This window comes from Drosophila santomea, chromosome 2L (genome assembly GCF_016746245.2).
Source record: "Drosophila santomea strain STO CAGO 1482 chromosome 2L, Prin_Dsan_1.1, whole genome shotgun sequence".
Classification (NCBI taxonomy): domain Eukaryota; kingdom Metazoa; phylum Arthropoda; class Insecta; order Diptera; family Drosophilidae; genus Drosophila; species Drosophila santomea.
The window spans coordinates 23398890-23462268 of record NC_053016.2 but is presented as its reverse complement, the minus strand read 5'-3'; the positions used below and the strand labels follow the sequence as shown (position 1 = coordinate 23462268).

General features: G+C 42.9%; 1 protein-coding gene and 1 long non-coding RNA gene across 3 annotated transcripts; one reads left to right on the top strand and one right to left on the bottom strand.

The window, feature by feature from the left end:
- The first annotated feature begins 4215 nt into the window (after positions 1 to 4215).
- On the top strand, positions 4216 to 41863 carry LOC120444007 (troponin C). Of its 2 annotated transcripts, none has more exons than XM_039623487.2 (4): positions 4216 to 4400; positions 41154 to 41181; positions 41237 to 41632; positions 41690 to 41863. In XM_039623487.2, exons 1-4 carry the CDS (start codon positions 4395 to 4397, stop codon positions 41722 to 41724), a joined length of 465 nt encoding a protein of 154 aa, XP_039479421.1. In that variant the 5' UTR covers positions 4216 to 4394; the 3' UTR covers positions 41725 to 41863. The 2 variants fall into 2 exon arrangements, with proteins under 2 accessions (XP_039479421.1, XP_039479422.1); XM_039623488.2 differs by lacking the exon at positions 4216 to 4400 and adding an exon at positions 30772 to 30790.
- On the bottom strand, positions 5993 to 6743 carry LOC120444008. The gene is made up of 2 exons (XR_005615612.2): positions 6278 to 6743; positions 5993 to 6223 (listed from the first exon to the last, which is right to left on the bottom strand). It is a non-coding gene; the product is annotated as an uncharacterized LOC120444008 (long non-coding RNA).
- Positions 41864 to 63379: the final 21516 nt, after the last annotated feature.

Here is a 63379-nt window from a genome sequence, read left to right as displayed (position 1 = left end):
CGCGTTACAATTTTCTCGTCTCAAATATTCCTTTTCGACGTGACCTAAACGAAGAGTGCCTCTTGCGTAACCGAATGTCTGATACGTTAAATTCTAAATTTAACATGGTAGAAAATTATCGATTCCTTTGAAACATCCTCCCACCTAGATAGGATCGACTTTTAGTTTCAACAGGAAGCGGTGCTATCTAATGGAACGGTCTGCGACACTTTTATAGTGGTTGTCAGGTCAAATAACTCTCCAGTGAGGTTCCATCCCCTCAGCCCTAATTGCACGAGTTAAATATTCGGCTGGGTAGTGTTACACAAAGACCATAATTGAAGAGTGTGTAACTGCTCTTTCAGAGAACTAAACTGTTGCCACCGGTCCAAATTACGTACATTGTGAGGAATCTTAAAACTCCCCACAATTTCTGGTGCAGGAGATTGGCCTAGCAAAAGCGAAGACGCCTGGAGTGCGAAAGGAGTCAAGGGCGGACAGGTCAAACGTAAATAATGGACCTTGGACACCGGCAAAGCGGAGAGACCGTGAACTAACGATACTGCTCTGGACCTTGGACTCGAACCGGCCAAGGGCACAGGGGTCGAGCGGTAACGGTATGGACTTTGGACGGGAACAAAGAGGACGCACCGTGAAGTAACGGGACATGATTTGGACCTTGCACCCGAGCGAGCCGTGCGCAAATAGGGAAATACCGGGATCCCCGCAGGCTATAAAAGAGACGGCGCAGGCGCAGTTCGAGACAGTCAGTCAGTTAAACACATGTAGGTCATACGTGCCAGTGAAAGGACGTGGAGATCGACAGTCAGTCAGTAAAAGCACGCGGAGATTCACACAGTCAGTCAGTAAAAGTACGAGCAAGTTCAGACAGTCAGTGAGGAGGTCGAAAGCGAAATAGTGAAACAGTCAAAGTACTCGGAAAGATACCCGGAACAAGTGAACGACAAGCGAAGGACAAACCATCACAAGGACCTGGCGTGGTCGGGGAGGAGCGCTAGCTTATCTCACGGACGATACACCTTGTCCCCATAATATCCTTAGCCCCAGTCGAGCCGGTACGGATACGCCGTCGAGAGCGACACGAGACCAGCGAAGAAGGACGACGAAGGAGCGACGACGCGCATCCGAAGGCAAGGATCGCAGGAATCCCTATTTTCGAGGTGGTACTAAATAAAGGCTTTTCTAATCAGAAACTCTGTCTTCTCTTTGGTCGGGCAATCACACAAATCATAAATTTAGTGGGACGAACAAACAATCTTGTAATCCGTAGCAAGCAGAAACTTAAAAATCAGTTCGTTACAACATTTATATGATCAGAAGATCCGATCAATTAATGGGCTGGGGTCAATAATTCTTTGTCATTTGGGTCCTCTGACCGTGCTTGATGGACTTGAAATTTAATATCGCGAATTCGTAGCAAACACATAGCTAACGAGAGAGAACACAGTCGATTTTCCCGACTATCAGCTACCAAGATAAACGATTTTTCAGTCTTTGGCAACGGAAGGGAAAAATTTCCAATCTTCTGCGATAAGAATTGGTTCATCGACTATTACATACCCGTTACTCAGGTAGTGGGAGCGGGAAAAAGGTTTTTGGAAATTCTTTTGGCATATCGAAAGAAAATAAATAAAAACGAAATAATTTTAAAAAATATTAAAAAATAAATATACTAAATTTAATAAACAAACAAAATGAAGTCATCCGTGACTTGCGATTTGCAGTATTGTCGAAATTATTGAGTTTAACATTCATTACGCTCAAGGGCTCAAATCCTAAGACTACAAATTTTTGATCGCAAAATGCACTTAACATTTTAAGGGGGGCACTCTACGGATAACTTTAAAAAAAAAGATTTTATTTTATTCATTAATTCGATAGCTATACTACTCAAAAATACTATCCCAAAGTTTGAAAGTCGTACTACGAATAGTTTTGGATTTATCTTGCCAGGATACAACTCGCGCGTAGCCACTTCAGGTTTGATCCAAAAACTTTAAAGCGTGTTTTCTCGAAACCATTATTTTTCAGTCGGTACTAAATTGTTACCAAATTTCAAATTTTTTTTAACATTTTATAATTTTTAATCACTAAACAAAACCTTTATCTATAAAAAAACAAGAGAGAACGCTATAGTCGAGTTCCCCGACTATCTGATACCCGTTACTCAGCTAGTGGATGTGCGAAGAAGAAATATTAACACTGACAGTTTTTGGCGGTTTGTGGGCGTTAGAGTGGGCTTGGCAAAAAGTTTTTTGGCAAATTGATAGAAATTTACAAGACTAATACAAAAATGAAAAAATATCAAAACATTTTTCAAAAGTGTGGGCGTGGCAGCTTTGGGCGGTTTGTGGGCGTTAGAGTGGGCGTGGCAAAAAGTTTTTTGGCAAATCGATAAAAATTTACAAGACTAATACAAAAATGGAAAAATATCAAAACATTTTTCAAAAGTGTGGGCGTGGCAGCTTTGGGCGGTTTGTGGGCGTTAGAGTGGGCGTGGCAAAAAGTTTTTTGGCAAATCGATAAAAATTTACAAGACTAATACAAAAATAAAAAAATTTCAAAACATTTTTCAAAAGTGTGGACGTGGCAGTTTTGGGCGGTTTGTGGGCGTTAGACTGGGCGTGGCAACATGAATCGACAAACTTGCGCTGCTTCTATGTCTCTGTAGTCTGTATGTTTAATCTAAATTTTCTAGCTTTTGTAGTTCCTAAGATCTCAGCGTTCATACGGACGGACAGACAGACGGACAGACGGACGGACAGACGGACGGACAGACGGACATGGCCAGATCGACTCGCCTATTGATCCTGATCAAGAATATATATACTTTATATGGTCGGAAACGCTTCCTTCTGCCTGTTACATACTTTTCAACGAATCTAGTATACCCTTTTACTCTACGAGTAACGGGTATAAATAGTTTCATGCGTTTCATATAGTCTATCTGGACTGCAGCGTAATTACCGCAAAAGAAAATTTTACAATGGCTGCAACAGCCGCCATTTTGAAAAATTTTGTATGTGTAAGATAAAAATTTAAAGTTCAGACATGTATCTAAATAAATACAAATTACCACTTTTATGCCGCAAAAACAGTTTTTTTTAGGGCAATCCATAAAGTGCCCTACTTAATGAATTTCAAGCAGGGAACCCTACGGAACAGACCATGTTATCAGGAGACCTACTTAAGACATCATTAAGAAAATATCCAATCACCCAAAAATATCGAATATCAGATACGCGTTACTAGTGGGAGCGGGAGGAGATTTTAGAAAATTTTGTTTGGCAGGTTAAATAAAAAATTTTAAAGATATTTTAAAAGTGTGGGCGTAACAGTTTTTTAACGGGTTCTGAAACAAACTTTGCGCTGGACTCAGTTCTCTAGAATATGCAGTATAATCCCCACTTTCTAGCTTTTTATAGTTCCCAGATTTCGACGTTCATACGGACAAAGAGACGGATTGGCAAACAGTCAGACGTGGCCAAGTGGGCTAGTAATCATGATAAAATATATATTCACTTGACTTAATCGCACTCTACTGCCTGTACTTTTTGATGAATATAGTATACCCTTTGTAACGGGTACAAAAATCTTGTTCCCTTGTTTTAATGTTTCATGTTTAATGAAGTGTTCTTATACGGTACACACCAGGTTTTTTTTTTAATATATAATTACTGCTTTAGCTTGCCGAAGCAAACATCTTTTCCTGCGTTATTTTGTTGTGATTGCATACCCACAAATAAATGTTTTGTTTTTATTTATTTCATTATTTTTCTTCCCAATTTCTATCAATATACCAAAAAAAAATAATTGGCCACGTCCACTCAACAATAAATGTAACCGCTGCTGGGTTGCCATAGTGAGTAATTCGTAAAGAGTATTGTATAATTTATTCTTTGCCTGTCTCCATTTCCCTTGCACTCCCACTATTTGAGTAACAGCCTTCTGCCTTGTATTTGAATTGCAATTTTTGTTCACAAATACCATTTTATAATACGTTCCAAGATCTAATGCAATGTACGGTTTATAAAAATAAAGAATTTTGATGAATATTGTATATCTAAAAATAAACCTGTGAGTATTTTTCTGGCTTGTGGATAAAATTATCTTTGAGTTACATGACATACGGAATATTTATGTTTGCTTTTTTATTTGGTTTTAAGTATTGTTTTTGTTTTAACAAAAATAGTTGCAGGGCTATCATCGTGTTAAGTCTAAATGTTCTTCAATGTTGAGATGCATCCACACAATTCACACAGCCCACATGTGTTTTAATCGCGTCAATACAAAGTTTATTCCTCGTCTTTAATTGTTTATTTAGCTTTATATTAAAAAAGTGTTATTTTTATTTTTGATTCTTCATTCAGCTTTAAGCCAAACAAGCTGAGAAAATGAGCGTAAGTTAAACACCAAGAAATTTATTTCAAGTAAACGTTTCCAAGTTTCCAAATATTAAAATCTTACTAATTTTCCACATTTTTTTTAAAGATTATTTTTTGGACTAATAATTTGAGTGATACCAGGAGTTTTGAATCTTTTCAGAGGATATTAAAAGCGAGAACGTTTTTGATTAGCTCAAAAAATATATTCAAAGATCGTTAATAGGTAGTTAGGGCTTAAGGGGGGGGTAGGGTTTTAAAGGGAGAAAAAAACAGGTTTTTACAGATTTTTTTTTGGGCGTACGGTAAAAGTAAATTTATTTCTGATTATTGTACATTAAAGAGTAGTATTTGAACTATATTCTGTGAAATATTGGTTGAAAAATATTGAAAATTGACCGAATGGCAGCAATTCTTCGTAGGCGCCTCAGAAAAAATACATTTTGCGGTGCACGTCATACCTCAGCACTGGATAATCTGATATGAAATACCCAACGTTTTTCCATCAATTTTTATGTCCCTCTAGGTATCCCTGTCGAGTTTTTCCATTTATTATAATTTTTGAACTTTTTACAAAACTTGAAAGTGAAAATACCGATTTTTGGCCAAAGTTCATGACTATTGTTGTTAATAATAAAAAAATTAAAATCAAAAACGAAAAAATCTCGACAGGGTTACCTCATAAATTATGTAAGGAAATACTGTAAAAAATTTGAGAACGATCGGTTGAATAGATTTTGAGATACAGAGTGCACCGACTCAAAAAACATCGATTTGAGAAAAACGTGTTTAAAGTTTTTGTTGCTGTCTTCCCTGCTGAGGGATTACTCAGGTTGTCGTTCGAGACCCGCCTACTTCCAAAGCTATATCTTTGTGAGTTTTGCTCCGATTGACTTCCTATTTACAGACAACAATCTTGAGTTACTATACTTTCATAATATGCAATTAAAAAAAATCACTTTTTTTGAACCCTCAAAACCCTACCCCCCCCTTAACACCCAGTTTCCAACAATGGTTACGAGATAACTTCTGTATTAAGTAAAAGAATATGTTCTTCTTTAAGAACACCAAAAAACTTCACTAAACTAAAAATGGAAGATATTTCGTTTGTCTTGCAAGTTTCGGTCTATATCCCAGATACGTTTTCAATCACAAGCCCATCAGGTTATGTCCATCTTTCTGCTCATCTACCGTATGAATATCGAAATCCTAGTTTAGTTTAAAATAATCCTTGCAGATTCTTTCGGTTCAAACGCAGCACTTGCGTGACAGCTACGGCTACAATTTTAAAAATGTTGGCAATTTTATTATTTATTATTATTTTTTTTTTGCCATTTTCTATTGATTTGCAAACAACTATTCGGCCATTCCCACTCTAAAACCCACAAACACGCAGAAAGTGCAACGCCCTAACAGAAGTGTTGTTTTTTTTCATATTATTATTTGAAAAGTTGTTTCTAAGATACCCAATTTTGATTCTCTAGATCGTTATATATATAATAGTTTAAAAGAATACATACCTGTATGCATCCCCTATATATAATAAAAAAAAGAGAGAACGCTATAGTCGAGTTCCCTGACCATCTGATCCACTTTGAACTACTCACGGATACGAATAAACGATATACCCACAATTTGGCTGTTGTGGATAAATTTTCCATATTTATTTGGCTTTAATCTACAAAGTCAACGGAAACCGAGGGAGTAGTGAAAAAGTTCGGAAAACAAGCAGCAGTTCTTGGAAAGCATCATTAGTGATGGGGTACCGCTTTTACATCAGGAACTTTCAAGCAGTTCTGTAGTCGCGAGGGATCTCACCACAGGCAATGGTCAGGTGGAACCTATCAACAAAATTGTCATTCCGATGCTCAGCAAAATATGCCAAGACAACCCACTTAACTGGTATTGCCACATATACAGACTTCTACGTAAAATTTAAAACAGTCGACTTTAAATTACCAAACCAAGTCCGTTCCAAATTTTGACATAGTTATATTTTAGGAAAAAAGACGACGAATTTTAAAAATTTGTTGACGTTTCTTCTGAAGGTTGTCAGGAATTTCTAGGGCACCGAGAAATAATTACAAAAATGTATTACTGGTTACAAATTACAGACCACAAAAACAGACACCATTACCAAAACACCAGAAATTGCATTTGATCTAGTTCTAATAGACACAATTGATATCCTTCCTAGACCAGATTATGGAAACTATCATCTGCCATATAAAGTGTAATTTCACTTGCTTAAGGTATTTTTGAAAATTTCATACTTAAGCTTGGCAACATGTCTTTGGAACCTGCATGCTTAATTTAAGCTTTCTAGCTTTTATTGTTCCTTAGATCGAGGATGATTAAAAATACAAGAGAAAACGCTATAGTCGAGTTACTCGACTATCAAATACCCGTTACTCAGGATTTTTTTGTTTTACATATCCAACAAAAATTGAAAAAAACAAAAAAAACAAGAGAGAACGCTATAGTCGAGTTCCCGGACTATCTGATACCCGTTACTCAGCTATTGGAAGTGCGAAGGAGAGTCTTCAACACTAACCGTTTTTGGCGGTTTTGGCCGTTAGGGTGGTCGTGGCAAAAAGGTTTTTTTGCAAATCGATAGAAATTTATAAGACTAATACAAAAATAAAAAAATATCAAAACATTTTTCAAAAGTGTGGGCGTGGCAGCTTTGGGCGGTTTGTGGGCCTGGCAAAAAGTTTTTTGGCAAATCGATAGAAATTTACAAAACCAATACAAAAATGAAAAAATATCAAAACATTTTTCAAAGGGGTGGGCGTGGCAGTTTTGGGCGCTTTGTGGTTAGAGTGGGCGTGGCAACATGAATCGACACACTTGCTCTGCGTCTATGCCTCTGGAGTCAGTATGCTTAATCTGAACTTTCTAGCTTTTGTAGTTCCTGAGATCTCGACGTTCATACGGTCGGACGGACGGACGGACAGACGGACATGGCCAGATCGACTCGGCTTTTGATCCTGATTAAAAATATATATACTTTATATGGTCGGAAACGCTTCCTCCTGCCTGTTACATACTTTTCAACGAATCTAGTAAACCCTTTTAGTCTACGAGTAACGGGTATAAAAGGAAAAATAAAATTGCGGTGTATACGGTCTGTGGACGTTTGCTCTTGGGCGTATCCAAAATGTCGATAGAAATTGAAAAGTCAAATGAAAAAAAAAAGATACTTTTCAAAAGATTGGATGCGGCAGCTTTGGGCGGTTTGTGGGCGCTAGAAGGGGTGAGGCAAAATCAGGAAACACACTGGCACTGAGTCTTTTTCTCTGGAATCCACAATTTAACCTCCACATTCTAGCTATTATTGTTACTGAATTCGAGGCGTTTATACAGTCTAATAAGGAGTCTAATGGTCATTTGCATGGAAATTTTACTCCAGTAATTGGCATACAGTCCCTCGGATCTAAAAAATCTCAGACTGGGATGACAAGGTGCAGGCAAAAGGAGCCACAGAAGACCTACAGAAATCTGATTTATTATTATACCCGTTACTCATAGATTCGTTGAAAAGTATGTAACAGGCAGAAGGAAGCGTTTCCGACCATATAAAGTATATATATTCTTGATCAGGACCAATAGCCGAGTCGGTATGACCATGTCCGTCTGTCCGTCCGTCCGTCTGTCCGTCTGTCTGTCCGTCCGTATGAACGCTGTGATCTCAGGAACTACAAAAGCTAGAAAGTTGAGATTAAGCATACAGACTCCAGAGACATAGACGCAGCGCAAGTTTGTCGATTCATGTTGCCACGCCCACTCTAACGCCCACAAACCGCCCAAAACTGCCACGCCCACACTTTTGAAAAATGTTTTGATATTTTTTCATTTTTGTATTAGTCTTGTAAATTTCTATCGATTTCCCAAAAAACTTTCTGCCACTATAACGCCTACAAACCGCCAGAAACTGTCAGTGTTGAAGACTCTCTTTCGCACTTCCACTAGCTGAGTAACGGGTATCAGATAGTCGGGGAACTCGTTCTCTCTTGTTTTTTATTACATTCATAAAGGTATTAAAAAATTTTAAAATTTATTTTAAAATTATTTAAAGTATAAGATTTCCTTGTTCCAACTAAGTGCAGACCGACCCTTTTTTAATTTACGTCAATATAATTCAAGAGACAGCTAAGCTTGTGGGGCAGTGAGGACTGACTACTGACGAACGGTTCTAAATCTATTTTTTTTCCATTGGTAGTATATCTGGGTTTTTGTTTGCTCTTGTTATGTTGGACAAGCAAGAGGCTTACTAAGATCCTGCGAATAAAATACGGCGAGCAAATGGCGGAAAACTGGTGCCTAAAGGCCTGGGTCCTTTTTTGGTTCACGCACATATCGAATAAGCACATTGTAGCACTTTGTTGCAACAGCCATACCCAAGTACATGTATAATACGACCACCCACTTGAAGGCCACAAAATATAATTGCATAGTCAAATGCTGACCAAAACATTGTGCGTGCCATTAGCACTCCTCCTCCCTTAAGCGATGACCAACAGCGATACTTATACAAATATATACATATAAGAAATATATAAGAGCGCAGCTCCGCGTCGACGGCAGGAAATATACTTCCTATAAGATTAAATTGAATAAATAGATTCAAAACGACACTATGTTAATATCACTGTATACCGCGTAACTATCGGTACCCTACAATAGCCTTTAACACATATAACACATTCTTAAATCACTTTGACAGCAAGATAATGTACCATGCGCGCAGGATGTGAAGTTGGTCAAAATGGATAGAAAATATGAATTTCGCCACTATCTTTGCGAGGAGATTATCGGTGCTCACGAAACGGAATAAGGAAACAAGTGGATTAGGTTCTAACGGCAAGTGTCGAACAGCATTGGCGGTGCGAATGCAACGGAAAACAAGACAAGTAAACAACAACGATGCTACCTTTATTTTATACGATACCTTTATTTGCTTACATTTACAGATTACGTTGCACATATTGCTAACACAAAAAATTTCTGAAAGTTGAACACATTTCTTTCTTATTTTTGTCCCCCACTCTCTCCTTCTCCTAGAAAACTTGCCCTCTCATCACAGCTTCACAGCGTAGATCCCCTTGCATTGCCTAAAACGTCTGCTGTGCTTCTTGCACAGGATCTTCGTAAAGATGTTGTGCCCCTAGCCACTGCCACCGTACCAGTAAAAAGCCGTTTAGGAACCTTTGTTCCTTACCGTGTCCAATTTGGGTTCTCAACTGAACTTTTACCATTCCGTTTCGAAAATCAGCTTCAACTTAAGAAGACACAGTCATCCTCTTGTGTTTCCGAATAGGCAATTCTAGTTTTGAAACCATCTCGTGCATATTTAAATGCGATCTCGAACGTCTAAGTACTCAAACGACATCACTGCTGTTATTGACTCAAATATTACCGATAGTTATTACCCTGTCTTCACATTGACATTTTCACCTGGAAAATACCCCAAATAATTCAATGCATAGATTTATTTATATGGCGCCAGTCTCTTCTAATATCTATTGTGCGTCGGTCAATTCAAGCTTCTGCCCGGGATTGCTCCTAATTCAAAATATCCGCTTAGGCTGGATTGTGTCTGGAGGTTCCACTCGCTCAGATTTCTGGGACCCCATAACTAATTGGCCATTTATGAATTTTGTCGAAGAGTCTTGCTTGGAAATTCTCTGTAAGGATTAATCTAGTCGAGCTCACTTGCCTCCCTATTACCCTTCGTTGACCAAGGTGGACTTCTTAGAGCAGATGATCACCAACCGTAACCAAATCATCGTACCGAAGAATCGTACTGCAACAGTATAGACAAGGCGAACACCTTTAGGATTCTGATGAAACCGACGCTTCCAAAACGGGGAATAAATTGGGACTTGCAGATGCCTTCCTAAATTAGGGGATTTATTTGTTGCCCCAGTTTAGAAACACAATTAATTTTAAATTAATCGAGCTGCGCTTTTTTTTTTAGCGCGCGAGTCCCACGGCCACACCTCCCGCCCAACCGACCGTGGGGCGCTGCCGTGTATCTCGAATCGCGGGAAGATAGACGCGATATAGAAGACAGTAAAGGGCGAGAAAATATATATATATACTATACTAGTAAGATCTTAGAATTAGTTAAAAACGTTAGTATTGATCGCTTTAAGAATGGCAGAGAGTCAGAATTAGAGATAATAGGATAGAATCTATTATAGTCAGAACATAATTCTCTAGGGATCATGCAACTTTACCACGAATAAGGTTAAATATAAAGACTATTCCAAGCATCGTTCTACGGTTAGCTAAGGAGGGTAAGTTAATTAACATTAGTCTACTGGAATAAGGAGGTAATCTAAGGTTTGCATCCCAATTAAGGCGCCGTAAGGCAAAAAGTAAGAAGTTCTTTTAAACCGATTCAATGTGGTCGTAAACTTCGTATTGTGGACTCCAAAAAAGTGATCCATACTCAAGGATCGGACGGACTAAAGATATGAATAAGGTTTTGGTCATGTAAGGATCATCAAATTCCTTTGACCACCGTTTTATAAAACCAAGCAAACCCCTGGCCTTATTGATAATAGACGAAATATGGTCAGAAAATTTAAGTTTGTGGTCCAGAAGATCACCAAGATCATCAACATGTGTTATTCTGTCCAAAGAGCACCCTCTTAGAGTGTAAGTCGCGTGTATCGAGTTGGCACTACAAAAGGTCATAACATTACACTTGGAGCTTAACTTAAGTTGAATACGTTATCACGGCACCAGGTTTGAAAGATATCTAGATCGTATTGTAAGTCCAAATGGCGAGAAATGTCCTTATATTGCAAGCATAATTTTACATCATCAGCGTACATTAGTACACGCGAATGATTTATTATTAAGGGAAGGTCGTTAATAAATAAGGTAAAAAGGAGCGGACCTAGGTGGCTCCCTTGTGGGACGCCGGTTGTGACTCGGAGAATACAAGAAAGAGAATTTTTAAAGAGGACCCGTTGCGTCCTGCCATTCAGATAACTATGCGGATCGATGTCGATAGGTTAGGTTTTACCGGCCGTCGGTAATCCGACGCACTTAGACCATTAGAGGTTCATTGTGATACCGTGTATGTTTTCCCCTTTTGCCCGTCGAGGTTCGTGTGAAGTTAGCATTTTCCCCAGCCAGAGACGCTGGTTAATTTTTGTATCCGATGTGGATCGTGTCGGACAGGTCGGACGTGTCTATCAGAAATCTTCTTCCTAATTGAGTAAGTCTTTTCGCTTGCAGTGCTGGACAGTGGCATAGTAGATGCTCTACCGTTTCTTCCATTTCTTCGTCCCTACAGCTACGGCAGAAATCGTTAAACGGGGCATTTAGTCTTCTGGCATGGGTGCCTATCAACCAATGCCCTGGGATGACTCATAGCAGTGCTGAGGTTTGCTCTGGTCAATCTTAAAAGTTTTGACGTTCTTTTTGAGCTTATTTTTGGCCATATTTGGCGTGTTAGGCGACAGTGTGTGGTATTATCCCATATTGTCTGTTTGTTACGTTTAGGTTTTCCCTAAGTAGTAGTTTACAAGTGGCTAAAGTCATACTCATGCCCTCCATCTCTTACATCTTTGCTAGCATTTTTATGCTGGATTTCTTTTTCAGAGCCGGCCACCATACAACGACCCCATACAGTAGTATTGGTCTGACGATGGCCGTATATATTCAGTTTACTACATAGGGTGTCATGCCCCATTTGAGCCCTATAATAGCAACGTCGTCCGCGTAGGCTATTATCCGGTAATCGCCGATGGGATGACGTTGTTAAAAGCTCCTTTTTTGTCCATGAAAGCTACCAGTGCATATTCCTTTTGAAAATGCGTGTTGCCTGTCTGTAATGGGACTTGGATTGAGAGTTGATCTCACATGCAGGGCGATGATTCTTTCAAGGGTCTTTAGTAGGAAGGATGACAGACCAATTGGTCTGAAATCTTTGGGGGTCGTGTGTGATGGTTTCCCAGCTTTGGGGATGAAGACAATATGGGACTCTAGCCACAATTGTGGTAGGTGTCCAAGAAGTAGGGACCTTTTAAAAATGTCAAGAAGCCAGTTTATGGCTATATTTCCCGCATGTTGAATTTGTGCGGTTATGATTTTGTCTGCACCTGCAGATTTGTATGGTTTAAAGCTGTGTGGCGTTTGTTTGTTGGGAGGTGAGAGCGTTTTGGCTGTTTCCTGGGAATTGAGAGTCTAGAAGTATCTCCAGAGATTCCTCACTCGTGCTGGTCTAAGAGCCATCTGCTCTTTTAAGGTAGCCTAAGGTTGCGGCCGATTGAAAGAGTATTTTTCTAAGTCTGGCTGCTTCAGTTGTATTTTCCATTTCTGAGCAGAAGGAATGCCACGAGGATCGCTTTGCTTTCCTTATTGCCTTTTTTGTAGTTTGCAAGGGCTTTCTTGTAGGCGGTCCAGAGGGACTCCTCATTTCCTGCCTTGGCCCTGTTAAAAAGGGTTCTGCAGTCCGTTCAGAGGGGGGATAGTTCTGCTGACCACCAGGGAGGTTTTCTTCTTCTTTTGGGCTTTTTTACTGCATAATTGCAGGTTTCTGTGAAAATTGAAACTAGTTCGTTAAGACTAAAAATTGTTTGGGGGTATGTAGTGGGATCCATTGGGATTTTTTCAATTAAAATATTTTTGTATTTCTGCCAGTCTGTTTTGAGAAAACTTGGGTTTGAGAAAACTGCTGGTTTTGAGGGGTTGGTTGTGAGGGTCGTTTCTATATACCTGTGGTCCGAGAAAGAGTGTTTATCTAGTGAGTTACCGGCTCTAATAGTGGTTTAAAAACAAGAGTTAGGTCTATTACCTCTTTTCGGTTCTTAATGATAAAGGTGGAGTCAATACCTTTATTACATATGAAGAGATTTGAACTAAAGATAAAGTTAAAAAGAGACTCACCGCGGTCGTTTGTGTCTGAGCTTTCCGTTGATGCGTTAGCATCACAGCCTATTAGTAGGCCTACTCAGTCGAGTAGTCGTCCTCGGTTTCCGATGCCTCGATCTCGGAGGCAATCTCCTCGATCACTCCTCCACTGCCTTCCTGATCCTCCTTGGCGGAGTCCGATTTTTAGACCTTTATGTTCACTAACCTAAACCCGAAGTTTAGCTCCCCGTGAGCGGGGAGCTAGGGGCTCCTTGTTTAGGATGAGGATGGCCTGGTTTGTTGGCCCCTCCATCTTGTCGACCTTCACCACTCGCCAGTCCGAGGTGGGAAGGTGCGGGTTGCATCGCTGCAGCATGGGGAGGATATGGTCCTTGATGGATGCTGGGATCCAGATCCTTGCACAATGTCGGCCAGGTACGTCGGACCAGCTCAGCGCAACAAGTCCGGCGCCCTCATACACCTCCCCCAGCTCTTTTACTGCGGCTTTGTATAGCTCCGCAGAGCGTTCATCGTCACAGGCGATCACCTTGACGCCGCCTTGGAACCACGTCTTTGCAGACAGGAGGGGGTCCGGCCCGCCTTGGAACCACGTCTTGGCAGACAGGGGGGGGTCCGGGTTTCTTGGCTAGAATCTCGAAGCATTTTATGGCTAGGGCTGCCTGCACCCACTTCCACTTGTTCCGTGGAATCCTGCCACTCGGGTCGTTTCTGTCGACCACGCCCAGGAGATTGCGGTTTTTCGAGATCTCCGCAAAGGATCGCCCTGCCTGTACGCGTTGCCGCTTTGCCGAGGGGTCGGAGGGAACGTCCTGGGAGCGCTCCCTCTTAGGTGGAGGTCGCTTTTTGCCCTCTGTGGGCTTGGGTGGTTAGGGGGCTTCCTTCCCGAAGTTTGACTAAAGGGATTTAGCCCATTCCACCTTCTTCATCCATTCAGCCGAAGGAGCCGTTTTCGATATCTCCTGGCTGCGTAGGATTTGACCTGCAGATCGTTTCTCTGCGTAGGTGTGTTTGCCTTTACCGGTTGCGCCTGAAGGGGGCATCATGGCACTAGGGCCTGAAGATGTTCCCATGGTGACGGCTTTGGGCGGCTTGCACTTAGTCGCCTCAGATTTGAGGCGTGGTTCACCCGAACTCGATCCTACGGTGTTGGCCAGGCAGGTGGGCTCACTCGCCAACTTCGCTGCCTTGAAGTTTGTATGGCCAGACTCAGTCGTCACTGCCGTTTGGGTAGGTTTTTTGGGAGATCCTGACTCCTTTTTATTTATTTTTGTTGACTCCATGTGATTCCCACGAGCTGCGGAGAAAAGGAGGGTCCACCCGTGCGGAGATCCGCGACGCCCGGGTAAGGCTTCTTAGAACAGGGGGTCGCCATGTACCCTGAGCTCTCCGTTTGAGACTGAGCTATTTTGTGACCCGGGCCCTCAGTCAGGCTGACTCTCGGCACGGGTCGAATGACACCTTAGTCCGGCCCGGGACGCCCGACTACCATTTGCCAACATCCTCTGGCAGGGACATAACCTTGCCAGGGACCTGTTTCCAGCCGCCCTCGCGTGGAGAGTATAGTCGCACTTTCGGGTGTATGGACAATTACGGCGCGTTCTTCCAGCAAGCTTGTAACTACACGTTATTCCCCTTGTCCATCACCCGACTGACGGCTCTCAGAAACTCAAAAAGCTAGAAAGTTGATATTCAGCATACAGACTCCAGAGACATAGACGCAACGCCAGTTTGTCGATTCATGCTGCCACGCCCATTACAATGCTTTTGAAAAATGTTTTGATATTTTTTCATTTTTGCATTAGTCTTGTAAATTTCTGTCGTTTTGCAGAAAAACTTTTTGCCACGCCCACTCTAGCGCCCACAAACTGCCACCCCCACACTATATTCTATTTCTTTCTATATAATTTCTATATCATTCGCGAAGTGTCTAGGTCGGCAGCGATGCCGGATAGTTTCTTATGTAAACAATTATTCTTAAATAACGGGTGTTTTTTTTAGAGGTATAGAACTTTAAGTTGGCATTACTGTTCAAGATGGCGACCGATTTAACAGCTGTCAAGTGATTTATTCTCAGTTTGGTTTGGCAATTCGTCATGCGTGCTTACAAAATCCAACTCGTGCAAGAATTGAAACCAAACGATCATCAAGCAAGGCGTAGATTCGTCGAATGGGCCCAAAACGAGATTGCTGTTGTTCCCGATTTTTCATAAGCCTCCAAGATCTTGTGATTTAAGACCGCTAGACTACTTTTTGTGGGGCTATGTAAAGTCATTGGTCTATGCGGATAAGCCACAAACGCTAAACCATTTGGAAGACAACATTCGCCGTGTTATTGCCGATATACGGCCAAATGTTGGAAAAAGTCATTGCAAATTGGACGTCCAGATTGGACTACATCCGAGCCAGCCGTGGCGGTCATATGCCAGAAATCATATTTAAAATGTAATGCCACAAGATTATCTTTCATGTCAATAAAATTCATGTCAATCGAATAATCCATCGTTGTTTTATTGCAATTTAAAGTTCTATACCTCTAAAAAAAACACCCTATATTATGTTTTTTTCTTAAATTTTCATGTTGTTTTAATTTTTCCATTTAAAATTTTTTTTTTTACTTGTTAAATAGTTTAAGCCGGTCTCTATTAACTGAACTTTATTTTTATTGTTTTAAGTCCCTATATTATTTCTATCTACTATTCCTATTACCTCGTAAGGTCCTGTATATATATATTCTTCTCGTTTTGTTTTCAGTACGAGGCTACCCACTTTTATATCCTCACTATCTCCTCACTAATTTTATCGTATTCTACTTTTGTCTTTTGTTTTTCTTTTTCTATTAATAACTTAGCTCTCTGTTGAGCTACTATATACTTAAATTCCTTAGCGTAATCTTATATATTGGGAATCGGATCTATTCTAAATTATAAAATTCTATGAACTGTCTCGGCAATCTGCCATAGACGAGTTTATACGGACAGTATTCATGTACTGTCGACGGTGTTGTGTTAAAACAATAGGTGAAATAATTCAACCATATGTCCCAATCATCTTTGCAAATCGAAATTTATGATCTTATGTATTCATTGAATGTTCGCTGACTTCTTTCTACCGTCCCAAACGTCTGGTGGTGGCGTTGTGGTATGCTGTTGATTGTATATTACTTATTTTCAGAGGTCGTGGATTAGTGTATTCTGTACCCATATCGGTTATAAACGTCTTCTACCGTACTTAAGTACAAAAGATTCGAATATTGCCTTGGCTACTGTTTCTGCTCTTTTATCTGTAACTGGTGTTGTAACTAGGACACATATTATAGTGACAGCGGACTAGTTGCCGTTTTCCGTTTTAGGTAATGGACCAACGGTGTCTATTAAAACAGTATCAAAAGCTGTGCTTGGTGTATTTGGTATAACTATTGGCGTCTTGGTATATGTTGTTACTTTTGCTTGTTGGCACGTTTTAAATTTTTTACATTAATGGTTATAAAATGATTCGATCCAGGCCAAAAGAAGAATCCTTTTATTTTTAAGAGGGTACGTGTAATCCCTGTAGACCCCCATCTAAAGGTTCGTCATGGAACTTTGACAGGATTGCTTTAATATGACTGTCGTCATTTTTGTCTATGTGTTGTTGTGTACGTTTTGTAAGATCTTAAGACTTCTTAGATTCACAACCAGAATCTAAAGCAGGGGAAGGGGTTATATTATCGCGTTGAGGAACAACTGGCATAAGAAACCGATGCCCGGAGTAGCTCAGAAAAGCTCTAAGTCAGTATAAAAAGACCGTGGCCCACCGATAAAAGAAGTCAAGACCCGAGAGTCAAGATAGGAGAGTCAGCTCTCGAGAGTCAGTAGTCGGGACTCAATTCACGAGATTCCGTTTTCGAGATTTCATCCTTGCGATTCTCTTCTCAGGAAGTCTATCCTCAAGTGAAGACTCAAGTGACGACTGTCTTAAACGCTAATAACTTCGGTTAAAAGAAAAGTGCCAAAAGGAGCGAGGACTCAATCCTACACATACCCCACGATAAGAGGACTTAGACTGAAAAGATCAATTACCAGAATAAGGAATACTCTTAAAGAAAAACTACAATCCTAAAGAAGTCTCAAGATGGGCGGCAAGGAGTTCAAGGGATCCGACAACACTGTGGAAGTCATCGACCACAAATATGAGATATTAGGTGTTCGGTCGTTCAAGTTAGTTCGGCACTTCCTGGCAAAGTGTCCAGGCTTCGAGCATTTATTGCAAGTCACATTTCTTGCCGGACATGATGGGTCGTTGTGTGTGTGTCCGAATTTTCCACATCTGGGGCACTCACCACTGTGTTTAAAACCACGATGTGTAATTTTACAGATGGGTTCCGCAATTGGTCTTGATGTCATTTCTTTTGATTCCTTGTTGATCTGCTCCTCAACCTGACATGCCTGCTTCGGTAAGAAGTGTTTATTTAAATGGTCGATTAGGATTTTATAGATGTCTTCTTTATTTCCGTCGCTGGGCTCCACCAGCGCACCAGGTAGAGAGTATACTACTGACTGTAGCTGGACTCCTCCCAAAAGCAGTAGCTTACTCCTCTTCTGCTTCTCGGTATCAATACCCTCGGAATCGAGGTATATTGTAAACGCCCTCAACCACTTCTCCCATTCATTTCGGAGGATTGCCTTGTCGATCACCTCGCACAGAAACGGTTTAATGACACTGTCGGTAATTTTCAATACGGGAACTAGAATTGGAGTTTACGACGAAAGACATTATTAGATTTACGACTTGACTTGTAATTAATACCCGGCTCTCTTAGGAGCTTGTAATTATTACCCAGCCTCAGTTCAATAATACCTCCCATTTACATTTGGGGTTTTGTTGTTTCCGTTCTTCCTTTTAAATTTTATGAATTCTTTTGGCTCGTGGAGAGAATACTGCTCCACCCGACCTTTAACCTTTTTGTTTGCAACTCAAACCGATTACCCAGCTCTTTCTTAAAAGCTTGTAATATTTTTCCTTTTTCCTCCGTTTTTATTTTTTTTTAAATTAAATTTTTTTTTTTAATTATTAAAATATTTATTTATTTATATATTTCGTGTTCTGTTTCTTTTCTTTTTTTTTCAAAATATGCTTTGGCTTGTACCACTACTCGGCTCCTCTCTTAGAGCTTATAATGCGTACTCGGCAACTCTTTGGTTGCTAGAGAAATTTCTCTCCAGCTCACCTTTCAAGCTTGTAAAGAGTATTACTCTTATTGGTTATTTTTCTTATATCCTGGTTGCTAGAGAGTGTCTCTCTAACTCACTTTCTCTTAGGCTTGCGAAGAGTAATCTCTTCACTCAGCCTATCTGTCGGAGTGCATGTGTGTTGGATGAGAGTGAGCGAAAAATTGTGCATATAAAATTACTCATTTCGCTTTGTGCTTAACGTCATTTTATGTTGGCAACGTGCAATCTGCACTCACGCAGCTTAAACCTTCTCTCCTCTTTTTCCACATTTTTATGTATGTATATGCCGGTAGGCACGTTCCATCACACACACACTCACGCACAGCCTATATCACGCCACTCGTTTACCGTAATTTCGCGCCTTTTTCCTAATTCATCAAATTTACCAAAGTTTTAGTTATTATCATTATCATTTACCGATTTTTCCACTCGTCGCCAATGTAATGACCCGCTTACTAAGAGTAACACGCGTTATGATTTATAGTTATATATATTCAGTTCGTTTATTCAGATCTATGGTATTCGTACATCCACGCTGCTTGGCAGTACGCTCAGGAGTCATACATTCTCTCACTCAGACACTAGGCGATCGGTAGCCTCTCTCCCGTCGCTGCTCTCCCGATGTTTGGTTGTTGGCAACGCCGGTCGCCACAATATTTATATCTTTACTTCTCTATTTTTGGCTTTACTTATCGCAAAGAAGCCAAACAAAGTAACAATTTATTAAAGAAAATTTCGATTGCAGATGGTTAACCGCTGTAGTAACGTGAATATTCATATTTATTCCCATTCAAACCAAATTTTTTGTATTTTGTGGAAACAAACCGATCTCCTAAAAGGGGAGCTGAACCAAGCGCAAAGGGCGTTTGTTCGTTATATACTGCAGATGTAAATCCTGCTGAGGTTTTTATATCCAGCTGTCAACACAAGTATCATAAGCGACGTATAGAAGCTCATTGGAAGAATAGCGCACAATGTCCGATGCGTTAAGTAGCTAGTAGACCAGAGATCTCGAAGGCCAAAGAAGTATTGGAGAGACAAACTCGAAGTGGGTCGAGAAAACGACAGCCCGTAAATATAGTTGGTCAGCAAGTCTTACATAATCTAGCTTCGACCTCGGGGCAAAGTAATAACATTGTGGTCAGCAATTCGAATGATATTACTGGCTATGGAACAAAGGTTATTCGCTACGCTTTCGGAGAAGATGACTGATTTAATTCAGAATTCCATAACCGATACAATAACCAGGGTTAGCAATTAGCAATGAAGATGGGATCGAAACAGGGAATGAAACAGGTAGCAATTTAAGACAAGTCCTTTTGTCTCCGGGCTCTCCCGCTTCACAAAGAGGCACTACGTTCGATTTGGTAAACCGACCAGATAAGGTTGTACATATCCTCAACTGTGGGAAGGTAAAATTTTCTATATATCATTTTATTTTTAGAGTAGATAATCTAATACGAGAGACGTTAGGCAATAATTTCAATCTGCTTTGTAAATATACCAGCGTCCTCTTTAAAGGAAAAACCAATGAATTTTATTAGCGGTATCATTAAGCGCAGGGCGATGTTCAGTAGGATACTTTCTGCACAGTTAATCAGAAATTCTAAAGAGAAGCAAGGCGAATCAGTTAATAGTTTATATGATACATGATCAGCTGGAGCATCCTTGGACTACTAGTAAATAAATTCGAGTTCTTAGAAACAGTTTGCGTCCAGAAATAAGACAAGATGAGATTTTAAACATTGATATCAATTCGTTTCAGACAGGTTTGTCGCAGGCGCGAAGCTTTCTTGGCCGATGTTAAGCGGTTTAGTGGCTACGTGCGAAGCACTCCGGTTAAACGGGAAGTGTCTAAACTTAGTCAGGAATATGATACGCAGTTAGAATCAGAACCTGAAAATGAGGCTGATGTCGAAGTGTTCTCCTTATTATGCTGGAATTCCCGCAAGGAAGGACACCGATATCAGGATTGCGTATCGGAGGGAAGAATATTCTGTTACGGTTGTGGAACTGCAAACACCAAACACAAAACCAAGTTGTAGGTTGGAGTGATGTAGGTATGGCAAAGCTAATAAAACAACGTCATTTGCGAGATTGCCATATACCGATATTGACAGGATGATACATCTATGAGTTATAGAAGAGTCTGACAGTTCTTGGTCATTTCCAATCGTTATGATAACGAATCCTAAAAAGGTTAGAATTTGTCTAGACTTTCGTAAGGTGAATAGCTTCACCGAAAAGGATGCATTTCCTCTGCCTCAAATTAGTGGCATTTTGAGTAGGTTGCCTAAAGCCGAATACATAAATAGCCTTGATCCAAAGGACGCTTATTGGCAAGTGTCTTTAAAAAAAGCTTCGCGTGACAAGACTCGTTTACCGTTCCTGGTAGATTCCTCTATCAGTTTAAAGTTATGCCGCTCGGGATATGCAATGCCACAAGTACAATGTCTCGTTTGATGGACAAAGTGGTTCCAGCTCATCTTAGGAACGAGGTTTTTTATTAACGTAGATGATCTGCTAATGGTTTCATCACGTTTTGAGAGGCACCTCGAAGTGCTAAGAGACGTTGCGCTACAAATAATACGTGCAGGTTTGACGATCAACATTGGCAAAAGTCACTTCTGCTAAAAGTCACTTCAGTTGAGAGTGCGTCACCTAGGTCATATAATCGGAGATGGAGGAATCCGTACCGATCCAGAAAAATGTGGAAGGACATGACCTTAATTCGCGACTATCTCAATGGTCTTTGGCCTTGCAAATGTATGATTTCGACATTGAGCATCACAAAGGCTCGCTGAACGTAGTTCCCGAATCCTTGTCTCGGGTAAACGAAGACGTGATAGCTGCAATTGCAATTCTGACCACTTTATATCAGTGGAATACACCGAGCTAGTGCAGAAAGTGAGTGCAAATCGGAAGAATTTTCCTGATCTTAGGACCTATAGCGGTTACATTTATCGGAAGGCTGAGCATTTGACAGGAGAGCAAGTGCACGATGCCTGGAAACTTTGGGTGCCTAAGGAATTGGTTCCTGAAATAGTTTCTCGTGCTCATGATAGTTCGTTGTCTGCTCATGGTGGGACACAAGACCATTGAGAGAGTTAGACGTTATTACGACTTGTAGCAGACGTTAAGGCCTATATAAATGCATGTGAGGTGTGCAAAAGCACAAAAGCACCAAATTATGTTCTGGGACCGCCCATAGGAAAAGCGCCTGAGAGTCAAAGGCTTTTCCAACGATTATTCTTAGACTTTCTTGGACCTTACCCTAGATCTGGAGGGGGAAATTTTGGGACTTTTATCGTTCTCGACCATTGTTCCAAATACGTATTTCTCAAGCCAGTAAAGAAGATAGATGCAGGTTGCGTTATAAAAAAAAAATTGGAAGGAGAATTGTTTATGTCGTATGGCACTCCCGAAACGATTCCGTTCGCACGCGTTTCAGAAATTAATGCACCAGTTCGGCATTACGCATAAGCTTAATGCTGTGCATTCGCCGCAGGCTAGTGGCTCTGAGCGCGTTAATCGCTCAGTTATCGCTGCAACTAGAGCGTATTTGAGACCCGATCAAAAGGACTGGGACGAATACCTAAATAGGATCAGTTGTGGGCTGAGATCATTAGTACATACCAGCCTAGGCCCTTCTCCTTACTACATGGTTATCGGGCAACACATGATTACTTCGGGTTCTACGTACTCTTTGTTAAGGAAACTCAACTTATTGGAAGACCGATCCTTAACATTTGACCGTCAACACTCCTATAAAATAGTACGGGAGAAAGCATGCCAGCGGATGCTAGAGAAGCACTCCTAAACCGCTAAGAAGTACAATTTTCGGTTAAGAGTTGTTTCGTATGCAGAAGGGCAAGAAGTATTTCGGAGGAATTTTAAGCAAAGCTGTTTCCAGACAGGCTACAATGCTAAATTCGGTCCTGCTTTTGTAAAAGCCAGAGTTCGTAGAAGGTTAGGAAACTCTTACTACGAGTTCGAAGATTTACAAGGAAAACTATTGGGTACATACCATGCGAAAGATATTCGCCAATGACGTGTCTTCAGTCGGCATCAGCCTATGGTATTAGTGGATGTTAACGGGGGGCTTTTTTAGAGGCGACTGAAGAGCTCCGAAATACATTTTTTTTTGGCCAAGAAGCATTCTACAGATTATAAAAGCTTTGATCCGAACTTTGGGGCTTATGGAGTAACGTAAATGTATTTTAGCCTAATAGCCAGCAACATTTTTAAGCCGAGCTTTTAATGCAAGTGCATAAAATTCATCTGTTCGTCTTTCTGTCCGTATGAACGTGGAGATCTCAGGAACTAAAAAAGCTAGAAAGTTGAAATTCAGCATGCAGACTCCAGAGACATAGATGCAGCGCAAGTTTGTCGATTCACGTTGCCACGCCCACGCGGATTTTTTTCATCAAGCACGACCACGGCATCCTTCGCGGCTTCTTAGCTTTCGCCTTGTACACGATTTGTTATAATGGCCGATGATTCTTTCAAGGGTCTTTAGTAGGAAGGATGAGAGGTGTTTGCTGGTTTCCCTGCTTTGGGGATGAAGACAATTCGGGACTCTATCCACGACTGCGGTAGGTGTCCAAGAAGTAGGGACCTTTTAAAAAGACTAGAAGCCAGTTTATGGCTATATTTCCCGCATGTTGGATTTGTGCGGGTATGATTTGGTCTGGACCTGCAGATTTGTATGGTTTTAAACTGTGTATGGCCCAATGGAGGACCTTTGGGTCTAAGCTCAGTTCGATTCTTGCCAGTATGGCGTTTGTATGTTAGGAGGTGAGAGCGTTTTGGCTGTTTCCTGGGAAGTGAGTGTCTGAAGTATCTCCAGAGATTCCTCACTCGTGCTGGTCCAGGAGCCATCTGCTCTTTTAAGGTAGCCTAAGGTTGTGGCCGATTGAAAGAGTATTTTTCTAAGTCTGGCTGCTTCAGTTATATTTTCAATTACTGAGCAGAAGGAATGCCACGAGGATCGCTTTGCTTTTCTGATGTCTTTTTTTGTAGTTTGCAAGGGCTCTCTTGTAGGCGATCCACAGGGCCTCCTCATTTCCTGCCTTGGCCCTGTTAAAAAGGGCAGGCATAGTTCTCCTGACCACCAGGTCCTTTCTTTTTCTTTTGGGCTTGCTATTGGGGCAGGCCTTTTTTAGTGCATAGTTGCAGGTTTCTGTGAAAATTAATACTAGTTTGTTTAGACTAGAAATTGTTTGAGGGTATGAAGGGGTATCCGTTGGGGTTTTTTTTCTTAAAATATTTTTGTATTTTTGCCATTCTGTTTTCATTGGGTTTAAGAAAACTGCTGGTTTTGAGGGATTAGTTTTGAGGGTCGTTTCTATATACCTGTAGTCCGAGAAAGAGTGCTTATCTAATACCCTCCAGTGAGTTACTGTCTCTAATAGTGGTTTAGAGATGAGAGTTGGGTCATTACCTTTAGTACATATGAAGAGATTTTAACTAAAGATAAAGTTAAAAAGAGACTCACCGCGGTCGTTTGTGTTTGTACTTTCCCATTCTCCTACTAGGAGGCCTATGTTTTGTTTTTCGCTGTCTTGTACCAGTCTTCTTACCAGTTCGTCCGGCGGTTCTTGCCTTTCGTAGGCCATGTACGATGACAGCACTCGGAACGGAGATTGCTGACTCTCCACGGTGGCTGCCGCGTTATCTGCATCGCTGTAATTATGGAGCAGAAAAATGCTAAGGCGCTTTTTGGCTAAAATGCAGGCCCTTACTTTACCTGCGCTGGGAGCTGTTAGAAGGTCATATTCCTTAGTCCCTAATCCTGAAACCTTTCCTCCCACTATCCAAGTTCGATTTCTAGACCTTTACGGTCGCTGAGCTAAAACCGAAGTTAAGCTCCCCATAAGCGGCCTCAATGGGAGTTAATGACTCCTTGTTTAAGATGAGGATGGTCTGATTTGTTGGCCCTTCCATCTCGTCGACCTTCACTACTCGCCAGTCCGAGGTTGGAAGGTGTGAATTACATCGCTGCAGCATGGTGAGGATCTGGTCTGGCGTCTTGATGGATGCCGAGATCCAGATCCTTGCACGGGGTCGGCAAGGTACGTCGGACCAGCTCAACGCAACAAGTCCGGCGCCCTCATACACCTCCCATACACCTACTGCGGCTTTGTGCAGCGTTCGTCGTCACAAGCGACCACCTTGACGCCGCCTTGGAACCATCCCACGTCTTTGCAGACAGGAGGGGGCCAGGTTCTTTGGCTACAATTTCAAAGCATTTTGTGGCTAGGGATGCTTCCACCCACTTCCACTTGTTCCGTGGAATACTGCCACTCGGTTCGTTTTTATCGACCACGCCCAGGAGAATGCGGTTTTTCGCGATCTCAGCAAAAGATCGCCCTGGCTGTACGCGTTGCCGTTTTGCCGAGGGGTGGAGGGTACGTCCTGGGAGCGCTCCCTCTTAGGTGGAGGTCCCTTTTTGACCTCCGTGGGCTTGGGTGGTTTGGGGGCTTCCTTGCCGAAGTTTGGCAAAACGGATTTAGGCCTTCTTCATCCATTCAGCCGAAGGAGCCGTTTTCGATCTCTCCTGGCTGCGTAGGATTTGACCTGCAGATCGTTTCTCTGCGTAGGTATGTTTGCCTTTACCGGTTGCCACTGAGTGATTGCCGTCCTTGGCTGCGCGTGAAGGGGCATCATGGCACTAGGGCCTGGAGATATTCCCATGGCGACGGCTTTGGGCGGCTTGCACTCAGTCGCCTCAGATTTGAGGCGGGGTTCACCCGAACCCGATCTTGTGGTGGGAGCCAGGCAGGTGGACTCACTCGCCAACTTCGCTGCCTTGAGGGTTGTTCGGCCAGACTCAGTCGTCACTGCCGATTGGGTAGATTTTTTGGGAGATCCTGACTCCTTTTTATATTTGTTTATAGACTACATGTGATTCACAAGTTGCGATGAAATTGAGGATAAGGCATCTTAGAACAGGGGGTCGCCAGGTACCCTGAGCTCTCCGTTTGAGACTGAGCTATTTTGTGACCCGGGCCCTCAGTCAGGCTGACTCTCGGCACGGGTCGAGTGACACCTTAGTCCGGCCCGGGACGCCCGACTACCATTTGCCAACATCCTCTGGCAGGGACATAACCTTGCCAGGGACCTGTTTCCAGCCGCCCTCGCGTGGAGAGTATAGTCGCACTTTCGGGTGTATGGACAATTACGGCGCGTTCTTCTAGCAAGCTTGAAACTACACGTTAGTCGCCTTGTCCATCACCCGACTGACGGCCAACCAGAAAGTAAAACATAATAATTTGTTGTCGTTACATTTCGCAAAAAACAGCCAATAATAAAGTTTATTGGCCCAACAAGAGCTTTATTTAAACAACAACACCAATGAAATTGCCAGGTAACGATGCACATATCCCTTATTCTATGATTTCCAGATATACATAGTTCCACAAAGTTGGAAGTTACTTTATATGGTCGAAAAGGATTATTTCTACCTGTGACATACTTTTAAACGTTTCAACGTTTCTAGTATCGTGAATCTAGAAACTAGAATCTATTACTCTACAAGTAACGTGTTAAAATACATACACCTCAAAATATCTCGTTTGAGAGACCTCAGAATGTCTCTTGTTTTGAATTCAATGGTCCTCTGATGACTTTTAAAACTTTTTTTAATGGAAAGCAAATTAAGCATTTTTTGAAGAATTCTTTATTGGGATGTCTGTTATGATTAACGCGCATAGCTTTGGGTATGCATCGATTACAGTTTGTACTGCTGGGCGATATAGTTTTTCCTCTTAATGCGTAATGCTCAACATCAATGTATCAACAAATTGTTCATTGCATTGGTTCAGTAACGCTTTCTTCCATCTCCCTCGCACTTCCACTATATATGTAACGGGTATTTATACCCGTTACTCGTAGAGTAAAAGGGTATACTAGATTCGTTGAAAAGTATGTAACAGGCAGAAGGAAGCGTTTCCGACAATATAAAGTATATATATTCTTGATCAGGATCAATAGCCGAGTCGATCTGGCCATGTCCGTCTGTCCGTCCGTCTGTCCGTCCGTATGAACGTCGAGATCTCAGGAACTACAAAAGCTAGAAAGATGAGATTAAGCATACAGACTCCCAAGACATAGAAGCAACGCAAGTTTGTCGATTCATGTTGCCACGCCGACTCTAACGCCAACAAACCGCCCAAAACTGCCACACCCACACTTTTGAAAAATGTTTTGAAATTTTTTCATTTTTGTATTGGTCTTGTAAGTTTCTATCGATTTGCAAAAAAATCTTTTTGCCACGCCCACCAACCGTCCAAAGCTGCCACGCGCACACTTTTGAAAAAAAGTGTGATTTTTGATTTGATTTGCAAAACAACTTTTTGCCACGCCCACTCTAACGCCCACAAACCGCACAAAGCTGCCACTCCCACACTTTTGAAAAATGTTTTGATATTTTTTCATTTTTATAATGGTCTTGTAAATTTCTATCGATTTGCCAAAAAACTTTCTGCCACGCCCACTATAACGCCTACAAACCGCCAAAAACTGTGTTTAAGACTCTCCTTCTCCCTTCCACTAGCTGAGTAACGGGTATCAGATAGTCGGGGAACTCGACTATAGCGTTCTGTCTTGTTTTTTATTATATTCTACTTCTGCGACAAGAAAGATAGAGGTATGACTTCGGTCGTTTTTGATTTTTATTTTTAAAATCGTATGTCGGAACGTAAATACAATTCGAATGTACTTTTTGGCCGACAGGCCGTTTGAGAGGTTCTAGTCCTGCGCAAATAAAATGGATCTATTGTTTGTTGATCCTGTACACAGAGGCGTGGGGAACTGACAGGCTTACTAATCGTTTGAGATATTTGAGTTTCTATGACTTTCTATGACTACTTTTGGCCGAGAACGACTTTAAGTTTTTTTAACCCACGAACTAGGCCAACTATGCAACCCGGTCGTTTGCAAGGCTCGAGTTCAAGGAAATGGGAAAACTTTTTTTTTTACTGGGTTGTATTTCGCAGTGCGCTGTGCCGCCTTACCAACACTTTTTCGCCATCGAATACCCTATTCTGCCCTATTCTCTGGCCCTTAGCGCGGTTTGAGCATTCTGTATCCTATTGTGGATCTCTACCTTTGGCTCATCAGGGTGCGTTAGGACAATGTAAGCCGGTCTCCTGTTGACGACCTAGTGAATCGACTTATTATATTGGATAGTGGCCAACATTACTATTTCGACCATATCATTTAAGACCTTGTCTATCTGTATGCACCTGGCTAGCTCCAGCAACGTTCTGTGGAAACGCTTCACCTGCCCGTTGGAGGTACTGTGCAGTGGTGGAGCGTTTGTAATGCTTACACCAAAGTTGTTACAGAGCATGGACACGATCGTGTGCAACTTCAACGACGGTTCCTTGTCGCAATAAATGGACCTTGCCCTTGGCGTTTCACCGAGTTCTTGCTTCTTTGGGTGCCTGTCATACTTGGCCCTCGCACAAGTCCTGCAGTTCTGCACGATTTCGTTGGCCAGCTTGGCCATTTTGGAAAAAAATATTCTGACAATACCTGCTTTACATTTTCTTGCGCTGCTCTGTGCGCCCTATTGTGTTCAGCAGTAATGATTTTCCTCTTTTCTTCAAATCTGACTACGCCCACGATGCCAGAACTTTGTGGCTGGGAACCTCCGGACTATCTCATCCTGTATCATTGCGAGCGTGTGCAAAGCGCAATGGAAAGCGGTTACGCCCCTTTGCACGAATATGTCTACCAGATCTAATAAAGACTCCCTGCAGACGAAGTAAACGGTGTGGCGCCTTTTATTCCCGAATAGAATAAAGGTATTTTTTGATGAGAAACGTGCCTCCTCCAGTAATATCCGGTTCTGGAAGCAGTCAACGGCTTGTCTGTCGACTCAATTGTGTGGGTGAGAGAAATTTTACTGTGAATCGTTGCTGCGCAAGATTCGGGCTCTTCTTGTTCCAGCACATTAAACTGTTGTCTGGACAAGGCGTCCGCTACCAGGTTCTCTTTACCGGGCTTGTAAAATAGCCGAGCATTGAATTCGTCTATGCGGGGTTTCCACCTCTTAATTTTGGCGGATTCCGGCACAGAAAATGTTAAAGGCTGATGGTCAGTGAAGATATTTATATCTTTCACTCTATACAAGTAATGCCGCAGCTTAGCCAAATGATGGCCAATAAATCCCGCTCGTTAGTCGCGTAGTTGGCCTCACTGTCTTTAAGAGTCCTTGAAATCATTGTTACAGGGCGGACAACACCGCATCTGTCGTTAGATAAAATGGCTTCTTGTAGTCAGGGTAGCTGAGCTTAACGTCTTCTGATGCGCAGCTTTTAAAACGCCTCTCGCTGGGAGAAACGCACCTGAATATTCCTCGATCTTTGCCTATTGACTGTTCAATTTTCGCCCTTTAATATGTTCGAAATGGGCCTTGCTATGGCAGCGAAGTCTTTAATGAAACATCTATAGTAGCTCGCGAGGCCTAGAAACGACCTGACTTCGAATACTGTCTTGGGCTCTGGGAATTCTTTTATGGCCTTGACTTTTTCTGGGTCTGTTGTTGCACCGTTACTAGTGACTATGAACCCAAGAAAGTTCAGCCTTTTCTTAATAAAACGCAATTCCTGAGGCCGAACGGCAATCTCTTGAACTCATTTTTTTCCCGTTTACCGGGAAAGAAGTTTTTTCGCGATCACGTTTCACTAGCACAACCTAATGATATCCGGATTTGCTCGAAAAATACTGGGCTTTGTTGCTTGCTCTTACCGCTATACCGATCGGACATGGCCGACCGCATGCTGATGACAACGGAGGCCTTGATGGGCTGTCTTTTTCCTCCATGATCCTCGCGAAGCTTGCAGCGAACGCATATCTTTCATGGTTCGATTCTACCTCTTGTGCCTGCGCCAGCACCAGAGCTGCCGGCAAGTCCCTTGGCTTTGCTGAGAATAGTACATTTGTGAGACTACGCTTGAGTCCCGGAATAAACACACGTAGTGCATCTTCGCGGAACTTTTCACAGAGGCCCTTTGCTAGGACCGGCTCGTATGACATGTTGACTTTATTAATCAACAATGTAAGTTTTTTACCGACTTCATCGTAATATTGCAGTAGAGACATGCTGCCTTTTCTTAGCGTGCCCAACTCTTGCTCGATTACGTGAACTGGACGTTTGTCGCTGTATGTGAAGTCGAGGCGATTTATAATCGCGTCAAAGTTATGTACTGTGCCAAAAGAGGACAGAACAACATCCGCGGCCTCCCTGATTTTATTCCTTATAATTATCACCGCCTGATAATGGCGTGAGCTACCGGTAAATACGGTAGGCTGCAAGAGCCGCCTGTCTCCGTGAAACATATGATTCTTGTGCGCCTGCAAACTTGGGCAGGCATTTGACGGCATCCAATGGCTCATCGCAGCGGAAATCTTTACTTGTTGCCCTTGTCAAGCAAGGCCTTATTTACAGCGGCTTGCTCAGCCGAGGCAGCGGTGACGGCTGCCTGTAATACGAATTTCAACTGGTCTGGATCCATGTTTCTTGAAGTGGGGGGCGCCGAAATTAAATGGCGCTGGAACTCGACTGTGATTATCGCAATCAGAGTCCGAATCAATAGAACAACGGCGGGGGATTCTATAGCGACGGAAGGGTGTATTCATATGCTTCTATTATAAACAAAAAAATCTCTAACACAACGCTTAAGGACGAATGCAACAAGGCTGCAAAGTTCCACAGATCATATTGCGTTGAACGATAAAACAAAACGAATGAGACAAAGGCAGACGGAAAAAACTTGTGCGCGCGTACATTTGATGCGCTGCTTTTAATAATTATTGGACATTTGTTTTTTTTTTTTAATTATTCTTGCTGTCAAATTATTATTATTTTCCGTCAACCTTATCCACCACTACTGTGTTAAAACTTTTTACTGTTTAATTCCATTTTAGTAAAGACACTTGCAAAAACTGTATTTTTATTCTTATTTTTAATTCACAGGTTTTAAAAACAGTTTAAAGAAAGGAGCCCACTTACATCATTTGGTGCCATGTGGTGTAGTGTGATGTTCTAGTCTGCAGTTGGTGTCTGTTGTTGTGAGCTGCGTTGTCTCTGCCTCCCGCCCTGCCCTCTCCGCTGTCCAGATAGCTTGCGCGCTGATCTGCCCGAAAAGCTTCAGCGGCTTCAGTGTAACGTGAAATTAAATTTGCGCTATAGCGTAGCCAACTGCACTCAAGAGGCGAGGTTAATGACGGTGTTGCTGTGCCACCTGTGTTGACGTGACGTAGGTCAGCAGCAGCCACTTGTCTGATTGTTCTGTTGTAAGCAACATTGGTCACAAGCACTTGTTTCTGTTGTTAGCACTTGGTGTTTGTCGCTACACCCATGTTGACGTGGCTGAGTTTGATTCACTTTTAGTTAATTGTGATTTTTTAGTTCGTGGGTAATTACTAATACGCTGTCAAATACCGGGTATGTTGGGTATTTGGTTGGGGTTTGGTATTTTACGTCACTTTTGTAAGCCGGTGGCTTCACAATAAATACTTGACCGAGTAACTTTTGATATTCTCTTTATTGAGTAGAGCAGTTGTTGCTGCTTACGAATATAGAAAAGAACTGAATATACGAATTTAAGAATTCAAATGAGGAGAAAATGAAAACGAAACACATTGTTGCGGTTTCATATTCGTAGCGGCCACGCAAATAAGCAGTGTCTGCCGGCTACGTAACGACATCCGGCATAATGCTTACATTGCGGTCGAATTTTCCACGCTCGCCATAGCGGCGTTAACTTGATATAGCTTGCACGCAAAAGTGCGAGCGCGGCAGACACACCCAGACTTTACGAGTCACTCACTGTGTAGTGAGCAATGATTCGCACACCAAGACTGATGAGTTGATAGATGAAATACAACAACTAATAATTCTTTATCTAAAGTTAAATTCTAAATTTTAAATCGCCATCCCTAAGCTGTTTCTAGTAAAGGAACATACTAATCCAATAGCAAAAAAAAAGCCATCGAGCCAGCCCCATATTTGATCATGAGCCCGAAGTTCGTCACAAGGTGGTTCAAAAACGGCTTAAAAATAAGAAAAGGCATATTATAGAGTTTGCGCTATGCATATTGGCAAGTAAAACCGTACCACAAAGTCGGAGGCAGTGTCTAAATTTTCGCGGATAAGCTGAAAATTAAGGTGGATTTAATTACTTGCAATCCTTTAACTAAAAAAGACGTGGATTTAACTTGGAGTAACTGAACAACATTATCAAGCTGTCTTCAATAATGTGTTTTGGTCGCAATCGGTTAGAGTGATTCCATATATTCATAAGGAGAAGCAACCCTTTACTCCCAGAAAGGCGCCACCAAAAACGTCACCTTCTGCCTTCTTTTGCAAGAAAGTCCATTTCCAACAACTATTTCACTGATCAACAGTTTGGCTGTCTGTCTTTCGTCTTATTCTTGAATCGGATGTCTATAATTCCAGCATTATTCCCGATGCATCCTTCTTCAAACAACGTTCCTACAAAAACAACATACGTCTTTGCCGACTGCCATGGAGCTGTGGCTCTTCCAAAAAGCGCTCCATTTGGCTTGGCACTCTCACTCCATAATTCGTCTTTATTTCATGTTTTGTCCCTCGTCGCATGTGAACCATGAGATTAACAATGCTCTCACCACTTTCTGTGTATCCGCGCTGTCGTCCCTCTTTGGATCGGATGCGCATTTGGAGATTACGCTTTCTTCGCTTCAAGCAGTTTCGTCCGTGGATTCTCATTCGCATTCAAAGCTAATATTTTCCGCTCTAAAACGCAAAGAGTTTAGGCTAAGCCCGTCTTCTCTCGCCCGTCTCTTTCCTTACTGTTTTTAAAACAGTTGTTGGACCGGAACCACCAATGAAGCCGACAACTGCTACATCTAAGCTATAGACACACCTCACCCACTTATCAGCTTCCTGCGCCGGAATGCACTGCGACTTTCTTTTACGAACCGGCTGCTATTTAATATTCCATAAAGCTTAAAGGAGAACGAAAATAAAAAGCCTTAAATTATATTTTCAAAACAGCTGGCATGCACTGGCTTAACACTAACTTCCCTTTATTGTGGCCGTTCGCCGTACTTCCATGGCTTATTTGAGGCGGGAGATTTTAATTTAAGCTGTGTCGTATGGACATTTAATTTGCATTCATTATCCATGGTTCCTAGCAATGTACACCTGTCTCATGAAATTACGTATTGTTATTGATGATTTTTATAGCATGGACATAAACCATATTAATATTTTCAATGTTTCTCGCAAGTTACTTTATTTAATTTCTACCAGTTCTGTTCTTAGCTCCTCAATTGATCTCGCCGAATTTTCTACATTTATTTTGAGCCTTAAAGAAAGCACTGCATACATGCCCTGGAATCCCATTCTCAGGTTGATTCTGTAAACACAGATTTCGCTAAAGACATTAACAAACATGACAACATTTCAGTTTGGGGGCCAAGCTTGGTATTCACTCTTTCTTTTCTTTTATATAATTATGTCGAGAAAGGTGGAGTTGTTTCCGACCCGTATGAAGACACTACTGGACTTCCTCTAAGAAGAACTACTCTGGGCCCTTTGCTTTTCAATATTTTTATCAATGATATTTTTTCGCGCTTTAATTTTTCTAATTACATGCTGTACGCAGATGATCTCAAAACCTATATGATAATTTACACTATTAGTGACAGTTTCTTTCTTCAGGCTTTTTAGTACAAAAAAAGGCAAATGGTGAACTGAAATTAAAATGCCTTTAAATATAAATAAATGCAATGTTATTACATATAGCAAATGCTTGTCAACAATTGCTTCTTCTTACTCCATAAATATTGAACCTTTGGCCTTATTAGATGAGAGCTGGAAGTTCTTTTTCATAGGAAAGTCCATTTACACATGATACACATTTGAATTATACTCTTCCGAAAGTGTATGCAATGTTTGGGTTTACTCTAGTTCCTGCATCCACGTCCATCATATTTCAGCCAGTGTTGTCGCTTCCATACCTGCTTATTGGAGGATCGGCGTTCGATAGAAGGGCTGCTCTTTGGTAATGATACTTTGAACGAAAACATTGATAGTTCTTTTCTTTTGGGCTAAATTAATATAAATATACCAGTAGGAGCTCTTCGCACCTTGGTCCCATTTAATGAAGCCAATGTCAGGACCATTTATGCGCGAAATGATCCCGTCTTTAGGGCCTTACCATTATTTAACTTTCTTCCTGCCAGCACTCGCTTTAGTTGTGGATCTGAAAGGCTTATGTTAAAAAGGGATCTTTATTTATTATTTATGTTTTAATTATTTATTAATGTATTGACATAAATAAATAAACTTCAAAATTTTCAAGCTCCAGTAGCAATGGTAGTTCGTCTGGACAAATGAAATTTAAAATTTGATGAAACTTGAACGTTTTCTACTATGAGTGGAGAGGCTAGAAGTATTATATGGAATAATCGACAAGTTTTTAGGGAATTCCATAGTCTGCTTGAAGGAGCAAATGATACTGGCAATTAATGGAGGATAAGGCAGAGGATTATGATTTTGACAACTATTCGCTCATCAGAGAAATTTTTACACAACCGGAAGAGACGATGAAAGTCTAAGAATGGATGGAAAAGAAGCAAGAGTATAACAAATCCTTCATTGACAATGTCTGTGAAATGCACAACAATTTAGGATAATGCACAAAATTTTTGAAGAAGAGTTCGTAGAACTTTGATAAGAAAACATGAACTTTCATATGGGGGCTTATTGTTAACTTCTCCAATAAGATCATTGGCGAAGCTTATAAAGGAAGGGCTCAGAGGAGGAAGATGGTTTGAAAAGCATGAAAAAACCAAAGCGAAGCTGACCAGTTTTTATACCCGTTACTCGTAGAGTAAAAGGGTATACTAGATTCGTTGAAAAGTATGTAACAGGCAGAAGGAAGCGTTTCCGACCATATAAAGTATATATATTTTTGATCAGGATCAATACGGCTGGCCATGTCCGTCTGTCCGTCCGTCTGTCCGTCTGTCCGTCCGTATTAACGTCGAGATCTCAGGAACTACAAAAAAAAGATTAAGCATACAGACTCCAGAGACATAGAAGCAGCGCAAGTTTGTCGATTCATGCTGCCACGCCCACCCTAACGCCCACAAACCGCCCAAAACTGCCACGCCCACACTTTTGAAAAATGTTTTGAAATTTTTTCAATTTTGTATTAGTCTTGTAATTTTCTACCGATTTACCAAAAAACTTTTTGCCACGCCCACTCTAACGCCCTCAAACCGCCCAAAGCTGCTACGCCCACACTTTTGAAAAATGTTTTGATATTTTTTCATTTTTATATTGGTCTTGTAAATTTCTATCGATTTGCCAAAAAACTTTCTGCCACGCCCACTATAACGCCTACAAACCGCCAAAAATTGTGTTTAAGACTTTCCTTCTCCCTTCCACTAGCTGAGTAACGGGTATCAGATAGTCGGGGAACTCGACTATAGCGTTCTCTCTTGTTTTTTTTTTTAATTCCTTTTATTCCTCTCGGGAACTTAGGGCTTCTACGAGAGCTTTCCATCTAACTCTATTTTGAGCTGTCTGTTTTGCACTTGCCCATGTGGTGTTTATTTGGGCTAGTTCTTGGTCAGCGGTTCTTCTCCAGGTTGCTCTTGGCCTTTCTACTCGCCTGCATCCTTGGGGGTTCCAGTCTAGTGCCATCCTCACTTTGCTACTCGGGTTTCTTTTGAGAGCGTGCCCTATCCACATCCATTTTTTCTTCCTTATTTGTATGTAAATCGGGGACTCATCTGTAACGCGCCACAGTTCTGTGTTGGCTATTCTGTTTGGCACAGAATAGCCGATATATGACTCTCAAACATTTGTTGCTGAAAGCCTGTAGCTTCTGCGTTATTTTCTTCGTGGCGAGCCATGTCTCACTTCCGTGTAGCAGTATGGATTTCACACACGCATTGTAGATCCTGAGCTTTGTTCGTCGGCTGATTTGTCGGTCTCTCCATATGCGGTATAATCTCCCAAATGCTGAGCGGGCTTTGCCAAGACGACTGGAGACATCATCATCCACTCCACCACTGTTGGATATGATGGTGCCAAGGTATGGGAAACTGTTGACGAACTCAATTGGGTTCCTATGTATGATGATGTTTCCTTGGTTGGAGTGGTTGAATCGCATACCTTGTGTTTTTGCTACATTTATCTCGAGTCCGACGCTGCTGGCTATCCTGACGAAGTCATAAATTTTCCTCTGTATATCGCCGAGTCTATGAGAGATAAGACAGTTGTCGTCTGCATAGTCCAAGTCCTCAAGGTGTCTGGTGAGGCTCCACGTAATTCCGCACTTGGACGAGCATACTTCGCTCATTAACTCGTCTACCACGATGTTCAAGGGTAGAGGTGATAGAGGGCAATCCTGCTGAATTCCGGTGTTTGTCTGGAAAGGTTCACTTGTTTTTCCGTTGTGCAGTACCGCCAGGTTGGCATCGTCATACATCGATTTGATGATGGCGATGAGATTTGCAGGTAGTCCTTTCCTTGCAATTGCTCGCCATATTGCTGCTCTTTCAACTGAGTCGAATGCCTACTTGAAGTCGATGAACAGGAGGTAAAGCGGAGCTCTCCATTCCACAGCTTGCTCGGTTATTATGCGTAGTGTATTTGCCTGGTCTACGCAACTCCTGTGTGGCCTGAAGCCTGCCTGTTCGTCTCGGATTGTTGGCTCAATTTTTTCCTGGAGGATCTTGTAGCTGGTGTTGAGCAGTGTTATCCCTCTCCAGTTGTTGCAGTCACTAAGGTCGCCTTTTTTGGGAAGCTTCACAATGATTCCGCTTTTCCAGGAGGCTGGCACCGTCTCGCCTTCCCATATGCGTGAAAAATGTGGATGCAATATTTCAGCCATCAGTTGGGTGTCAACTTGAAGCCATTCGGCTGGTATGTTGTCTTCGCCAGCTGCCTTGTTGTGCTTAAGCTTTTTTATTGCATTCACGATTTCTCTTACATTCGGGGGTGCAGAGGGTATCCTGCTACTCCCACTTGGCGGCACAACACTCCTGTAGTCTATGGCCACGTTTGGTGATGTGGTGTGGCTAATTCCCATGAAGTGTTGGCGCCATCTTCGGATTTGTGCGTCATCATTGGATAAGAGGTTACCTTCTAGATCTCTGACTGGTTTGTTTTGTTTGTGATGGGTTACTGTGATCCGTGCAATCTGCTGGTATAGCGAGAGCATGTTGTTCTCGCCGGCTGCTTGTTCTGCGTCTGCCGCAAGTCTATCCAGCTGTGCTCTTTTGTCCTTTCTGGCCGACCTTTTCACCGCTCTGCATAGTCCGCGATACTCCTCACGGTACTGTGTGACCAGCTCACAGGCTTCAGGTGGTTCCTCCTTCTAATCAGGTCCCAGGCCCCTTCAGATATCCAGTCCAATCTTCCGCGTTGTTGCAGGCCGAGTATTTCCTCCGCCGTGGTCCTTAGTTGCCTGCAGGTGTGCTCTCAATGGGTGGTCTTCTAGGGGGATCAGCTGTTCTCGCAGCGTGGACGTCATTCTCGTCTTGAAAGTAGAGTCGCTAAGGAGGCGCAGGTTCAGGGGGGGCGCTCGCCGGTGTTGACTGTTGCCAGTGTTCCTTGAGTGGTTGCGGTTGAGCTTTATTGAAAGTTCTCCAATGACCAACTCATGATCACTGTCTATGGCTGCTGCCTTTTTAATCCGTACGTCCAGTAGCGATTGTCTCCATTTCCTGCTAATGCATATGTGGTCGATCTGGTTGCGCGTATTACCACTTGGAGATGTCCAGGAGTATTTGTGGACATCTTTGTGTGGGAATATTGTGCCGCCTATGACCAGTTGGAATAGCTGGCAGAGTTCCACTAATCTCTCTCCATTATCGTTGCGAGTCCCAGTTCCATGCTGGCCCATGACAGATCTTTGTCCGGTGTTGTTGGGGCCAATTTTTGCATTGAAGTCACCCATGAGGATGTTAATGTCACCTTGCCGTAGCTTGTTGAGGGTTGCTGTAAGGGCAGTATAGAAGTCCTTGGTGTTGTCGTTTGCGTCTTCCGTCGGGGCATAGCATTGAGTAATGTTCAGGTATCTAGCTCTACAACTGAACCTGGCGGTCATGATTCTATCAGAAATGGGTTCCCAGGAAACCAGTGCCTTCTTTATGCGCTTGGACACGAAAATTCCCACTCCATATCTGCTGCCGTCACTGCTGCTGATGTTGTTGTTTCCCCACTGCCAGCCCACCTCATCTCGCTAATTCCAGCTATTGCAATGTGGAGTTTTTCCATCTCCGCCTCGAACTGTGCTAACCTAGATAATTCTCTTAGAGTTCTAACGTTCCATGGTCCAATTCGTGTCCGTTTTGAGATGCCTATGGTCGTTATTGAATTTGGGGAGCCGTTTATGTTTAAATTTTCCGTATTAGTTTCAGTAATCGTTGTAAGTTTTTCTATCTGGTGATGGGACAGATGCGGCTTATCCCAGTGGTGGGGCTGGCACCTGTCGCCTTCGGGGATTGGCGTCTACGGTGTTGTGTTGTTATTCGTAGAAAAGCGAACAGTCTGGTAACGCGCTCGACCTGCTGGGTGTTGTTGCTGTTCGCAGAAAAACACAGGGTGCGCTTGGTACTATGTGGGTGCCCCCGTTTTTCTCCCATGTAGTGAGGAGGGGAGTGGGGCGTTGGGGCAAGTGAAAATTGCCAAAAATTGTTGTAATAGTCATTTATTATGTGGAAGAATACTTTCTAAATGTTAGAAAAGCATTTCAGAGAGGAAGTTTTTTTTGTATGGCCATGCTCTCGTCATGGGTGACCAAGCTGACCAGTAAATAAAATTAAGAACTCCTGGTGGAAGAATTCTAACGTAAACGAAGAGATAACCGTATGTCCAACCAAACTGGACCAGGATGCAAAAACTCTTTACACGACATGTGTGTGGCTGCGAAATGAATTTCTATCGCCAACGTCCCGATTCCATGACGTCACCTTTCGTCATTTTCAAAAATCTGAAGTCAGAATCTGAAACAATGAGACCGAAAAAATATCCCTCCTCAGAGGGAGCACACTTTCAACGGCTCAGAGGAAGGTTATAATATAAAACGGGACACACAATATACAAAAGTTTTATAAAAGCAGAGCATACAATAGACGGTTCAAAGGGAAAGTTGTGAATACAGTGGTAAGCGTATAACATCACAACCTTTTTTTTGCCAAAACTAAAGTTATCAGAGAAGAAATAAATGAAATGGAATCGATGGTTGCGAGAGGAGGGCACGAGTTTGCGACTCTAAACAACCTTGAGCAGTCCTGGAGTAGGTCCTGAAAACCTACCGATAGAGCAACGTCATTATCCAATAACTCAGCAAAACAAAAGTTGGTATATGCCGAGCTTGATCGCATATTAAGTCTTGGCGTGATCGATGATGGCAAAAGCAGCTGGAAGTCTCCAGTAACATTGTGTCAGAAAAACTCAAAAATCGCATTGGTCACGAAGTCCGCAACTTTAATTCCCGCAGACCGCCGGCAGTTAATCATGCAGAACTACGCGAAAATGTATTTCCGTTATTCACAGCATCAAAAATTCTGTGCTTATGTGGACGGAATGCTTTGTCTGGGAGGTTTGCTCGATGGTACCTCAAATTACAGGCATTCGACTTCACAATTGAACACCGCTGAGGCTTACTGAATGTGAATCCAGGTACCCTGTCCCGAATCCATATGTATGAAGTACAAAAAACGGACGCTGAAGATCCAGACATTCACATCGACCTTTCTTCTATCTACTTGCTTCAGACCGTTGAACTAAACGCGGACAAATGCCCGGATATTCAAACATCAGAAGGATTAAACATATCAATAACGAATGGTGTTATCCACAAATGACGCTATGAACGACGCAAAATAGAGAATGAAAGGGTGCAAAGTATGTAACGTCAGCAAAACCATCAACAAGAATTACAGCCCACCTATGGTAGAGAAGCTAGTAACGGAACAACCCGTCCAAAGGGTTTTTTATAGACTTTCTGGGACCGTACCTACGGACTATAGCTGAATATTCAGTTTCCGTTTGAAGTGACCTACAAGACTCAATCGGAGGGGAAAGGATGATCACCCACGGCTTTGCATACCCGGTTTTAAGAAAACTAGGCGGCATACAATTAGCAGACCTAGACTTAGGCCTACCGGCTAAAATGGAACAAATGGGAATACATGGACAAAACGTTATATGAGGGGGGCAATGCCAGGGGCAAAAGTGTCGGGGTGTTCTCTTAGAACATGTAATACATGCTATAAACACACATTACTCTAATGGTTTCGTCATTGACAGTTCAACATCCAGCCGTAATCTGAGCTGTGAAATTGTTTTAAGTTCAGATATTTAGGTATGGTATGTATGTATCCATATCCAGCCAAATTTCCAGCTATTTTAAATCACAATAACATACATATCAATAGCCCGGCTAGCTTAGTATACAGCACATAAGACTCGTGAGGAGTTTTTTGGCGGCTGATACAAAAAAAGGTAAAGAAAAAAAGCAAGATCAGGAGATCATGCGCCTCCGCATCAATGACTTCAAGCGTGTTATGTACGTAATTCACTCATCAAAAAGCCAAGAATCTGTAGCAGCGGATACAACTGGTTGATTGCGTTAAGCTTATTAGCATTTGACAATCCAGTCCAACGTCCAAAATCGTTCACAAGAAAATTCTACTCTAGTAATTGGCAAAGTTCAGTTCTCTTCCCGAATGGGGGAAATTGTGAAATATTTCTCCTAGGTGGGAACGCTTGGCTCATACAACCAATTACGGGAGTAGACAAAAAAATCCCCAAAGATTTTGTGTTCAGAGGAGACTTTAGAGTGCCGGAGGGACTCAGTCTTTCGTAAAGTCAAAGGATTTTAGATCTAGAAAAAATCCGACAACAAGACCACAAGAACCAGATCTTTGGCGATCTTTCCTAGCTTCATCACTATAGCATTGGTGTTTCTAGCGAAACTGAAACTGGATAAGTCATACAAGCAGAGCTGAATACATTACCGCAATAAATCTAAAAGGTTTCATGATGAGGAAATAGTGATAACATATAAATCTTACATAAATAAATATTTCGACATATCCCTTTGTGAAGTTAGTGGCCATTTGACGAACTTTGCTTACTACCGGAATAGAATTACTTATATTTTGGCAATTTGACACTGGTTAATTGCGGACTTAGCATATTCTTTGTTGCTAGTTTTGAAAGACAATATATAGTCGGCGAAAAACAGGATCAATTGTTTTCAAAAATGGCTCGTACCGGATGTGAAAAATATAATATATACATAATCATTTATAAAATACAATTAAAATTTGGATGAATGTAAATTTTTAATACCATCTTTCAGAGAGACAGCTTCCTTCAGTAGGAAGGGATTTTTGTGACATCCATCTATTGTGCACGGTGTTCGACTCCATATCTGCTAGTCTTATATAAGCGTTGATATTAGTATAGATATAAATCATAATGTTCCCTTTATGATTAACAACCAACCATTGGCTGATGACATGAAGTCACACATAAAAGCATAAAATTTAACCCGGGGGATGATCGATAATTTAATTACATTTTATTTTAGTATTATGCCGTATGCTGTATTTTTCTAAATGAACACGTTTCTTTTCATAGGATGAATTGACTAAGGAGCAAACTGCATGTAAGTTTATAAAACATTTTACTCATTTCTTTAACTAAAAATCATTTTTAAATAGTACTACGTAATGCATTTAATGCTTTTGACCCCGAAAAAAATGGATATATCAACACAGCCATGGTGGGTACGATACTTAGCATGTTGGGTCATCAACTTGATGATGCAACTCTTGCTGACATTATCGCTGAAGTCGATGAGGATGGTTCAGGTCAAATTGAATTTGAAGAATTTACCACACTGGCCGCCCGCTTTCTTGTTGAAGAGGACGCCGAAGCCATGATGGCTGAATTAAAGGAAGCTTTTCGCCTTTACGACAAAGAAGGAAATGGATATATAACAACTGGTGTTCTTCGTGAAATTCTGCGCGAACTAGATGATAAATTGACAAATGACGATCTGGACATGATGATTGAGGAAATCGATTCCGATGGATCGGGTACTGTTGATTTTGATGGTATATAGATCTGATTTATAAACGATTTGTTATTTTATGACATTTTTTATTTTGTAGAATTTATGGAAGTAATGACTGGTGGCGATGATTAAAGCCGTATTAAAAAAGTACATCGAAATAAGTATTTCAGCTTAAACAAAATTTTCTATGCAATCAAAATTGTAAAACATGAGAAAACATTAAATTAATTTTTGTAAAGTTAAAAAGTAAATTGATCGAATGAAAACGTAACATATGGTTTATTTAACTAACTGTTTCCTTCGGGAAGTAGGGTCTTGCAGCTGGTAGAAATTCTTCAATTTGTTATTTGTAAACACGTCAACTTTGGAGACACTGTTCAACATTATTATCTTTGTTTCAAAAATCATGTGCAAAGAGCGCAACGCAAAACTTAGTCACTACGTGCTGCATCTTCCAAGGAAAGACTGCAGACTGTTAGTGGGAATTCTTACAAGTCACTGCCTAGCTGCGGCACACGCAGTCAAACTGGGCATTACCGACAACGCCAACTGCCGGAAATGTGATGAATTCGAGGCAATCGAAACCTTGGAGCATCTCATTTGCAAATTTCCGACCCTAACAAGGGCAAGTATAAGCTACCTAGGCGCTCCGGTTCTGGCATCGCTAGAAGATGCCTCCAGGAAGAAGGCAGGCGAACAACTTTCCTTCGCGAAAAATACCTCGATCCTAAACGATTTCGAAAACCGCGTAAACATTCTCTAGGTCCATAAAAAAACACTCGGACAGCTACGGGCCATATTGGCCTATGCGCGGCCCCGTGAAGGCCCTCCGACCTAACCTAACCTAACCTTATCTTTGTTATCTATGCAGATCTAAGCATCTAGGCTCTTCCCTCGCGCTCTCTCTCTTTGTTTATAGTTTGTTTAGAAACTTATTTAATTAAACCGTTTGAATTCGATACCATAAAAATCTCTACCATTTTGCAGAAAAGGCTGGTAAAAAGGCTTATTAGCTCAACACTTTGGTGACCCTCACGTGATCAATGCATAAAAAATATATAATGCAAATTATACAAAACTATATAAAGCTTCAATTTAATAATTGAAGGCAATAATTTTTATTTATTTTTGGTTTTCTTCAGCAGATGCATTCTCTCGGTGTATTCATAACTCCATGCATTTGCTCACATTTGTTTTAATATTTGAATATATCTTTCCAACCATTAAATAAAATAAAAATCGTAGGTTGTATATATATACGGGCGGCTACTATTCCAACGTCGGTTGCTTCTCTAAGCTTCGGTTTATCGATGGGAAGGGGTACTCCCCGCTCGAAGAGGTGCTCCCCGGGACAAATCAAAGAAGCTGGGTCCGCAAAAATCGAATTTTTGAAATTTGAAAGCTGGAATCGTTTGCCCATCGTTTGCCCACGTTTGCCCACCAATTAGTTTTTTTTGCCCACGTCCAGTTTTAAAAATATAAAATTTCGAAAAATTTCAAAAATTTTCGAACTTCATTTGAAAGTTGAGTTTTTTGAACCTTTTTTTTTATTAAATCGCAATAACTTCGTTTGCCCACGTTTGCCTACCCTTTAGAATTTTGAAAAAACTTTTAGTTTAGAAAATATAAGCACTTAAAGAATTAAGCATTTTCCACACCTCAAAACAAAAAATTTTCAAACAAAATCGTTTGCCCACCCTATAAAAATGCTTTTTATCGTTTGCCCACCCTTTAAAAATTGTTTTTTTTCGTTTGCCCACCCTTAAAAAAAAGTAAACACGTTTGCACACCTCTTAAAACTAAATATTTTCAAAAAAAAATCGTTTGACCATCCTTTAAAATTGCATTCTATCGTTTGACCACCCTTCAAAAATAATTTTTTTCGTTTGCTTACCCTTAAAAAAAATATTTTCAAACAAAATTCAAATAAATCTCACAATTTAGGCAAAATACTCTCTCTTTCTCTTTCTTACTCCCAAGAAACGATTAAAGACCGGAGGTGTATTTGCATAGAACCAACACATGCATATAAATAAAACACACATATGTACACGTTTTCGGTTCTGCTATCTGCACTGAAAAAATCAAGTTGAAAAAAAAATGAAAATACATAGTTTTAATGCTTTTGAATTTGCTAGCAACGAAACGTACGACTGATTTTTAGCTATGTAGCTTTTCAGTCGGATAGCGAAGTAACCGTTTCGCATATGAAATTGTTGTTGCTCAGCATATGAAACTAGTGAAGAATAAGCACGTATGTATGTAAGTTAACAACTAAGAGTACCAACACTTTTGTCACCAATACACAAACACTAGTACTTCATATAAACAATGCTGACGCGCCCCAACCGAGTTCAGCGCTCCGCGCTACGAACGGTCAGCAACAGCAACCGGACACCCCTTATCCGGGGTACCGAGCTATGTTGCATAAATGCTGAGTCGGCTTGCCGACCATGGGTTTATGGCGTGATGCATTGGAGCCAGAGTAGATCCACACTTTCATATTCTTTTGCATTTAGTCTTAAGCCAGAGCTTTAATAAAGAGCAGCTATTCACTCCGGCACGCAGCCGTAAAATATCATTTTATTATTTGAATACTCTCGCTGAGCCAAAAGGCCAGCGATCGACAAAGAGGGCAAAGTCACGCCCTCCAACCTAAACTTCGTAAGAAGATATAAATCCCTGGTGGCAGCATCGTACCGGATCCCACGGGAAGGAATATCCGCACGTCAGGAGGCCATAGGACCAACCACGACGGAGGAACATATTAATTGGCGCCCAACGTACATTTAGTACCCGCACCTAATAATATCTTAACATAACAACGTAGTTAAGAGTACAGACCATGTAAGTTTGATTAGTGAAGTCACTCGGCAACCTAAGGAATTTTGTGTGGAATATTAAATAAATAAAAAAGCTAACAGCCCTTTTTTGCATGCTTTTAGGGAGCATTATTTTCCACATCATACTTTTACCAACAGAAAATTCTGTAGCATACCCCAAACGTAAATTCTACTTTACTTTACCTCGACCCATTGATTTTACACAGCCTACTTTTTACAAGAGTAAATTCTGTGCAGACCTTTTCCTTGTCGTTTTTAGGGGAAACACCTTTTTCCCTTTGTGTCGCCTTATATTTCTCGCGCGTGCAAATATCACGCCTCGCATAGCCGATCGACCGTGCTCGGAAAGAATTAATTTGCGTGGTGTCAACCAATGGTAAATGAGTTGGACGGCATATAGAAACATAAAAGTCGAAGACGTTAGTGACGACGAGTTTAGTTCAGAGCCAGTAGGTTTTTGTCCGAATACTACAAGTAGCACTGCAGCCATGGACGCCGCACAGCTACAAGCTATTATAGCTGGAGCTGTTAGCCAGGCTTTGGCTGAACAAGAACACAGACTAACGCAGGCCTTCCAGGCACAATTAGATGAGGTTAAACAGCAGATGCAAAACTTGCGTGTAGAAGCACCACAGGTAGAGGCATACAAAAAAATAATCCCAAACCCTGACGTACGGTGCGAGGTCAAGCTTGACATTGTGAAGACCTTGCCAGACTTTTCGGGGGAACAGGACGACTATGTGTCATGGCGGCAGTCAGCCGTAGACGCATACGAAATCTTCAAACGGTATGACGGTAGCGAGGCACATTACCAAGCTGTCTCGATTATCAGGAACAAAGTTAGGGGGCCAGCGAGAGGGCTACTAGTTGCCCATAACACAGTCCTAAATTTCGATGCCATTATTGCTCGACTGGATTGTACCTACGCGGACAAAACGTCGCTGCGCGTGCTTAGGCAGGGACTCGAAACAGTTAGGCAAGGAGAGCTTAGCCTAATGGAATATTACGACGATGTAGAGAAACGATTGACGTTAATAACAAACAAGATCGTTATGACTCACGAACCGGACAGTGCGATTCTGTTTAATAATGAAGTTAGAGAGGATGCTCTCCACGCATTTATTGCCGGTCTTAGGAAACCCTTGAGGGCCATAGTCTTGCCGGCGCAGCCCAAGGATTTGCCCTCAGCTTTAGCTTTTGCTAGGGAGTCCGAGGCTACCATAGAACGCACAAACTTTGCCAATACATATGCAAAGGTTTTAGAGGACAAGGCAACCGCCTATGAGCACCGAAAGGATCGAAACCGCTCAAAGGAGCCGCATGGAAAATATAGCAGGGCCGAGGACGGCCTAGGGAAAAACCCTCATTTTTACAAGAAGCAGGGTAAACAAAATAATTTTGCCCAGAATAATAACAGCTATCAGAATCAAGCACCTGAGCCTATGGAGTTAGGCTCCACTGTAACCCAACAAAGGCAACCGACCTCCTTTGGAAACGGTCAGCCTACAAACGCCAAGGCCGAGAGTACTCAAGGCCAGAAAAGATTCGGCTCCGCTCGCATGACCGGGCAGAGGCGTCAGAAATTGCAGAACACTATGCAACAGGCTGAAGAGAATAATGGCGGCGAGTATGATGGTGCGGCCGCAGCGGCCGTTACCGAGTTAGATGACGAATCCGATGAAAATGATCAGATCAATTTTTTAGGGAGCGCTCCCGACTGCCGTTCATTGAACGACAGCTCCAAGGGAGACTACTAAAGATACTAATTGACAGGGGCGGCGAAAAACTACATCAAGCCCGTAAAGGAGCTTAAACATGTAGTGCCCGTCGATTCCCCTTTCACGGTTAGTTCCATTCATGGTTCTAACAGGGTTCACCAAAAATGTTTAATGAATATTTTTGGAAAAACATCTGCGTTTTTTCTTTTGGACGCACTGACACCATTCGATGGTATAATTGGATTTGATCTCCTAGCTCAAGTAGGAGCAAAACTCGACGCAGAGAAAGGTACGATAAATTATGGTTCTGTTTCTGAGAAGCTTCAGCATCATAATTGCGATAATGTTAATTTTACTAACGTAAATGACATCGCCGTGCCAGAGCCTGTAAAAGCGCAATTTCGAGGTATGATCGAAAACAGATCTAAGGCATTTTCAGCCTCTAACGAGGCACTGCCGTTTAACACCTCTGTTGTCGCCAGAATTCGCACAAGCGATGATAAGCCGGTATACTCCAAGCTATACCCGCATCCAATGGGTGTATCTGAGTTTGTTAAGCGAGAAATCGCAGACTTACTTCAGAAAGGCATCATTAGAACCTCTAAATCGCCTTACAACAATCCAACATGGGTTGTAGACAAAAAAGGCCAGGATGAATTGGGGAACAAAAATAAGCGTTTAGTTATAGACTTTAGGAAACTTAATGAAAAAACCATCGCTGATAAATACCCAATGCCAAACATCTCCATGATACTGGCGAACCTAGGAAAAGCTAAGTACTTTACGACGTTAGATCTAAAGTCTGGCTACCACCAAATATACTTGGCCGAACAGGACCGCGAAAAGACCTCTTTTTCGGTAAACGGCGGAAAGTATGAGTTTTGTCGGTTACCGTTCGGATTGAAGAATGCGGGAAGCATCTTCCAAAGAGCGATCGACGACGTCTTACGAGACCAAATTGGCAAGTCATGCTATGTTTACGTAGATGACGTCATTATTTTTTCTGAAAACGAAAATGACCACGTCAAGCATATAGATTGGGTTTTAAAAAGCCTGTGCAATGCTAATATGAAGGTATCCAGCGAAAAAACACACTTCTTTAAGCAGAGTGTTGAATATCTGGGATTTATTGTTACCAATGGAGGTGCAAAAACCGACCCAGAAAAAGTAAAGGCCATAAAGGAATATCCAGAGCCTACAAATTTGTATGAGCTAAGGTCATTTTTGGGTCTGGCCAGTTATTACCGTTGCTTCGTGAAGGACTTTGCGGCGATCGCGAGGCCCTTGACAGACTTGCTGAAAGGAGTAAACGGCTCTATCAGCAAACACATGTCCAAGAAAACACCTATTGAGTTTAGTGATTTGCAGAGAGATGCATTTGAGAGGCTGAGGAACATCTTGGCTTCTGAAGATGTAATGCTCAGATACCCCGATTTCAAGAAGCCATTCGATCTGACGACGGATGCCTCTGCGAACGGTATTGGTGCGGTTTTATCGCAAGATAAAAGACCCATCACTATGATCTCTAGGACCCTGAAAGAAAGCGAGTCACACTACGCAACAAATGAAAGAGAATTGTTGGCCATAGTGTGGGCCTTGGGCAAGTAACAACACTACCTCTACGGCACTCGCGATATAAATATTTATACGGACCATCAGCCGCTGACATTCGCGGTGTCCGATCGGAATCCAAATCCGAAGATAAAAAGATGGAAAGCGTATATCGATGATCATAACGCAAAAATCCACTACAAACCAGGTAAAGATAACCATGTGGCTGACGCTCTTTCTAGGCAGAACATTAATGCCCTACAAAATGAGCCTCAGTCAGACGCTGCGACTATCCACAGCGAACTGTCATTGACCTACACGGTCGAAACGACAGACCAACCGGTGAACTGCTTCAGAAATCAGATTGTCATAGAAGAAGCACGTTTCCGACTAAAACGAAGCTTGGTGTTGTTTCGCAGTAAAACTCGCCACCTTATCAATTTCGCCGACAAAAGCACCATTTTGGAAATGCTGAAGGAGGTCGTAAACCCCGAAGTCGTGAATGCGATACACTGCGATCTACCCACCCTGGCAAGTTTTCAACATGATTTAATTTCTCATTTCCCAGCTACGCAGTTCCGATACTGTAAGAATATGGTTATAGACGTTACGAATAGAAATGAGCAGTTGGAAATTGTCACGACAGAACATAATCGTGCACACAGGGCGGCTCAGGAGAATACCAAGCAAGTCCTCCGCGATTACTATTTCCCCAAAATGAGCAGCCTAGCAAAGGAAGTGGTTGCAAATTGCAAAATATGCACCAAAGCCAAATACGACAGGCATCCTAAAAAACAAGAGCTCGGGGAAACACCCATACCAGGCTATACCGGCGAAATGTTGCACATCGATATCTTCTCAACTGATAAGAAGCAATTCTTAACATGTGTTGACAAGTTCTCGAAATTTGCAATAGTGCAACCAGTGCTGTCCAGAACAATAGTGGACGTCACGGGGCCCCTGCTTCAACTCGTAAATTTGTTTCCCAAAATCAAAATGATATATTGCGACAATGAAGCCGCCTTCAATTCGGAGACTATCACCTCCTTACTTAAAAACAACTACCACATAGACATTGTAAATGCGGCCCCGCTGCATAGCCTGTCAAACGGTCAAGTGGAACGATTCCACAGTACCTTGACAGAAATAGCCAGGTGTCTTAAGTTAGACAAAAAAATCAGCGATACGACAGAATTAATATTGAGGGCAACAATAGAGTATAATAAGACCCTACATTCTGTCACTCAGGAGAGACCAGTCGAGATTCTCCACACGGGTTCTGATGATCGCTGCCTAGGCATAAAAGACAGGCTGGTAAAGGCCCAGCAAAACAACATCGAAAGATGCAACCCAGCTAGGCAGAACCGTGTTTTTGAGGTAGGAGAAGAAGTGTTTGTCAAAAACAATAAAAGGTTAGGAAATAAGCTAACCCCGTTATGCACAGAACAAAAGGTGCAAGCAGACCTGGGAACGTCTGTTCTCATTAAGGGGAGGGTGGTCCACAAGGACAACCTCAAATAAAATTCCCACTTTTATTTGCCTATTCCTAGTAGTAAGCCAGATTTAAGTATTTGTGCCGTGGTCTCATTCTACGTTTGGTTTGCAGGTTCGCCATCATAACACTCATCACCCTGGCAGTGGCAAGTGCTCGGATTACCGACTTTTCCCACGCCAAATACATTCCCGTCGTAGATGGAGACGTATTGGTGTTCGAGCATCGTAATTGCCTAAGGCATTCGAGCAACCTGTCTGATTATATTTACATGGTAGATGAAACAAAGAAATTGTCCGCTTCCTTTCCACAATCGCATATGCGCAAGTTGTTAGACGTGGATACAGATCACATTATAAACTTGTTGTCCGTTTTAAAAATACACCACCGTATCGCTAGAAGCTTAGACTTTTTAGGTACAGCCCTTAAGGTAGTTGCAGGAACTCCCGACGCCTCAGATTTTCTAAAGATCAAAATGACCGAAGCCCAGCTAATAGATTCCAACTCCAGGCAAATTAATATAAATTCCGAAACCCAAATACAAATAAACAAACTGACCGACACCGTAAACAAAATTATTAAAGCCCGAAACAACGACTTGGTCGACACCCCGCATTTGTATGAGGCATTACTAGCGAGAAATAGAATGCTGACAACAGAGATCCAAAATTTAATTCTCACAATCACATTGGCTAAAGCTAACATAGTGAATCCCACAATCCTTAATCATGCCGATTTGAGCTCATTAATTGAACAAGACACTCCAATAGTTAGCTTATTAGAAGCCTCTAAGATTAGGGTTCTTCAGTCCGACAGCATTATTCACATACTAATAGCCTATCCTAGGGTGAAGGTCAGATGTAAGAAGGTTCTCGTATACCCCGTATCACACTATCAGACAATCTTGCGACTCGATGAAGACACCTTAGCAGAGTGCGAGGAAGACACCTTTTCGCTCACCGAGTGCATGGAAACCACTCACAACACTTTCTGCGAGCGATCCCGACGCGAAACCTGCGCCCGCTCACTCCATGCGGGAAATACAGCCCAATGCCACACGCAATCCAGTCACCTTAGGGCAGTAATGCCTATAGATGACGGCATAGTTATCATCAATGAGGCAACAGCTCGCATCAGCACGGACGGCGGTCCAGCGGTGCTCGTCAAAGGAACACATCTTGTGACATTCGAGCGATCAGCTACCATCAACGGAACGGAGTTCGTAAACTTCCGGAAAACAATAGACAAGCAGCCTGGCGTAGCAAGATCGCCGCTACTGAACATCGTCGGCCATGACCAGGCACTGAGCATGCCCTTGCTACACCGCATGAACAACGATAACCTGCGCTTTATCCAAGGGTTCAAAGACGAGGTTGACGCCGCGGGCCCCCCCCAAACTTTGGTTCGCGGCTGGAGTAGTCATTAACATTGGTCTGATTGGTTCATTCATCCTTTTTCTGGCATTAAGGAGAAGGCGAGCCTCCGCTGAAATTCAACAAACCATCGATAAACTCAATATAACCGAGGACGGTCATAATCTTAGAGGGGGAGTAGTTAACAACTAAGAGTACCAACACTTTTGTCACCAATACACAAACACTAGTACTTCATATAAACAATGCTGACGCGCCCCAACCGAGTTCAGCGCTCCGCGCTACGAACGGTCAGCAACAGCAACCGGACACCCCTTATCCGGGGTACCGAGCTATGTTGCATAAATGCTGAGTCGGCTTGCCGACCATGGGTTTATGGCGTGATGCATTGGAGCCAGAGTAGATCCACACTTTCATATTCTTTTGTATTTAGTCTTAAGCCAGAGCTTTAATAAAGAGCAGCTATTCACTCCGGCACGCAGCCGTAAAATATCATTTTATTATTTGAATACTCTCGCTGAGCCAAAAGGCCAGCGATCGACAAAGAGGGCAAAGTCACGCCCTCCAACCTAAACTTCGTAAGAAGATATAAATCCCTGGTGGCAGCATCGTACCGGATCCCACGGGAAGGAATATCCGCACGTCAGGAGGCCATAGGACCAACCACGACGGAGGAACATATTAATTTGTATTGTCAATGCGGCAAGTACCACGTGTGCGTGTGAATTGGCGCCACAGCTTACTGAAAGTAATTTTTAATTGAAAATATTTTTTTTAGGGTGCGCAAACGAAAAAAACAATTTTTAAAGGGTGGGCAAACGATAAAAAGCATTTTTAAAGGGTGGGCAAACGATTTTGTTTGAAAATCGTAGAGTAAAAGGGTATACTAGATTCGTTGAAAAGTATGTAACTGGCAATAGCCGAGTCGATCTGGCCATGTCCGTCTGTCCGTCCGTCTATCCGTCTGTCTATCCGTCCGTATGAATAGCGATAAAATAAAATAGACTAATTCCACTGGACGAATCAGGAAAAGTGGAATAATGGACTTGAACATTCCGCCCCCTTGCAATATAATTGCAATAGTGTAGAGACGGAAGGGGGCGACTGGGCGATCACCCACTGTAGGAGCCGGAAAGAACCCACCCGAAGACGGTCCCGGGAATGGTTCCAAGCAGTAGGACTCGACTTTAGAGGATTCCTTAAGCCCTTCTGGCAATTCCCTGGACGGGGTACGGAGTTGGAGCTGGATTTCCGTCTCGAGGATCACCTCGAACTTGGTGGCTTCCGTCACCGGAGAGCGTATAACCGCCGAGCACGCCCACTCCTGGCCAACTCGCGCTTCCGTTAGGCCGAACGCCGTTGCCATGCAGGCGATGATGCGGCTGAGAGGTGAGCATGGGTCCAGCATGTCTAACGTGTTGAAGGTCTTGGTCCCGCCGTTAACTAAGCCGGTCGCCGTTGGCAGGATGCTGACGCTTCTCATTTGGGTGAAAAGGGGTCCATCGGTGGCATCCACGTGAAGGAGCGTGTGGTGGTCCCCCTGGCACACACGACAAGTATCCGTTGAGCGGCAGAATCTTCCGAAATGCTGATAGGCCAGACAATTTGGACAATAGCGGTTGGCCAGTACCGCGCGAAATCGCTTTTTTGCGCTCAAGTTGAGGAAGCGATTGCACTCCTCGGCAGATGCGGCACCGGAAGACTTTCGCGACTTCAGGATGGGGGTTTTTGTTGTTGCGTGGTCGTGAAGTCATTTTTGTGAACTGCTTGTAGGGGATATACAGAATTAAAATTATACAATTATACAATTATTTTACGGAACACTGGAGGGAAAGAAGAGGCAAACATGAAAAGAACGTAAATGGAGGAGAGATCCGGAATCACAGCTGGGTCGAAAGAAGTACCAGTTTCGCTACTGGTCTCCTGACTGTTCCTCTGCTTGTGACGAGGTCGACTACTCGGACGAGGTCGTCTGCGCTTGGATGAGCGCCGATCACTCTTCCCAGGCGCCACTCATTGGGTGGGAGGTTGTCGTGCTTTATGACAACCATATCATTTATCTGAATGTTCCTTTCAGGATACTGCCATTTGTTACGTTTGTGCAGTACCCGAAGGTATCCATTCTTCCATCGCAAACGGAACTGCTGGCTTTGAGCCTTAAGCCGCTGCCATCGATTGATGATGGACGCCGCATCGGACTGGATTTCGGGCTCAGTTTCTGCGGGGAGCGGCCCACCAATAAGAACATGTCCTGGAGTAAGGACCAACAGATCAGTCGGATCCTAGGCTGAAGGAGAGAGTGGTCTGGAGTTCAGACAGGCTTCTATTTTACGCAGGAGGGTTAAAAGCTGCTCAAAGGTGTATTTGTAGGAGGAAATTGACTTATAGAAAAGATTTTTAAAACTCTGGACCCCCGCTTCCCAGATACCTTCCATATGTGGAGCTCCGGGGGTGTTGAAGTGTCACGTTATCTTTTGGTGGCTATTATGGGTGACCACCGTAAATCTGGTTGCATCCAAGAAATATTCAGTCAACACGTTGGAGGCTCTGACAAAATTTTTTAACTTCGGAACCCCAAACTTGGATCGTGTCATGGGCTGGCTCGCGCCATGTAATTAAATCTTGTTAGTAAAAATATGGAAGGATAATCGGATGCATCTCATCGTAGCTTAAGGATTCTGACGCCTTCACACGTCCACATGCTCACAAAATTTTCTTTGGATCTAGGATCGGATTAATGTTAGCCAACGTACTAGACCTTGGAATCCCTTTCCTGGAGCACAAGTAGTGGTACTATGTCGCAAATTCTGCTCTATGGGTGCACTGTTCACGCCGTTCACGCTAAATTCGAAAGGAAATATTATATCGGACTTTTTGCATCGATTTATAAAGCGCTAGATAATCGCAGTTACTCGGACTGCTCGATTGAAGAGGATAAAACGCCATTTAATATTCTGAATCGTAAGGTCAGATTGGAGGACTGGTCCTGGATGAAGAACGTCCTTGAGACTTTGTCCATTCGATGTTGGACTGGAGGCGTTAAATACAACGCATAGCTTCGTGGTGGTACTATCAGGCTTAAACACTGCGTGATGTGGCAAGGAAAAGTTGTCGCTATCATTACTAGGAGGACCCTAGGACCCTGTGGCCCAGGTCCAAATACTCCTGTATTACCGAATCGTACTGGAGTTTCAATTCGGGGTTCATTTTGAACCTATTCTCGTTTCGGAGAAATTGTGACAGAGTTATGATCTTGAATGTCCCAAGCTTATGTTGTCAGGAGTCTTGAATGGGAGAGTAACAACATCCTACCCTAATTATTCCCGGGAGTCGTGCGAACAAAGTTGCACTCGCAGTCGGAATCTTTCTTGTTTACCATCTTCGATGGTAGATTTTCCACCTCCCATAACCTTGTTAAAATGTTTTTGAGTCTTTGGGTTTGGCTGACCGAGACTCGTGTGGTAAACGCCGAAATAACCCTGGAATTGGCTGGATCTTTAACAGGACCTGAAAGGATCCACCCGAAAATGGTCTCTTGACTGAGAAGTGACCCACAAAAATTGGATCTGGAGCCGCCTAGAAGAATAGCCGGGAGGATGTCTGCGCCAATAAGCACGTTGATCTGCGAACTCCGGTAAAAGGAAGGATCAGCCAGTGGTCAATCAGGAATTTGATTTACGAAGTTGGGAGGCATCGGATACGATGGAAGATTGCCAGCCAGCTGAGGCAAGATGGAAGCCGATCCTTCGATCTTGATGCGAGGTTTGGATGGAGAGACAATATCCAAGTGAAATAACTGCTCAGGCCTTACAGCTATGGCTTTGTTAAGACCTTATATTTGTGCATGAACATTTTGGAAAATGGGTTTCACTATGTTAAGCATGCATTCTGAAATAAAGGTCGCCTCAGATCCGGAGTCGATCAAAGCACGATCCTTGCGATCTTGGACGGACATTTGTGGGAACTGCGGACATAAACGGATCGGATGATTTTCTTTGGAGCACAGTTTGCACGTCTGTGGTTTGATATTAACCTTTTTCTCGAATGATTTCATCCTTTTCGGAGGAACAGGATCTTTTTTGGACTTCTGGAAGTTCTGTGCAGTACAATTAGTTTTATTATCCTCAATAGCCTCGAGAGTTATATTCCTCTCTTAAAGGAAGGAGTTCAATTCAACCCAGGAAACGATGAAAAAGTTTCTAAGTTTGGGTAGTTTGGAGGAACACAGATACACCAAAAGACAACCCCAATGCGAGATGTTTTGAAGGTCGAAGAGGACTTTCAGTTGGCTATTGAACAAACGTTGATTTTCAAAACGTTGTGTCAAATTTGACCAAGCCGAAACGAAGACATCATTTGTGAGTGGGGATTTGGTTACCATGTCATGAGCTTCGCCACTCGTTTTGGAGTTGATATCCAACAGTTTCTCAACACTGTTGGGTGGTGCGAAAAATCCTGGAGTCCCTGCGGTACTACCGCGAGGCTATGCTTCGCAGGGCCAGGATGCGCTCAGTGTTCCCTAGCTACGATCCTGTTATCTCCGAGCGGCTCTTTCTCTTTCCGCAACACGCAGCCTCTTCATCGCCACTGCAGCGAAGTTGCTGATCTGAGCCCAGAAGGTCTGGTCCGAGATCATGCGCTCCCCTAGAGTCGACGGGTCTGCTATGTCCTCCATTAAGCCTTCCCTGTCGCGGTCAAATCGCTGGCAATTAAAAATTATGAGCTCAGCCGTCTCATCGACGCCGCATTCTGGGCAGTGGCTGTCGTTGTCGTGTCCAAACCTAGCCAGATAGCTCCTGAAGCATCCATGCCCGCTTAGCATTTGGGTGAGCCAAAAATTTACCTCGCCATGCCGTCTTCGCGTCCATGTGACCACATCCGGGATGATCCTAAAGGTCCATCGTCCCTTCGTCGACTGCTGCCACCGTCTTTGCCACCTTTCCAAGCAGTTAATTCCCGCCATAGATTGGGCGTGTCGGAGATTGTCCGAAAGCCAGAGAACACCCTTAGGGCACACAGCCTGTGCGGCGATTCCAGGCCCCTTATGTAGGACCTCTTCTACGAAGCTTCCGCCCTTATTGGGGCTGCGTATAGCGCTGTTGCCCTGCAGACGGACTGTAAGAGTAGTCTACGTCCCTGCCTTGGGCCCCTGCAGTTGAGCATTATTCGCGCTAGAGCCCTAGCGACGCTCGACGCCTTCCTGTTTGCTTCCCCCAGATGCTCTTTGAACGTTAGCCTAGTGTCTAACAAAACCCCTAGGTATCGTATCGCTCGCGCCGACGTGACCGTGGTGTCTCCGACTCGGATGGTGGATGGGTCTACCTGTTTGCGGTTATATATAAGCACGTCCTCAGTTTTGTGGTGTCCAATGTCCAGGCTGGCCGCTAAGAGCCACTCCACTATGATGCCGATTGAAGTATTCGCGAGGCTCTCGGCTTCTTGAACGGTTTTTGCTACGATTATCGTCAGCGAAGCCAATCACCTTGGTTCTCCCTGGTAGTGGCAACCGCTATCTGCGACAAGTCTCCTGGAGCCGCGTCTCCAGAGGTTGCAGATCCGAGGGCACTATTGGAATCAGATGTTCCACGACCCTGCTCCAGCTCAACTGAAGGTGTGCTCCGTCCCCGTGTTCAGGAGAGCTACGTCCATAGACGCGAAGGCTTCCTGAAGGGTTCGCCCTCTTGCGTTTGTGTGGACTGAGCCCCACTCCTCTGCTTAGGCGTTGAAGTCCCCAGCGATGACCACGTTCCGCTCGCCTCTTGCGTCGTTAGCCAGCTCGTCTATGACTGCTGAAAATTCCTGAAGGGAAAGGCGTGGTGGTAGATAGCAGCTGTACAGGCACAGGTCCGGCTTCCCACGGCTTGGGACTCCCGCTGGCTTAGCCGGAACTTGCTCCGCTTCTTTCGCCTGCCGTCTTGGGGGGCGCGCTCTCATATCCCCCGGATTCTTCCCCTTTGTCGTTTGGTCCGTTTGCGCGAAACTGTCCCTTTTTCGGCTGGGGGTGGTCTGCTGCGACTTTTGCTCGGTTTTTACTCGTTTGTACCCACACTTGGGGCACCCTGGGAGGGCGTGGCGCTGTTCGTCCTCTATGTCCAGCTCCCTGCTGGCGTCTTCTTGGAGTACCTTCATCCTGGCGAACATCGCCTTCATCTGCACGCTTATGTGCCTCACCTACTTGACGTTGGTCAGGTTTATGAGCTGATCCAGGACCAGTCTAATTTCCGACAGCTTGTCGGCGCAGCGGATTTGCCCATCCGCCTTCGTTCTCTTTGTAGGTGTTCTGCGGCTCGAGCCGGAGGGGCTGTTTGGGGTCCTTGCCCGCTTCGGCGTGTCCTGTCCATCTCCCATCTCGGCCAAGACTGACCCACCAATCTGTGGTGGCGCAGGTGATCTAAGTAGGATTGGCGAACGCAAGATTTTTTTGCTGCTTTGAAAAGCTCCCGCGTTGTCCATTTCGCTATAGGGTTTGCTTGTTGGGATCACTGTCGAGGCGGCCAAGCTTGCCACCACCTCGCCAGGTTGGTTTAGAACGTGGTTTGGGGCCTTCCAAATCCGTTTCCCTGCCGTGGAATTTAACATGGGTGGATTTCCAATAAGCGATTGCCACCTGGAGTAGTAATGTTTGGTACCGACATTCCTCACTTGGACGCATTTTATACCTACTGCCAGGTTTATGTTGCAGTTTTTTCCCTTTTGCCAGCAACTATGCCGGCCACTATGGCGCAGACGCAGACCACGTAGCCGCCCACTATGGGTCAGACGCTCCGTGGATTTTTGGTGTGGGGGAGTAAAGGGGGAAGGATTTTTTTCGGTGGGAGTTATACCGCTCCTGCTCGGTCGCCAGAGCCCCGTTTTTCGGTGTATCGCGTAAGCGGCGGGGTTGGCTGTTGGTCCGCTAATTGACCTTCGAGACCTATTTTGACTAGCACCAACTTGTTGGTGTTATTTTCGCAGGGATTCCATGCGTTGCTGCCAAGGATTCTCATCAGCAGCCCAAGAAAGTACGCTACGTTTAAAGACGAGATCGTTTAGCTAGTTATATAGCGATCAGCTTCTGACCAGTAGCATTTCCCTAGAAGCGCCACCTGTGGTTGGGGTCGCCTTCGGCTGTGCAGCGCTGCCAGACCGGTAGCCTGATCCGTTTGCCAACACTGGTTAAGCAGCTGAGTGTGAGATTAGCCATCACCCATTGGCGCGTTCACGCTGGCTCAACGCGGAAATTTTGGGGTATTTCCGGGAGCGCAAACGCGACGCGTCCGTCGTTAAACACTTCACACACACTCCTCCTATATATATATAATTAAATAATCGCAGTACTCATATGTAAAAAAAAATATAATTTTATTTTACTGAATAATTACAATATCTTTTAGTTGAGAAGAACACCGACCTATTATAATTAGGCCTCAAACTGAACTCTGATAATTACTCTGATTTGATTGACGTTCAAGCCTAGGTTTCGACCTTTTCTTATATGGACTTTAGACTTTAGGGTTCTGATCAAATGAAGAGAGAAAGCTTTGGAGTTGCTGACTTCAAGTACATTCGTTCTTGGATACAAGTGCTCTCAGATTCTTATACTTTTGTTTATTGAAATCTAATACTTCTGTTTTTCGGGATTGCGAGTCAGAGCTTTGAACGTGGGAACGCAACGATGATGCGAGGGCTTAAGCATAGATTGTTTAAATTAGTCAACGGATGTTTAGTCTACCAGTGGGTGACTTATCAGGTATCTGGTATTTGTTGGGTACATCCAGAGTTGTGTAGGGTTTTTTTTTTTTTTTTTTTTTTATTACAAATACGGCAGGAAAATAAAATCTTTAAAAGATACCATCCACCGTCCGTGAATGGCATGTACGATTCATAACTCTCCAAGTAGAGTTACGCCTACATACTAAACTAAAACCTCCGAACGCTCTCCAGTCCTTGCGACGCTCACCGGGACTTCCAGTCAAGGTATTACTTCGGTGAGCAGGATGTGGTGCCAGATTGCAACCCCTCTCTTGTTGCGTTGCTGCGAAACGCTCCTTCGCTAACTCTTTAGTCGCCTTTTACGACAAGCCGAGCCCGCTGAGGTGGTATTCTTGCCCCGCCACCACACGGGGGTGCTCTTTATGCAACGGGTCTGCTCATCGATGCGAACTCGTTTCATCATGCCGATGATAATGCCATGGGCCCTTACCCACACGGTTTTGTGGGTGTGTTTGGGTGTACATGTTGTATGTGTATTAGTGTGTAGGCATGTGCTTAAGTCTTAGGGACTTATGGATATGTCACTATATGTATATATATGGGTGTGTATGGATGTGTGCGAATATTTAGATTTGTGGGTGTACATATGTAAACAATGATGGTGGTGGCATAAATGCAGTTGGCCGGAATGATCGAAAAAGCAGTGGCAGCGTAGAAGTCGAGAAAACGGTTGTAGAGCGTCAGTTGTGGAAAAGTGGATAAGTCGGTCGGTCCTTCCTAAAAACGATCAGTCAAGTCGGACAGTCGTTGAACGTATAAGTAGTGTTGCGTGAAGTTACACATTTGTATTTAATCTTAAACTTAACTTTGTTACATGAAAATTATTAATAAACTATAACCAATATATAAGTATTACATATATATTGGTGCCTATGGATTTGTACGAATATATGTAGGCTGCTGGGATAGCAGCTGGTTGCCGGGTTGTGCTGATGAGCGCTTTTGGCGGGAAAACGAAACGGAGCTGGCAAACACACAAATTAAATGCACACACGTATATACACACAGTCGACCTGGAACTTGTCTGGTATAGCGCCGATGCAAACTATATTGGTAAAATCCGGCTCAAAGGACCATATGTTGGGGCGAGCGCTGTCGAAATGGGTCTTTTTTAGTAAAGAAGAAAAAGAATTTTCATGTTTCAACTTTTCATTTATTCACTTCACGTGTAACAAGAAGAATGATCAGCCAATTCTTAGGCTAGAGATCGCACAAAAGCGAGGCAAAAGCCATCGTATCCAAATCCCCTCTTACGAATGAAGCGCTTCAAGATCGGTTTCAGTCAACAGGCAACTCAACTCCTGTTCAACTTATGTTCGATATCCCAAGAATCTGGTCATGCTCTAAAGGAACGGTTCAGGGGTGTTTAACAGCGCTAGCTCATTCGCACATATCCACGGACAACTGGGATAATCTGTTGGTTTTCCTCTGCGCAAGCAAACTGCCAAAGATGAACCTTATGGGAACAATCCTTAACGTTTTAGTCTGAAATCCCAAAAATCCCCAAAAAAAAAATGCAATCCTTCGAGACAAAGATCAGCACCAAACTAAAAAAGGTATCACCTATGCTCTAAGGAGAACCATCCAGTAAGATTGTGCCCGCGCTTTCTTTAAATCTCATTTGACGCGCGTTCGTCGAGACAAAGATCAGCACCAAACTAAAAAGGTATCACCTATGCTCTAAGGAGAACCATCCAGTAAGATTGTGCCCGCGCTTTCTTTAAATCTCATTTGACGCGCGTTCCGGCTACATCAAAAAGAGAAAGCTATGTCTAAATTGTTTCGTTTACAGTTGTTTTTGTTGCTGCATCGCAGCCACCCAAACTTCAATAACTTCCTTGCCCCTATACAGCAATCACGTCCATTGAGACCCTCCAGCAGAAATTCATTGGCAATATCTTAAGCGATGCAAACCTATTTCGCTTGTCATTTGGCGTGTGTCATTTGGGGAAAAACTACCGACCACGCTCTTTAATCGACTCGGGATCCGATGCGACGTTCATTTCCGAACGCCTGTTTAACCTTAATAACCTAAGCTCCCAGCTCTGCATATCCTACCTTTTTGGAGAGCTCTCAAATTGATGCATTGATCGGGGCTGACATTTTACTCGACAAAATATGTGCATCATGAAACTATTTTCGGGAGGGTGCTAACGGGGCCGATTTCTAATGGAAATCCGAAACGAGTCGCATCCCTCACGACTCAGGTGCACCAAATAGGCGACCCTGATTCGCTTGACACACTTTTCAGCCAGTTTTGGGAGGTGGAGGATCTACCAGTCAGGATGGTAAAAGAGTCTGATTCCTATTGTGAAAGAAACTTTATCCAAACTACGAAGAAAAACGCAAGCGTCACCACGTAGACGCTTCCTTCTGTGACCCCGATAATTCCGCATCCAATTTAGGATATTCAAGGTCCATTGCGTTAGCATAGTTTTTTAGAAACAAGAATCGTTTAAAAAGAGACGATACGCCAAAATGAGTCAGAGGTAGCAATCGTTCCGACCTCAACCAGATCCGCGTTCCGAGATGGGTGTAGTATCAGCCTGAGGTAACAATAGAGCATCACGGATTCTGTGACGCGTGCAGAAAACCTATGGAGCGGCTATCTACATCCTCCTCAAGACGGGGCAAAAGATCTTGACTCGTCTTCTAAACGGCCAAAGCACGAGTAACTCCTGTGAAAACGGTATCCCTTCCCCGGCTAGAGATCTGTGGTGCCGTGCTGTAAACGGAAATGGTGTCAGCAAATCCTTTCGCAAATGCCAACCGTTAGTTCCGATATCCGCTGCTGGACAGATCCCACTATTGTTTTAGCCTGTTTTCGAAAGTCTGCTTGCAACTGGACCACGTTTGTGGCAAACAGAGTAGCCAAGATCACGCAGGCGACACGCTCAATCTGAACAGAACTCCGCCGATCTAGCCAGCCGAGGCGTATCCCTCCACGAATTACAAGTAATAATCTCTGGTGGCACGGACCACAGTGGCTGCAAGGGCCACAAGTGCTATGGCCACCGCAAAGCGACATTCAGAGTGCGGTCAAGGTGCATAAAAGCCCTTCGAGTTCTGGCATATGTTACCTTAAGCGCTTCCGCAAGGGCTCGATGTTCACGCCAGAAGAGCGCGAAATTCTTCGTTTCTCACTACCGCCCAATCCATTTCAATATTAACGTGAAAATTAAAAGACAAATGAAATGACAAAATTATACCGAAACCCCAAGTTATTTAGAATGTATAAAGAATTAACTAAACAACTACACGGAGGTAAATATTATATGAACTTTAACAACGCGGGGCATGGTCTCTCATTTGCATTACTTTTTCTACCTACCTCGATAATACCGGCTTGGATGAGGTGGTGAATATTGACGGTATAGCGGTCAACGAGACGTACAACTTGTTACATTGGGCCAGGTTTGGGGTCACTACAAACCTAAACCAAGCTGGAACGTGGGGGCAGAAGGCGAGGTTTTCGACAGTACTTTGAACACCAACCTACTGCATCGTTTTAATAACGCAATCGAGTCAAAAGCTATCTAAAAACAAGAGAGAACGCTATAGTCGAGTTTCCCGACTATCTGATACCCGTTACTCAGCTAGTGGAAGTGCGAAGGAGAGTCTTCAACACTGACAGTTTTTGGCGGTTTGTGGGCGTTAGAGTGGGCGTGGCAAAAAGTTTTCTTGCAAGTCGATAGAAATTTACAAGACTGATACAAACATGAAAAAATATCAAAACATTTTTCAAATGTGTGGGAGTGGCAGTTTTGTGCGGTTTGTGGGCGTTAGAGTGGGCGTGGCAGCATGATTCGACAAACTTGCGCTGCGTCTATGTCCCTGGAGTCTGTATGCTTAATCTCAACTTTCTAGCTTTTGTAGTTCCTGAGATCTCGACGTTCATATGGACAGACAGACGGTTAGACGGACGGACAGACGGACATGGACATATCGACTCGGCTATTGATCCTGATCAAGAATATATATACTTTATATGGTCGGAAACGCTTCCTTCTGCCTGTTACATACTTTTCAACGAATCTAGTATACCCTTTTACTCTACGAGTAACGGGTATAATAATACCTGGCGGAATTGTAAATTGCGTGAAGAAACCAGTAAATGAAGCAGAGCGACTTGATAATATTGAACAGTTTCGTATTTTAGAATAAACTCAAGGGGAAGAAGGCTCTAATAAAATTTTTATAAAATTTAAGGGTTTTTTTTTCTGCGCCCAAGTACCACGGCCACACTTTCCGCCCAACTGACCGTTTATGGTACGGTCGATTCGCGAGAATATACACGCGATATAGAAAATAGTACAGAAATAAGAAAATGTATATCTTATTATGTGATAAAAAAGTTAGAATTGTATGCTTTAAGATCTGCTTGGAACAGAAAAGTTTATCAAATTCACCACGAATTATTTAACATTAGTCTACTGGAATACGTAGGTAATAAGGTTTGCATCTCAGTTAGGGCGCCGTATGAACCGATTCAATGCTATCCGAGTGAACTACGTATTTTTGACTCAAGTGATCCATACTCAAGAATCGGACGGACCAGAGAAATGAATAAGGTTTGTAAGGTCATGTAAGGATCTTTTCTATGGAGAGTGATTGCGCTGTGTGTTAACGAATTTATTAAACCGTTTTTGATCTTGTAAAAAAAAAAGACAAAATCAAAACTTGCAAGCGCACCTCGCGTTGTCCGCCGTGCTGTTTGGTGTTGTTTTAGTTTGCACATAACCTGCACTGTGCATCCGCTCTCCCACATAAAATCTAAAGTTCTAAGCAGACTGCTCTTTTGTTGAACATTTACAAGCTCGATAGCAAGTTTTGATTCGAAATCGAAAAAAAATGGAAACTAATGTTGTCTGCTTCCATTGTTGTGATGCTTGCAAACGAGATAAAATCAATTATGAGCCAAACTAAAGATGGCTTTAGGCGACTGATCAGCAGTTTTGAGGAATAAACGGGAATAATAATTCCAAAAATAATTTTGTCTAATTTTGAAAGACATGCGCGAAGGCACTATACCAAACGCATCAGAAGAAACAAGGGCGC

Excerpts from the sequence above, each read along its gene's own strand:
- LOC120444007 (XM_039623487.2), top strand. Across the intron at positions 41,182-41,236 it reads GACTAAGGAGCAAACTGCAT|TACTACGTAATGCATTTAAT; the intron begins GTAAGTTTATAA and ends ATTTTTAAATAG. Across the intron at positions 41,633-41,689 it reads GGGTACTGTTGATTTTGATG|AATTTATGGAAGTAATGACT; the intron begins GTATATAGATCT and ends TTTATTTTGTAG.